Raw genomic sequence first — 72,089 nt, 5'->3', positions numbered from 1 at the left:
GTAAGTGAGATAGCTCTAACTGATTTCTTAACTAACTGTTTGAAGATATTATGGGACCCCCTGCACTTCCAGGCTTCTTGTTGGCACAAGGAGTTTATTGATTCGTTTAAATATTTTGCGGCCGCGCTGTTGCTCTTTCTTTCTATCTCTTTCCATAAGTAGGCATTGAGACTAGCAGCTTCTCCTCTCTGGATTTTGTGCCATCTTTTGACGTAGGCGCCCATTCGCTCCATCGTTTGGTTTCTTAGGTCAAATTCCAGCCTTATTTGTGCCGGCGAGGTGTAGGTGGGCAGACTCAATTTAATTCTGATCGCTTTCGCTATTGTGCTGTTCAATAGCTGAGCGTCCCTCCCTCGAAGGCATTCGCTTCCATAGGTTATGGCCGGTGTTAATTTTGCCTGGAGTACTTGAAGCAGGGGAGTAAAGCTTCGGCCGACTGCTTTCGTTTTTAGGCACCTTAGTGCAATCGCTATGCTGGTACCCTTCCGTTTAATTGCTACCTTTTGCTGTTGGAATGAGCCCTTGCTGTCCACAATTATGCCGAGGTACTGTGGTAAATATTTAATTTACTCTCTTAATTTCTATGCAGGTAAGTACTTAATCAATAATAACTCAATCAGAAAGAAGGAGGCAGAGTCCGTGGTGTTAGAGTTCTTAGGGGTTTTATTCCTTAAAAAGGAATGGTCATAGTTTAGCTATCATGTTCCCGCAACCACACAGGGTTCAGGAAGGGATAGAAGAGTGCGCACCACACTTTATTGACAGTACATAGCTTATATACTTAATTCATTGTCATAGAAAAGCATGTGGTGGGCGTAACAGCTGAGAGAAGACAAGATAACAGTATCCACGTGTTAGTAATACGTAATCAGAAGGCGTGAACTAGGCGTGAACTAGAGGTGTGTGCTAGAAACGTCACCAGATAGGTGTCACAGAAGGGGTGGCACTAACAGAAATGTTGCAATGTCAGCAGAAATCGAAAACTTGGATGCGCGCGCAGCTGCATGACGTGTGATTGACGTGAAACAGGAGGGTGCAGGAAACTTGACATTTACACTGACGGAAAGAGACAGAAGTCTGGCATGTCAGATCAACTTGTACTTCTATCATATCTGATATCTGATGTTTGGGAACCATACTATCTGGAGGGAAAGGTCTCTAGGGCAGAAGCTATTCTATACTGACTGTGAGTGTGTGTATAAGCGCCTGAGTGTCTGCATGAGAAGCGTGGGGGCATGGGCCTTCCATGGGAGCATGGTAACGGAGGCTATGATTTACTTGCACGGAGACAGGTTGGCCCTTTGCCCTACAGATGAGGGAGATGTTTACTGAAGCTAGCAGGCAGGAATGCATTTTCGAGGAGCGGAACAGATAACTCGAAGGTTATAGTCAGTCTTGGCAGGCAGCAGGCTGAGCTGAGCACGGTGGGCCGCGCTAGAAGTAAGTCAGAGTTCACGGGTACAGAGGCAGCCTGGGCTGAGGATTTTAGAGTCAGAAGCCAGAAAAATGGCTCGATGGCAGAAATTCAGGGCCTACTTTGCCAGAGCTGTAAAACGTGTAAGGTACACTACAAAAAGACGTTGGCATAGTATACTTAGGAACGGACTATTCAACCCATTCAGGGTGGGTCTGAAAGAGGACATGTTGACGTTGGACGCAAATGTATTTGCGTCTTCGTAACTGGCACAGGAGGGAAGTTACATGCACTTTAAGCTTGTACATGGAGTCGGTGGGGTACACGCTAGGGAACACAATCTTGACCATAAAATTTATATTTCCTCATTCCCTCCTTGTTCCCTACGGACCCTTCATGATATATCGATCCTCATGAATCGATCAGTTTGTTCTTGTAACATCATTTGCTCTTCTTTCTTTCTTTCACGTTTTGAGAGTAAACTAGAATGTTCAATGCATGATGTGGCACACAGTCCACAAATCGCTGGCCCACACTGTAGGCACAGGCAGCAACTGAATACTAGGACTAGGCCAATGCCTAGGAAGGATAGGATCTTCCATCCCCAAGCGGTTAACGTTGTCCAGAACCAACCGGACCAAGTCCAGGTGCCTGGATTCTGATGTATCAGATTTGCAATTTTATGAAGACGTGTAATAGCTTGATATACAGATGGTGCATTTTGGGGAATGAAAATACAGCAACTTGACCCGATGACCTTACAGGCTCCACCTCTATCTGCCAAGATGACGTCAATAACAAGACGATTCTGAAGAACAACAACCCGCATGGCGGACTGCTCTTCTGTTAAGTTACCTAAAGCGGAGGCAGTTTCATTCACTACTGCTTCAAGGGTTCTAGTTAATCTGCGTATTAGTTTACTATTTTGGACGGGACCTAAAAAGAAAAAGAATCCTTTATTAAAATCGGTGTACTGTTCCCATGCTGTTTCTGTATAGTCGACAAGTGAGATATCTCTTCTGAGTCTATTCTTTGCTAGATTTGTATTTCTGTGATAATCAGGAGGGGCTAGAAAAACAGGTGGCAGAAGGAATGCAATGTAACAGGTACCATCCCAATCTGGAGGTAAGCGTATGTATGCGGTATGACCACAAACAAAATAGGAATGACGGGTAGCTCTAAAAGAAGACTTGCCTTGATCACTGAATTCGACCACAATAGTACATTTACTATGGCCTAAGTGTACTGAACCTTTCTTGCTGACACATAATTCACCAGTGACTGGTAGTACTGACATAGCGGGCAGAACTGGAGCAGATTCGGATTCAACTGTAAGGATCATAAGGTTAATTGTGTAATTACCTAGTCCATAAACTTCGTTTTCTAGATCAGTTCCTATTCTAATGGGGAGTCCCTTCTTGTCAGGATAACAGGCGTTAAGCAGAACTAAGTTCAAGTTTCCCCAAACCCAGCTCCCTTTGAAAACAGCAATATCAGGATCTACGGAATTTATTATTCTAAACCAGGCACCACAGGAGCCATTGTGAGTGAACGGGAACGGGAAGAGGGGCAGAGCTCCCTTGTATTTCTGGTAGGGAGGGAGTCGGCCACATATCCAGCAGTTTGTAGCATTGTTAGTCTGATGGGAATGATGTAACATACTAATGAATGTGTTGTTGCGCAGCGCAAGTCTGTAAGAAAGTTCATGTGGAGGTAGCTTACTAAAAGAATGTTCAGCAGAAACATTATAAGCAGATTGTTCACTCTTGAAAATAGGGTAATAGATGGTAAGCAAGATGCTCGCAATGATTATCAGAACACTTAGAAAAAACATAATTAATAATGTCACCATACAGTGACTACGTAGTGATTTGCAATATGTACGTTTCTTTAGTTGTCTTTCTCTCTCTCTATCTCGATCTAGGGGATACATGTCAGAAACTATTTAACCGATTCACCTAGGGGAGGACTTAAACAATTAAACTGTCTGACTTGCTAGATCGGAGTTTCATGCGATAATCTTCTTGGGGAGTCTTTTCTCGTTCAGATTCTGTAAAGTCACTAGTTTTGATACAGTCTTTGGTGGGGGTGGACGAGCCTCGATCAGGTTTCAGTTCATTGTATTTCTTGATATGGCTCGTGTGGACCCACCCCTTTCTGCCTTCCAGCTTCACTGCGGTCCTCGTTGTAAGAAGGACGGTCTTTGGCTCCTTCCAGCGGGGCTCCAGCGGACTCTTTCTGTCGAAGTTGCGAACTAATACTGTGTCGCCAGGACGGACGTCATGCGGCTTTACATCGGTGTTGTCGGGGAAAGCTGCGGCAACCTGTGAACGACATGATTGGAGTGCAGACATCAAGGAGGCAAGATAATCTGTCAACATGTTACTATCAACATCAGTGATCTTTTTCGGAATGGGCGTCCCCCACATATTCGGTGGTCTACCAAAGACCACTTCGTACGGGGATAGTCCTGATCTCGAATGGGCAACCATTCTCATGTAGAATAGTGCCACTGGCAGGGCGACTATCCAGTCGACCCCTTTCTCTTTACATATTTTTGCAAGGCGTGTCTTTAATGTCTGGTTATGCCTCTCAACAAGGCCTGCGGCTTCGGGATGTCGGACACAATGGAATCTCCACTGGTATCCTAGCAATAGGGAAACCTGCTTCATTAATTCAGATGAGAATGGCTGACCGTTATCTGAGTACACGATACGAGGCAAGCCGTACCGTGGGAAAAATTCACGAACCAGCTGCCTGGCAGTGGTCGGAGCAGTATAATCTGGGACGGGGTATGCTTCGGTCCAACGGGATAGTGCACAAACAATTACGAGGACATATTTGAATCCTCGACAACGGTCCATCTGGATATAATCCATCTGGAGGACTTCAAAAGGGTGATCGGGAGGATGAAATCCACCTTGCTCTACAGGGACGCTTTTACCTGGATTGAACTGACAACAGATCATGCAAGTACGCACTTTCTGTTTTGCTGCTGCTCGTAAGTGTTTATTGCTCCAAAGATTTTGTAAACTGTCTAGCATTGCCTTTTCTCCTAGGTGGGCTGGACTATGTGCTGTATTTATCATGACTTGAACCATAGAGTCAGGGAGAAACCATGTAGATTTTCCCTTCGTCATCCAACCTTGTTCTGTTTGAATCCCTCCTAGTTCAGTCCATTTCTTTATTTCATCTGGAGTAGCATGTGCCTGAATATCGATTACATCTAGTGTGGGATCCCTGACTGTCATACAATTTGTCGGTCCTATTGTCTTTGTCATGTCAGTTGTCTGAGTGTGAGTCAGTGCTGTATGTTTTGCTGTCTGGTCTGCCAGGTCGTTACCCTGGGAAACGGAATCTGTAACTTTAATATGTGCTTTACACTTCATGACGGATATGCCTGAAGGCAGATGTATTGCTTCTAACAGTGCTTGAATGAGGGGACCATGTTGAATCTTGGCACCATGAGAGGTCAGAAAACCTCGTTCTTGCCATAACATACCGAAGTCGTGTACAACTCCGAACGCATAACGGGAATCAGTGTATATGTTGACATTTCTGTTCTTGGCTAGAATACAGGCTCGGGTCAGAGCAATAAGCTCTGCTGCTTGAGCGGACAGTGTGTCAATACGATGTGTTTCTTTTACTTCCGTTTCAGTGGTCACTGCATAGGCGGCCACTAATTCTCCTGTACTTGTTCGCATACATGAACCATCCACATAAAGTGTCAGGTCTGGATTTGTCAGTGGAACATCTGTTAAGTCTCGTCGAGGCTTTGTAACTGCATTAATGATTTCTATACAATCATGCGGGGCTGGATCTGTCATAATTGTAGGTAACAATGTTGCGGGGTTCAGGATGCTGCAACGTCGGATTTCTATGTGAGGCTGGAATAGCGTCAATTCATAACCTGTCAGTCGTGCTATAGTCAAGTGTTGAGTCTGGGTTCTGTTTAAAAGAACTTCTACAGAATGTGGAACTTGTACTGTTAACTGATGCCCTAGGACAATTGAATCACTTTGTCTGATTGCTAATGCTGTTGCTGCTACAGACTTTAAGCACGCAGGGAGTGCCTGGGCTACTGAATCCAATGTACTTGAAAAATAAGCGCAAGGCTTATATGAACCTGCTTGATCTTGAGTGAGGACAGACAATGCTGTACCATCACGTTCTGTAACAAAAAGTGTAAACGGCTTGCTGTAACATGGTGTTGCTAAAACTGGTGCTTGGCATAATGCTTTCTTTAGTTCCTCAAAGGCTTGTGTATGTTCCTGAGTCCAAGGGAGGACAATCGAAGTCGCTGCCTCCTGTGTTGTTAACTGGATGAGTGGTTTAGCTAGAAATGCATATTGAGGAATCCATTGTCTGCAGTACGAGGTGAGGCCTATGAAGGCCCGCACTTCCTTTTGTGTCTGGGGTCATGGCATATTTACAATTAACTGAATGCGATCGGGAGTGAGCTGTCTCCCCACTTTGGACAGCAAGTGACCCAAGTACACAACTTGCTGACCACAGAATTGTAGCTTCGAAGGAGACACCTTGTGTCCCTTGTCGGCCAAGAAATGTAAAACTGTCAGTGATGCTTGTTCACATTCGTGTTCACTTCGTGCGGTGATCAGCAGATCATCGACGTATTGCAGTAAAGCGGTGTTAACTGGCATTTGAATACAATCTAGTTGTCTTTTCAGTGCTTGACTATAGATGCTGGGGCTTTCTGTGAATCCTTGAGGTGCGCGGGAAAATTTGAAACTTCGTCCATTTAAACTGAATCCGAAGAGATATTGGCTCTCTGGATCAATAGGTACACTAAAGAAGGCGTTCTTGAGGTCAATTACAGTAAAGAACGTTGCCTCTGAATCAATAGCAGTCAATAGAGAGGAGATATCGGGGACCACAGGGTATTGTGGTACAATACATTTATTTAGCTCTCGAAGATCAATCACCAGCCGATATACTGGCGGTGCATTGGGATCAGTACGTTTAAGAATTGGAATGATAGGTGAATTACAGATATTGGAGTCGGTCTCTACGACCACTCCTTGGGCAATGAGCTCTTCAATGATTTTCAGTAAAGCCACTACAGCATCGGGTGGTAACTTGTATTGTCTGATTCTGGGTAGAACAACTCCTGTCTTGAGGGTAACACGGTATGGTGTAATATGCATACAACCTACATCAGTTGGGCCTGTTGCCCACAGGTGATCTGGTACATTTTTCAATCTGACATCGAATTCTCGCACAACATAATGACCCTTGAAATCCCGCAGAAAAAGTCTAACTCCCTCCGGGGAACAGCATATTATAGCTCCTAGAGCCTTCAATGTTTTAATTCCTAACAGATTTTCTGGACATGATTTCGTAAGTAACAAGTCTGTAATACGTGATAATGGACCCACAGCCAGGGGGACTGGTTCTGATACTTCATTTATAATGGGCTGTCCTGAAAAACCAAGGGAAACATTCTGTGAGCCTGAGAGGGGTGCCCCTGGGACTTCATCATGGCTGATTGTGGTACGGCTTGCCCCTGTGTCAATTAAAAACTTTCTATCCTTTCCCAATACTTGACTGTGTACATAAGGACCTTCTTGATCTACAGGAATTTCAATAAGAGGCAAACCCAATTCCCTCTCTAGGCTGTTTCATGTGTATCGCTGATAATCGGGGTAAGCAGATTGGGCATACTGGTACATTTGTTGGGAAACTTGCTGAGTCGCGGCAAGAGGCTGTGGCTGAGATACCGCTACTGTCTGTGCTGTATGAGATGAAGCATGCATAGGCTGTGTGTTCTGTGAGGTCTGTACATTCTGTGGAGTCTGTTGCTGAACCTGATCTTGTCTTGGCGGATGCGGTCTTTCTTTAGTTTTACCTGTTGCTATATTGTGTTTCAGAACCGGGCATTCATGTACATAGTGACCTGGTTGCTTGCAATAATTGCACGTCCCCTTAACAGGACCTGCGGAATGATTTGTCTGATTCGTACTTTTCCTATTTCCGTCGGTATGTACCGACTGGGCTACTAACATTTTCATTTTTGTATCTTTCATACGTTTCTGTTCCTGATCTTGTTCTTCTCTAATTCTATTCTGATGATATTGTAACATTTGTAACATCTGTGATGGCGTATTTGCTTGCCATGTACTCTCGACCTTGTATACACGGTTTTTAACTGCTAACAGGGAATTCTCGACTAGCTTTGATACAAAAAGATGCGGGTACGATTCGCTACTTGGTTTGAGACCACTATTAATAATAAAACATTTCTCGAATCTTGAATAAAAATCACTAGTATCTTCATCTGGTTTCTGTTTACATGCTGAGATGGCATCCCAGTCTTCTTTTCTTGTTGTTAGTAATCTTGGCAGAACCTGTACTATTAAACCTGGTAATGCTTTAGTTTTGTCCCCGAGGCCTACCCCTGGGACACGCTTACTTTCTTCGTCTTCTATTTCTGCCCATGCAATCTTTTTCTCTCCCACCTCCCATTCCTTTTCTTTGAGTTTCTCGTATATGCCCGTAGGCAGCAGTACCTTTAACATTTTCATGATATCTTCATATGTGTAATCCCCCATCAGTAACATGTCTTTAAGCTCTCGGTGGAAACCTGCAGGGTCTTTATCATGGCTCGGTACTAGTTTCTTCATTTCTAACAGTTCTAACTTAGTCAGTGGCGTGTGTACATACACACGTTTCAAAAGATGATCCGCACCCATAACTGGGTGTACTTCTCGTAAGGGGTTCTGACTTTCAATGCCACTCAGGCATTCCATACGATACATTTTTCTTTCTGGGGGTGGAGCGGGAGCATATTCAGAGCTTGCAAAAGTGTCATATCTGTGTCGCTGTTCTAGAATTATCTGTATTAACTTGGTACTTAGACCTCTCCATCTATCCATGAGTAGTGCTTCTAGAGTTTCGTGTAAGGGACCTGGATCGGAATGTCTATTTCTGTATTTCGTGAGGAGGTGCTGCATCATGTATACACCTGCTAATTTCTGCTCGTCTGGGGAGAGGTTCAGGAATGTCTGTGCTACGGTGTCATCATTATACATATCCGGATTTTCAGCCCATAATATGGCTGACCGGGCTAGTTCCTGTTCATCCATTGAATTCAGTATGTGGTACCCTACTCGGTCTCGGAGTCTTTTATCAGTCTCCTGGAACTGGTGTTCAGAAGAATTCGGGTTAGTTAAGGCAGAGAAAAAAACTTTCTTGCTTTCTGGACGGGTACCTTTCCTAAGGTAAGTTCCCTTACCTACATACGCTATAGTATCTGTAGTCTTTTCTGTTTCCTCGAGTTCTTCCTCCTCCTCGGAGGAGGCCCTTTCATTCTCTTTTTCGTGCATTTCTATCACTGCTTTTCTTATTTTCTTGTACATACTGGCTATGCAAGCCCCCTTATCATGTTTTCCTTCAGATATATTTTGACCCCACTTGTTTAGTGCATCTAACTCGCTCTGATCTGTCTCAGGCCTATCTCTTTCTCTTATTAGGCAATTTATGAAAAAACGTAGTATCTGTGCTTGAATGTCAACTTTCTGACGCTCCATGGCATCCTTAACACTGTCAGGGTCTTTACCAGTCTGAATGAACTGATATATTCTATCTAGGCGCTCCTTCATCCCTGAAAATAACAGCAGGAAATCAGTAGCAGATCTTAACCGTAGTGAGGCCATCATCATTCTGTCGTTTTTGCCGGGTACTGGATCATATCTGCAAACTGAAAGTTTTTCTTTGAGTATGTCAAGACGGGGTGACTTGAACGTGAGAGGACTTTGCATTTCCCTAAGGTTTACTCTGTGTGTCAATGGTGGGGTGTGAAAACCCCCTGTCGCACCTCCTGAAGCGGAAGCTTGGGCATTATCTCTCTGAGGAGTCTGTATCTGAACTTGAATTTGTCCTTTGGTAACGTCAGGTAGACGTGGTTTCAGTAGATCTATTTTAACTGCGGGAAGTGGTGGAGCTGGAGGAATCTGTTGTGGAACTGGCGGAATATGATCTTGGGGCGGGTTACCACCCCCATCCCTGTCGTTAGGCAGGGTGCGGACAGGCAGATTGGTGTAAGCGGGTGCTACATCTTCTAGGTAGGAATTCAGGAATATGTCTTTAGTGGTCCTGTGATTTACTTTAGTTGGCACTAATGGTGGCGGCAGATTTTTCGGTATTTTTGAAATGGCCTCAGGCGAACCCTCGGCCGCGAGATACATACCGTTTACGAGGTTATTTCGTGCACGGTCTACTTGCTCTGTTTTTACTCGGATCCCTTCAGTAACTAATTCGTTTTCTTGAGCTTTATCTGATTCTCTAAGTCTGTCTTCTCTACGTAGTGCTTTTTCAGCACGCTTATGTGATTCCTTACGCCAAAACTCTATGGCGTCTTTCTGAGATTGTCTGGCTTTCTTCTTCCATAGTGCTTCTTCTACCTTCATGATGCACTCGGCATCCCATGTTCCAGTAACTGGCCATCTGTGTCTCTCGTCTAGATGCTTTGTGTAATCGGCCCATAAATCTAGATACAATATGGCATCTAAGCCATGTTTGTGGTACATGAAATTACCTGGAGTGTCCCTAGGGGGAATAGGGATTTCTTCCTCCAGTATCCCTTTCCTAGTTCCTATCTGCTTTAGCTTGTTGAAAAACGGCATCTTGTTTCTACTTAGTACTGAAAGCTCGATCTTACCTACTTAATACTGAATTCAGCTATTTATACAAGAACGCACAATAATGTACATTAAACGGTCACATTCATACCACGACATTAATCACATAAAAACATTTAAAACATATATCACTACCCCTTGATACTGAAGTACTGCTAAACAGCACAGATACACTGTCTAAAAACAGTGCAGAAACTTGAAATTACAGATGTACTGCTAAACAGCACAGATACACTGCCTAAAAACAGTGCAGACCGGACTTGTGTACCCAAACCCGTCTTGATACGACCCAGCAATGGTACTCACCGGAAAGCACGGAACTCGGAAGGCCTCGGAAAACTCGACTGGACTGGACTCGGCTTAACTTCGGAAAACTTCGGAAAACTTCGGAAAACTTCGGGAAACTGGTGGGCCTCTTGACACCTCGGACCTTGCTTCCTTCGGCTGGGCTCTGGTCGGGATCCTCCGCACTCCTCACCGCCTCGTCTGGGTACTGATCGCAGTCTTCGTCACCTCCGTGGGCCAGAGGGAGATGCAGGAAATCCTGCCGGTACGCGTAGTTTCCGTCAAGCTGATGGCAGGGTACAGAGCTTGCAATGCACCAACCGGCGCGTGAGGTGGGGGAGGGGTCCCTATTCGGGCGCCAAAATGTGGTAAATATTTAATTTACTCTCTTAATTTCTATGCAGGTAAGTACTTAATCAATAATAACTCAATCAGAAAGAAGGAGGCAGAGTCCGTGGTGTTAGAGTTCTTAGGGGTTTTATTCCTTAAAAAGGAATGGTCATAGTTTAGCTATCATGTTCCCGCAACCACACAGGGTTCAGGAAGGGATAGAAGAGTGCGCACCACACTTTATTGACAGTACATAGCTTATATACTTAATTCATTGTCATAGAAAAGCATGTGGTGGGCGTAACAGCTGAGAGAAGACAAGATAACAGTATCCACGTGTTAGTAATACGTAATCAGAAGGCGTGAACTAGGCGTGAACTAGAGGTGTGTGCTAGAAACGTCACCAGATAGGTGTCACAGAAGGGGTGGCACTAACAGAAATGTTGCAATGTCAGCAGAAATCGAAAACTTGGATGCGCGCGCAGCTGCATGACGTGTGATTGACGTGAAACAGGAGGGTGCAGGAAACTTGACATTTACACTGACGGAAAGAGACAGAAGTCTGGCATGTCAGATCAACTTGTACTTCTATCATATCTGATATCTGATGTTTGGGAACCATACTATCTGGAGGGAAAGGTCTCTAGGGCAGAAGCTATTCTATACTGACTGTGAGTGCGTGTATAAGCGCCTGAGTGTCTGCATGAGAAGCGTGGGGGCATGGGCCTTCCATGGGAGCATGGTAACGGAGGCTATGATTTACTTGCACGGAGACAGGTTGGCCCTTTGCCCTACAGATGAGGGAGATGTTTACTGAAGCTAGCAGGCAGGAATGCATTTTCGAGGAGCGGAACAGATAACTCGAAGGTTATAGTCAGTCTTGGCAGGCAGCAGGCTGAGCTGAGCACGGTGGGCCGCGCTAGAAGTAAGTCAGAGTTCACGGGTACAGAGGCAGCCTGGGCTGAGGATTTTAGAGTCAGAAGCCAGAAAAATGGCTCGATGGCAGAAATTCAGGGCCTACTTTGCCAGAGCTGTAAAACGTGTAAGGTACACTACAAAAAGACGTTGGCATAGTATACTTAGGAACGGACTATTCAACCCATTCAGGGTGGGTCTGAAAGAGGACATGTTGACGTTGGACGCAAATGTATTTGCGTCTTCGTAACTGGCACAGGAGGGAAGTTACATGCACTTTAAGCTTGTACATGGAGTCGGTGGGGTACACGCTAGGGAACACAATCTTGACCATAAAATTTATATTTCCTCAGTACTTGTATTCCTCCACTGTTTCAAGTGTGAGCCCTCCCATGTGCCAGCAGTACCGTGCTAATGATCTTTTGGCATTGATCCTCATTGTTTTGGTCTTTGAGAGGTTGATGCTTAGGCTGTTCTCTGTTGCATAATTAAAGGTTGTGCTGATTAGATGTTGTAGCCCTATCGGTGTTCTACTGATTAGGACAATGTCGTCAGCGTACATTAAATTAGAGAGAGTAAAGCCACCTATGCTTGGAGCATGAGAGTTCCAGCTGCTGTGCTCGGTCAGACATAAAGATGTTAAATAATGTTGGCGCCAGCACACACCCTTGTTTTAGGCCTTTTGTGGTTTGTATTTTCCTTGATAGGAGGTCTCCTGATCCTAGCTTGACTTGGACCCAAGTGCCCGTATGTAATAAGATCAGCTGTGTTAATAACCCCGATGGAATGTTCCTATCTTCCAACTTTGACCATAGTAAGTTCCTGTTGATATTGTCAAACGCTGCGGCGAAGTCAATAAAACATAAATACAAGGGCAGATTAGCTGTCTTCGAGGCATCAATGAGGAGTGAAAGGGCCAAAATGTTTGTTGATGTGCCCAATTCTTTGCGAAAACCTGTCTGGGTGATAGGAATTACTGCATTTGCTTCCGACCATTCCGAGAGCTCTTCTAGAAGAAGACCGGCATAGTATTTGGCCTCGTTATCAATTAAGGGTAATAGTCTGTAATTTGTGGGGTCCTTTACATTGCCTTTTTTGTGTATTGGTGCTAATATTGAGCCTTTCCACGATGCTGGAATTGTTGTGGTGTCTATTACCTGTTTGAAAAGTGGTAGTAAGTCCGCAGCCCAGTATTCCGGGTTTTGTTTGTAGTGGATTGGCGGAATCCCGTTGGGGCCTGGCGCCCCCTCCGCTTTTCCTTTTACAATCCTGCTTATGATTTGTTTTTCGGTAGGGTTTAATGAGGAAATGACCAGTTGTGGAGTCCTGGCTCGAGTTTTTCTGCCCTTCTCCGATCGGCTGGTTGTTGCCGACTGTATTGCTGTATTGAAGTGGGCCTGAAGGTAATTGGACCAGGCTTCCTCAGTTAAGTAGGAGTCAATGCTAGTGCTTCTAGAATACTGGAGTTTGTTGACTGTCTTCCAGAATCTTCCGCTCGTGTTGATTCTTTTTGCATCATGAAGAAGTCTGGCCCATAACTCATCCTCCGCTTCCCATTTTTCGTAACAAAAGCAACTCTTCTTCTTTAAATCACAGTTCTTGGCAACAATGTAACCCACACGGGAGTCACACGACGTCGAGGCAAAGTTAATCCAAAGGTTCGGCGTCCACCGCGAGGAGCGCTACCTCGAGCCCGGAGTCGCACAGACCCCCACAACACAGTACCTTGGAAAAGCGAAGCACACGATGATCAGCGGCGTTGAGATGTCCGGCGTCGCGTCTTCGGCGTCGATCGAGCCTCGGAGTCGGGGCGATCTGCAGCAGCATCGAAAGATGTCAGGCAGGGGCAGCGCTCACGAGGCGAAGCAGGATACGGCGTCGCCGTCGATGTCGATGATGATGTTGCAAGAGTGAGCAGCGCTCACGGCGTCAAGAGGGTCCGAAGTCGATGCGATCAGCAGCGGTGCAGACACGGGGTCACTTGGAGCTGGAGCCGAACTCGCTACTCACTGGCGTTGCTGCTGGCGTCGATCAGGCCCGGTGGCCGGCGTCGAGGAAGCGGGACATTGGAGCCGTTAATCACCATGTCGAGCTGGATTCGGCGGCGTCCGTCGGCGTCGAGATTGCTGGTTTCTTTCAGAGGTGCTGGATTTTCAGGTTCCAGCAACAAGCACTTTTAGCAGATGAAGTCCTTTAGCCCTGTTACTTCAACAGGAGGCTGGCACTCTTCCAGCCCTTGGAGATTTTCTTTAGCAAAGCTTGAGAGTACACACTCAGTGCCTCTCTCCTGGTTCCTTGGCAAAAATAAAGAAGCAACTGCAGGATTCCCCCAACAAACAGCACTCTGGCAGAAGGGGTAGGCAAGTCCTTGGATAAGCAGGCTTCGTGTCCTTGGTTCAGGTTTCCTTGTCAGAAGTGATCTAAATTCTTGGTTCAGGGGTCCTTCTCTTATACCCCTTTTTGGCTTTGATCCCTTTGTCCATGCAGGGGAATTTCAATACATCCTGGGTTTGTTATGGGTGTAGCCAGGCAGAGGCACCTGGCCTATTCACTGTGCAGGGCTAGGTCCTCAGACGCCCAGCAGGAGGTGGAGCCAGCATTGTTACTGGCAGGAGCAGAGCTATCGGCCTCCTGGTAGGAGGTGGGGCCAGGATCGTCCCTGGCAGGCACAGAGCCATCAGTCGCCTGGCAGGAGGTGGAGCCAGCATTGTATCAGGCAGGGCAGGCTATCAGGAGCTACTCTCCCCCTACTCTCAATGCAAATGTCCCACTCATCCCACACTGGCTCATTCAGACCTCTGGAGCCACCCAGCTCCTGTCACACACACCAAACCAGCAGAAACCAGAAATAGTTAGACAAGAAAATAGCCACTTTCTAAAAGTGCTATTTCAAACCCAGAGTCCAAAAACCATCCACACAACCGGATGCGTTATTAGACCCCGAGCTCAGGGATACCAAACTCGACATTGCACCATGCTCCCCGAGCCAGCTACGATTATAGCATTAATAATCCTGGCAGCCCATTCTAACTATTGGAGAGCAGGTTACCTAACAATAGTGAAAAACGAATATGGCTATAATTCACTATTAGGACATGCCAACTTGGTCAGGCTTGTCCTACCTTATGCTTACAATGCACCCTGCCCGTGGGCCTACCATAGGGGTAACTAACATGAAGTTAAGGCAAGGTTTGGGGACTGGCAAGTAGGTGTACTTGCGCAGTCAGCGTGACAGTACCAGACTGCACGTAGGTCTAGCAATGGCAGACCTGTAATCATACTTTTACTAGGTCGCTCTTGTGGGTGGCACAACATGTGCTGCAGGCCCACGAGCAGCATTTGTATTTACAAGCCCTGGCACTCCTGGTGCACTAGACTAGGGACTGACAGTAAACCAAATAAGCCAAACATGGAATTCAATCAATACAGTAATTTTACATAGGGAGCACTTGCACTGTGGCACTGATCAGCAGTGGCACAGTGCCCAAAGCATTATACCAGCAAAAACATCGTAAACAGAGGAGGCAAACAGAAAAAAAATGGAGGAGAGACTCAAGCCAATGATGTCAGGTCTAACACGTGTCCCCTCCAGCTGAAATGTGGGGAGAACTACCCTTGACCTAGGGAGTCCTCATTACTAAGGCGGAAAAATCTGGACAGACCATCAGCATTGGCGTGATCTGTACCAGGGCGGTGTTCCACCGTGAATTCCATCCCCTGTAGGGAAATGGACCACCTCAACAGCTTTGGATTCTCACCCCTCATCTGCATCAACCATCTGAGGGGCCTGTGGTCTGTCTGAACCCGGAAGTGAGTCCCAAACAGGTAGGGTCTTAGCTTCTTCAGTGCCCAGACCACAGCAAATGCTTCTCGCTCTATGGCACTCCACCTCTGTTCCCTGGGAAGTAACCTCCTACTGATGAAGGCTACAGGTAAGTCTCGGCCCTCTCCATTCACCTGAGCTAGAACAGCCCCCACACCATGCTCTGAAGCGTCCGTCTGGACAACACATTCTTTAGAAAAGTCAGGTGCCTGGAGTATAGGTGCTGTGCACATTGCAGTTTTCAGGGTGTCAAAGGCCGTTTGACAGGCGTCAGTCCAGATCACATTTCGTGGCTGCTTCCTGGAAGTCAGCGAAGTCAAGGGGTGCACAATGTTACCGTAATCCTTGACAAACCTCCTGTAGTAACCCATGAGACCTAAGAAGGCTCTCACCTGAGTTTGGGTTTTGGGCGGTGCCCAAGCCAGGATGGTATCTATCTTGGGTTGCAGGGGGGCCACCTTGTCGCTCCCTACTTGGCGCCCCAAGTACACCACAGAACCCTGCCCAATCTGGCACTTACTGGCTTTGATTGTGAGGCCTGCTCTGCGCAGGGCCAACAACACTTCCTGGAGGTGGCGCAAGTGTTCCTCCCAGCTGGCGCTGAACACTGCGATGTCGTCCAGGTAGGCGGCACTGAAATCCTCCAGTCCAGCCAAGACCTGGTTGACCAACCTCTGGAAGGTGGCAGGGGCATTCTTCATCCCAAAGGGCATAACCCGAAACTGGTAGAGCCCATCTGGTGTGGAGAATGCTGACCTCTCTTTTGCCCCATCAGTCAAGGCGATCTGCCAGTACCCAGACGTCAAATCAAACGTACTAAGGTACCGGGCAGCCCCCAACCGATCTATGAGCTCATCAGCTCTGGGGATGGGGTGCGCGTCAGTCTTGGTGACTGAATTGAGTCCTCTGTAATCCACACAGAACCGAAGTTCTGGTGAAGCACCAGGTGCTGCAGCCTTCGGGACCAAGACCACTGGGCTGGCCCAAGGACTGCTAGAAGACTCAACCACCCCTAAGGCAAACATTTTGGAGACCTCCTCCTTAATGGATGCTCTGACCTTGTCAGTCACCCTGTAAGCTTTGTGCTTCACAGGAGTGCTGTCCCCGGTACCACATCATGGACACACCAATGAGTGACACCAGGAATCAAGGAAAACAGATCAGGGAATTGTCCCAACAGTTGGCGACAATCTTGCTGCTGCTCAAGGGTCAGTGTGTCAGAGAGGACAACACCATCCACTGACCCATCTTGCTCTTTTGCATACAGGAGGTCAGGAAGAGGCTCACTCTCCTCCTCCATTCCAGCATCTGTAGCTAGGAGCATGCGCACTTCCGACCTTTCTAAGTGGGGCTTTAAACGGTTGACATGCAGGACCCTCAAGGGGTTCCTGGGAGATTTCAAGTCCACCAAGTAGGTGACATCGCACTTCTTCTCCACAACCTTAAATGGTCCAGTCCACCTGTCCTTGAGCGCACAAGGTTCCACAGGGAACATGACCCAAACTTCCTGACCAGGCTGAAGTTCGACCAGAGTGGCATTCCGGTCGTACCACTGCTTCATCTCTTCCTGGCTGGCCTCCAGATTTGCCTGAGCAAGATCTCTGAAGTGCCTAGTCTGGTTCCTAAAGGCCAGCATGTAACTGTATACATCCTGGGAAGGTTTCCTGGGAGATTGCTCCCAGCCTTCTTTGACCAGACTCAAAGGTCCTCTTACCGGGTGACCATACAAAAGATCAAAGGGGCTGAACCCTAGAGACTTCTGCGGCAACTCTCGGTAAGCAAACAGTAGGCATGGCAAGAGGACGTCCCATTTACGACTCATTGGTTCTTCAAGACCCATGATCATGCCTTTAAGGGTCCGGTTGAATCTCTCAACCAGCCCATTACCTTGAGGGTGGTAAGGAGTGGTGAACTCGTAGGTTACCCCACACTCCTTCCACAGAGTCTTCATATAATTGGAAATGAAGTTGGTGCCCCGGTCTGACACCACCTCTCTGGGGAACCCAATGCGGGAGAAAACACCCATCAGTGCCCGTCCCACCACAGGGGCCGTCACTGTTCTGAGAGGGATGGCTTCCGGGTACCGTGTGGCATGGTCCACCAAGACCAGGATGAACCTGTTGCCCAGGGCTGTCTTGGGGTCCAGGGGCCCAACAATGTCAATCCCCACCCAGTCAAAGGGGATACTGACCACTGGAAAAGGTTGGAGGGGAGCCTTCTGCTTCCTTCCGCTTTTCCCACTTGCCTGGCAAGTGTGACAGGTTTTACAATTGATGTCTACATCCCTTCTCATCTGAGGCCAATAAAAATGGGTGACAAGCCTGTCATAGGTCTTGTCCTGCCCCAGATGTCCAGCTAACGGAACGTCATGAGCCAAACCCGGTAGGAAGGCTCTGAAGCACTGGGGTACCACCAGCACACGGGCTGACCCAGGCTCAGCAGCCTTAGGCTCGCTATACAGGAGGTCGTTCTCCCAGTAAACAAAATGTGACCCTGACTGATCACCTGAGGTTTGGGCTGAGTCCTGCTGCCTCATACCCACAAGAGAAGGGCACACTCTCTGTTCTGCAACAAATTCTTCCCTGGAGGGACCACCATCCTGCTGCCAGTGGGTCAGCTCGGGCAGGTCTCCCAGTTCAGCAACGTGTTCCCCTGTGGGCTCCAGGGCATCCCCCTCAGGGTCTGCCTCCTCCTGGACCACGGGAACTATGGGGGCCGGTTTCCAGCGCCTCCTGCCTCTTCTCTTCACAGCTGGGTCCTGGGCCATACTTTCAGGCTCCGGGACTCCATCAACACCCTTACTTGCTGTCATCGAACGAGTGGTTGCACACACCCACTCTGGCACACACAACATTTTCAAATGTGTCTCTCGCTCCACCTTAGCCCAAGGGGAGTCTTCCAAATCATTGCCCAGGAGACAATCAACAGGCATGGCGGGCTTCACAGCAACCTGAAGAGTACCTGAAACTCCCCCCCATTCAAAGGGAACCTGAGCTACCTCACACTCTTTCTGGGAGTTGTCAGCAGCTATCACAGGGTAGAATGCGTGGGGAACCACCTGCTCTCTGGACACCAAGTGACACTTGACAGCTGTCACACTCGCTCCGGTGTCTCTGAGAGCTTCCACTCTATACCCATTAATGGTCACCCACTGCCTATATTTATTAGTGTTACTAGGCAGAGGGGGTGGAGGGACCATTTCCATGTCTCCTAGCGAGACCAGGGACATCTCTGCGGGACCCCTCCCACCAGGGGCAACCATCTACTCCCCTCCTAGGGCTACACTTGCCAACTGACGGGGGGTGCAAGTGGTGGTGCATTAGAGTCCCTCATGGGACACTGGGGATCATAAAAACGATGTCCTACCTGCTTACAAACATAGCAGGTCATTGGGCCCCTATGAACAGGTTTACCTGTCAGGGCCCCTGGCTTCTTCACAGGGGGAGGCTGGGAACCTTTCCCTTGGTTCCCTTGGGGATTACTTTGGGGCCCTTTCTGGGACTCCTTTTGTTTACCCATGTCCCCCCCAGTCTTCTGCTGGGGATCCTGCCCACCTTTGGCTGAGTCTCCCACTGGACCCTTGTGGACCCTGGTACTGACCCAGCGGTCCGCCTCCTCAGCAAGTTTTCTAGGGTTAGATATCTTGCTATCAATAAGGTGCTGGCGCAGCTCTGGAAAACAGTTATTAGACAAGTTCTCCCAAGCAAACAAATCATAAAGAGCTTCATAACTTTCCACTTTGCTGCCCTTTACCCAACCATCCATGGCTCTGCAAAAAAATGACACATATTCAACCCACGTAGTACCAGGCAATTTCTTACATTCTCTAAAGGTCTGTCTGTGCTTTTCTGGGGTTAGGCCATACCTTAACATTAAAGCATATTTCATATGAGTATGAGACATCCTATCCTCTACAGGCATGCTCAACTGGGTATCTCTCCCCTCATTCACAACGCGACCCCACAACCACGCTCCCCAATTCTTTTTAGGGAGCTGGTGGGCCAACAATGCTAACTCATTTGCTTTAAACCATTGACCAATATCCTGATTCTTCTGAAAATCTTTGATCACATCCTTGGGAAAATAAAACTTACTTTCTGCAGGCACAGATGGGATGCTGCCACCAAAGGGATTCAATTCTAAACTTTTAGCTTTCAGCTCTATCTCCCTCAGCCTTGTGTCATCAAAGCTAACTTTTCTCTTTCAAACTTCAACCTTTTGATCTCCAAATCAGCTTCTCTCCTACCTCTTGCATTTTCTATTTCCAACTGCCCATTTATCTTAAGTTTTGCCATTTCCATGTTGTATTCTCGCTCTTTCGCCCTTTCTTCAGGGGAAAGACCTTTGGAGGAAACACTGCTACCAAGAGAGGACACGGCCCCATTCACTGGCACCTCCTCATCCCCTTCCACTGGCGGTACCACCAGTGCATCAGAGGGATTTCTGGCCTCTAACCAGGCTTCCAATGCCTTGCGATATTCCTCTTTCTTTAAGAGGCCTTTGGTAGGAACTTTAAACTGCTGGCAAAAGGATTTCAGCATCTTTGCTGCGTAGTTGTTGATCTTTGCCCTATCAAATTCCTCCTCAATAACAACAACAGGGGTAGTGACTCCGGCATCACTCATGGTCAAAACTGGCAGTGTTCAAAAAAATCAAGCTTCAGAAAAGCGGAGAACAAAAATAGAATCCTACCAAATAGATTGTGGCTGCGCTATCGTCTGCCTTCACTATGTAGCGCACATTAATCACTGCACATGGGTCATAAATGCAAAGTTCAAATCCTCACCGCTGACCCACCAATATTAGACTTGGCTGTCTCTAGTTGGCAGAGTTATACACTTCTGACAAATAGGGACTCACCTCTTCTAGTCAGGGCAAGGGGATCACACACTTAGATAACCCCTGCTCACCCCGTTGGTAGCTTGGCAAAGCAGACAGGCTTATCTCAGAGGCAGTGCGTTAAGCATTTATGACCACATACAGTAATAAAGTGAATACACTACAAATGGACACAACACAGTAGTATTATAAAAATAAGGATTTTTATATAAGGCTTAGCACAAGACCAAATAACGACAAAAATTTGCCACAATCTTAATAAATACTCTTGGAAGGAAAAATAATAGTTCAAGTGTAGTTTCTTCTTAGCACAAAGTCTTTAGTAACAAAAGCAACTCTTCTTCTTTAAATCACAGTTCTTGGCAACAATGTAACCCACACGGGAGTCACACGACGTCGAGGCAAATTTATTCCAAAGGTTCGGCGTCGACCGCGAGGAGCGCTACGTCGAGCCCGGAGTCGCACAGACCCCCACAACACAGTGCCTTGGAAAAGCGAAGCACACGAGGATCACAGGCGTCGAGAAGTCCGGCATCGCGTCTTCGGCGTCGATCGAGCCTCGGAGTCGGGGCGATCTGCAGCGGCGTCGACAGATGTCAGGCAGGAGCAGCGCTCACGAGGCGAAGCAGGATACGGCGTCGTCGTCGATGTCGATGATGATGTTGCAAGAGTGAGCAGCACTCATGGCGTCGAGAGGGCTCGAAGTAGATGCGATCAGCAGCGGTGCAGACACGGGGTCACTTGGAGCTGGAGCCGAACTCGCCACTCACTGCCGTTGCTGCTGGCGTCGATCGGGCCCGGCGGCCGTCGTCGAGGAAGCGGGACACTGGAGCCGTTACTCACGATGTCGAGCTGGATTCGGCGGCGTCCGTCGGCGTCGAGATTGCTGGTTTCTTTCAGAGGTGCTGGATTTTCAGGTTCCAGCAACAAGCACTTTTAGCAGATGAAGTCCTTTAGCCCTGTGACTTCAACAGGAGGCTGGCACTCTTCCAGCCCTTGGAGATTTTCTTTAGCAAAGCTTGAGAGTACACACTCAGTTCCTCTCTCCTGGTTCCTTGGCAAAAATAAAGAAGCAACTGCAGGATTCCCCCAACAAACAGCACTCTGGCAGAAGGGGTAGGCAAGTCCTTGGATCAGCAGGCTTCTTGTCCTTGGTTCAGGTTTCCTTGTCAGAAGTGATCTAAATTCTTGGTTCAGGGGTCCTTCTCTTATACCCCTTTTTGGCTTTCATTCCTTTGTCCATGCAGGGGAACTTTCCCACATCCTGGGTTTGTTGTGGGTGTAGCCAGGCAGAGGCACCTGGCCTGTTCACTGTGCAGGGCTGGGTCCTCAGACGCCCAGCAGGAGGTGGAGCCAGCATTGTCACTGGCAGGAGCAGAGCTATCGGCCTCCTGGTAGGAGGCGGGGCCCGGATCGTCCCTGGCAGGCACAGAGCCATCAGTCACCTGGCAGGAGGTGGAGCCAGCATTGTATCAGGCAGGGCAGGCTATCAGGAGCTACTCTCCCACTACTCTCAATGCAAATGTCCCACTCATCCCACACTGGCTCATTCAGACCTCTGGAGCCACCCAGCTCCTGTCACACACACACCAAACCAGCAGAAACCAGAAATAGTTAGACAAGAAAATAGCCACTTTCTAATAGTGCTATTTTCAAACCCAGAGTCCAAAAACCATCCAGACAACCGGATGCGTTATTAGACCCCGAGCTCAGGGATACCAAACTCGACTTCGCACCATGCTCCCCGAGCCAGCTAGGATTATAGCATTAATAATCCTGGCAGCCCATTCTAACTAATGGAGAGCAGGCTACCTAACAATAGTGAAAAACGATTATGGCTGTAATTCACTATTAGGACATGCCAACTTGGTCAGGTTTGTCCTACCTTATGCTTACAATGCACCCTGCCCGTGGGCCTACCATAGGGTTGACTAACATGAAGTTAAGGGAAGGTTTGGGGACTGGCAAGTAGGTGTACTTGCGCAGTCAACGTGACAGTACCAAACTGTACGTAGGTCTAGCAATAGCAGACCTGTAGTCATACTTTTACTAGGCCGCTCTTGTGGGTGGCACAACATGTGCTGCAGGCCCACGAGCAGCATTTGTATTTACAAGCCCTGGCACTCCTGGTGCACTAGACTAGGGACTGACAGTAAACCAAATAAGCCAAACATGGAATTCAATCAACACAGTAATTTTACATTGGGAGCACTTGCACTGTGGCACTGATCAGCAGTGGCACAGTCCCCGAAGCATTATACCAGCAAAAACATCGTAAACAGAGGAGGCAAACAGAAAAAAAATGGAGGACAGACTCAAGCCAATGATGTCAGGTCTAACACTTTTGGATCGCGGTGTTCGGTCCGTCTCGGTGTAATTTCCGCAGTAGTTTATTAATGTTTCTTTTGAGGAGCTTAATCTTGGAATTTTGCTTTATGGCCTTGTACCGGCTTCCGGTTGATTCCGACCGCTTTATTTGTTTATTGCAGTTTCGATATTCCTGCTTTATGTGGCTCTTTGGTTTCCTAGTATGGGCCTGTCCAAGGCTGCTCGTGAATTGCACCCAGGCGCTTACATAGTCGGGCTGGTTTGTAATACTCCTTTCCCACCGGCTTGTTGCGTCCGTTGTGAAGCCTTCCAGATTTGTCGTGTTGCATTTTATTCTTTTCTGTTCTACCGACAGCGATCAGCCTAGATTTATTGCTATGATTTGGAAAAAGGGGGTGGTGATGGACAGAGTATCTGAATTAAGCAGAACACTCGTACCCAGTCAACAGATCAGGGCTTGAGCCATCACCGTTTTTTAGCTCACTGCACCATCCCAGCTCAGAACCTGGCTACATGCAAATTAGTCTGTCCCTGGCCCAGTGCATCATGGGAACAGGGCAGACCAAACTACCAAGCCAATTCTTTTACTGGAAAGGAAACAAGCTTCCGGGGATCGGTTTCTGGCATTACAGCTGTCTTCGGCCCGGCTTGCTTGAATCCTGATGGTACAGTGAGCAAGGGACTCATGTCTGAGCATACCCTTCCACACTTATGGTGGACAAAACGATTCAAAAAAAGGGGGTGGTGATGGACAGAGTATCTGAATTAAGCAGAACACTCGTACCCAGTCAACAGATCAGGGCTTGATCCATCACTGTTTTTTAGCTCACTGCACCATCCCAGCTCAGAACCTGGCTACATGCAAATTAGTCTGTCCCTGGCCCAGTGCATCATGGGAACAGGGCAGACCAAACTACCAAGCCAATTCTTTTACTGGAAAAGAAACAAGCTTCCGGGGACCGGTTTCTGGCATTACAGCCGTCTTCGGCCCGGCTTGCTTGAATCCTGATGGTACAGTGAGCAAGGGACTCATTTCTGAGCATACCCTTCCACGCTTATGGTGGACAAAACGATTCAGAAAAAGGGGGTGGTGATGGACAGAGTATCTGAATTAAGCAGAACACTTGTACCCAGTCAACAGATCGGGGCTTGATCCATCACCGTTTTTTAGCTCACTGCACCATCCCAGCTCAGAACCTGGCTACATGCAAATTAGTCTGTCCCTGGCCCAGTGCATCATGGGAACAGGGCAGACCAAACTACCAAGCCAATTCTTTTACTGGAAAGGAAACAAGCTTCCGGGGACCGGTTTCTGGCATTACAGCCGTCTTCGGCCCGGCTTGCTTGAATCCTGATGGTACAGTGACGAAGGTACTCATGTCTGAGCATACCCTTCCACGCTTATGGTGGACAAATCGATTCAGAAAAAGGGAGTGGTGATGGACAGAGTATCTGAATTAAGCAGAACACTTGTACCCAGTCAACAGATCAGGGCTTGATCCATCACCGTTTTTAGCTCACTGCACCATCCCAGCTCAGAACCTGGCTACATGCAAATTAGTCTGTCCCTGGCCCAGTGCATCATGGGAACAGGGCAGACCAAACTACCAAGCCAATTCTTTTACTGGAAAGGAAACAAGCTTCCGGGGACCGGTTTCTGGCATTACAGCCGTCTTCGGCCCGGCTTGCTTGAATCCTGATGGTACCGTGAGCAAGGGCCTCATGTCTGAGCATACCCTTCCACGCTTATGGTGGACAAAACGATTCAGAAAAAGGGGGTGGTGATGGACAGAGTATCTGAATTAAGCAAAACACTCGTACCCAGTCAACAGATCGGGGCTTGATCCATCACCGTTTTTTAGCTTACTGCACCATCCCAGCTCAGAACCTGGCTACATGCAAATTAGTCTGGCCCAGTGCATCATGGGAACAGGGCAGACCAAACTACCAAGCCAATTCTTTTACTGGAAAGGAAACAAGCTTCTGGGGACCGGTTTCTGGCATTACAGCCGTCTTCGGCCCGGCTTGCTTGAATCCTGATGGTACAGTGAGCAAGGGACTCATGTCTGAGCATACCCTTCCACGCTTATGGTGGACAAAACGATTCAGAAAAAGGGGGTGGTGATGGACAGAGTATCTGAATTAAGCAGAACACTCGTACCCAGTCAACAGATCAGGGCTTGATCCATCACCGTTTTTTAGCTCACTGCACCATCCCAGCTCAGAAACTGGCTACATGCAAATTAGTCTGTCCCTGGCCCAGTGCATCATGGGAACAGGGCAGACCAAACTACCAAGCCAATTCTTTTACTGGAAAGGAAACAAGCTTCCGGGGACCGGTTTCTGGCATTACAGCCGTCTTCGGCCCGGCTTGCTTGAATCCTGATGGTACAGTGAGCAAGGGACTCATGTCTGAGCATACCCTTCCACGCTTATGGTGGACAAAATGATTCAGAAAAAGGGGGTGGTGATGGACAGAGTATCTGAATTAAGCAGAACACTTGTACCCAGTCAACAGATCAGGGCTTGATCCGTCACCGTTTTTTAGCTCACTGCACCATCCCAGCTCAGAACCTGGCTACATGCAAATTAGTCTGTCCCTGGCCCAGTGCATCACAGGAACAGGGCAGACCAAACTACCAAGCCAATTCTTTTACTGGAAAGGAAACAAGCTTCCGGGGACCAGTTTCTGGCATTACAGCCGTCTTCGGCCCGGCTTGCTTGAATCCTGATGGTACAGTAAGCAAGGGACTAATGTCTGAGCATACCCTTCCACGCTTATGGTGGACAAAACGATTCAGAAAAAGGGGGTGGTGATGGACAGAGTATCTGAATTAAGCAGAACACTCTTACCCAGTCAACAGATCAGGACTTGATCCATCACCATTTTTTAGCTCACTGCACCATCCCAGCTCAGAACCTGGCTATATGCAAATTAGTCTGTCCCTGGCCCAGTGCATCATGGGAACAGGGCAGACCAAACTACCAAGCCAATTCTTTTACTGGAAAGGAAACAAGCTTCCGGGGACCGGTTTCTGGCATTACAGCTGTCTTCGGCCCGGCTTGCTTGAATCCTTATGGTACAGTGAGCAAGGGACTCATGATGGATTAAGCCCTGATCTGCTGACTGGGTAATAGTATTCTGCTTATTCAGATACTCTGTTCATCACCACCCCCTTTTCTGAATCATAGATTTATTGCTGGCGAGGTTGACACGGCCCCCTGGAAATTGAGGCTAAATTCTTGGGGCTGATGATCACTGACTGACATTGTGCCTATTCGGAAGTCTGTGACATTCCCAAAGAGTTGTAGAGATGAGAATGTGTAGTCTGGATGGAACTGACGGATGAGTTATGAAAGGTGGCTGACGGGGGGCTGTCATTTGTGAAGCGACCATTTAACGCTGCCAGGTTATGATGTTCTAGGTCCTTTACGCTGGCCCTTGACAGTCGATTTTGTTTGTCCCATTTACTTGTTGCTTCTTGTGGTATGTTCCATGCCCGGAACTGGTCTTCCAGACATGTGTCCCTAGTTTAAGGCCCTCCCAGGAACATATTGAAGTCCCCTGTTACTATAAGGTTAGGCGTTTCCTATTCTGCCAATGTTTTTGAGATTTCTTCCATCAAGAGGTTCATACCAGCTTTTTTCTCCCGGGGATGTAGATATACATTCATCAGTCTTAACTTTTGATTTTGATCTTTTCCCCTCACTTCTAGTTCTATGGTGAGTGTGCAATTGTTGCCTGTTTGTATCGCGCTTATGTGAATGGGATCGTTAAAGCTCTTAATGGCAGTGTATATTGCCAGGCCGCCTTTTAGATGGCCATATTTGGCATTTCTTGTTGCTGGAAGGTGATATGAATTGAAGCCCTGGATTTGGTATGGTTGGTCTAGCCAAGTCTCCAGGAGACTATTATGTCAATTTTTTGGAGGTAGTCAAAGAGCTTGAGGTTGTCTCTTTTGTTCCCTAGGCCATTTATGTTCCAAGAACATATTCTTAGCTGTTGTTGTGTTGCGTATTTTTGTTGAGTGTTTTGTCAAAACCTTGGGGCCCTTGTGTTGATTTTCCTTGCTATCCAATTCCAATCGTCGTGGCCAAGTGGCTGGTTTGTTTGCCTATTGGTCTCGGACGACATCCTGGAAACTGAAAGGCTGCTGGCCCCCTTTCAGTTTTTGCTGCGACTGTTTGTTTGTTGGATTTTGGCGTTGTTGCTCATTATATGCCTGGCGTAGTGGTTCAGGGTACCCTGTTTTTTACAGTCTTTTTAGGCGAATCCCCCAGGATAGAAAGTGTGCTTCTAGTTCCGTTATTCTCGTCACCGTTTCATTCCTTGCCCATGTTGTTTTTGTAATCTCCAGATCTGACAGTTGATTGCAGTGGGTGAATTCCACTGCCTCTAGGTCTTTTGTACTAATGTCCGTCAGGCTACTGAACGTTGATAGTAGATGTAAGATGTTACCTCGATTAAGGGTGTCCCCTCTGCCTCTTGACTTGTATTCGGGAATGAACAGTATTATGCCTCTGTTTGCTTCCGCCTGCCCAACCTCCGTTTTTTTGCTGTCTTCTGTGCCCGTTTCTATCCGTGAGCTGTGGTGTGTCTTGTCTGCTGTATGGTCCTCCCCCTGCCCTACCCAATTATTCATGTTGAGGGCTGCTGTAAATTCATGTTTCAGGGTGGATCCCTTGATTCCGTCTGCAGACAGTCTCCCCTTTGAGATTAAGTAAGTTGGATTCTCCCTTTTTGTCGTCTTTAACGTCTCCTTGAACGGAGATCTTTTTGAGGTCGTAGGCGGACTTTCTGTTACATCTACCACTTCTTTTTCTGGGGTCTTGGTTGTCCTATTGAAAAATGTTTTTATGTTAGCCGTCTTATTTCTTCCTTTCCTTTTTTGTTTTCGGGGTTTTTTATTTTCTACCCTCAGTTCTTCCTTGTTTGCTTTCCCAATGGTTTCATTATGGGGGCTTTTGCAGGTTTCTAGCTTTAGCCCTTGCGTGTTTCCTGGGTTTGTGCTTGTTTGCACCTTGGCTTCCCTCCTTTGGTTGTCGGGGAGCTGCCTTAGGGATTTCCCTGTGACACCTGCATAGGTTTCGTGAATCGGTTTACTGATTTCAGGGCTGATTGGGCTGTTTGGTGCATGGTCTCCTCTTTGACTTTTGGGCACAGTTAGTGAGTTCTGTTGATTTGCAATGTGTGACTGTTCTCTGTGCTGTCTGCGAAGTTGTTTTGGGCCCTCCTCGCTAGGATCTGAGTCGATTGCGGTTGTTTTTCCCGTTGTAAGTTTTAAATCCGCCACAATGTCTCCCAGGAGTTGGGGGATTGTAGTAAGTTTGTCCACTATTGTGTAACAGGCGCAACTTGGCTGCTCTATTTTAGTTTCCGCTTGCACCCTCTTTATCATGCCATTCATGTCTGCCAACTTGTTTTCAATTTTGGCTACGTGTATGGCCAAGAAGTTTAAAAGGGATAGTTGGATGTCCATTTTTTCCGAGTGGTACTGCATGGCCTTTATTGATAGTTGAAGTGTGTTTAGCAATGATGACCATAGGACTTCCGCACTTTTTGGTTGATCTTTAGTTGGTGGGGTCTTGTCCGGGTCTGGTGTGCTCTCTTCTGTATTGCAGTCGACCTGACTGTTAGTTGGTGAGTATGAAGCTACCAGCCTCTCCCAATCTTTTGTTGTTGACTGGTAGTTGTCTTCTGTGTTAGAAGCAACTGGTTGGGTGTGTACTTGAATTATGTCCAGTTTTCCGGCTTTTTGTATTATTTCAGATGTTTCCATTTCCTCTCTTTCCAGCGTTTTCTCTGACTCTCTACCCCGGCCCGTGTGGCCATGTTTTAGGGCAAGCTGACTCCCCAGGGCTATGTCCTGTTCCCGATCTGTGACCCGAGCCGCCTTCGCGGTGCCGGTATTGCTTCCAGAGTTGTAATTTATTTTGTTTGTTTGTTCGGCCTCCGTTGGAGGCTCCATAACTGCCTGATTTGGGGCGTTTGACTCACCGGTTCCTGGTAGAGCTGTTTTGGTGTCAGTGTTAGACTCATTACTACTATTCTCGGCCCCTGTTGCTATGGCTGGTGACTGCACGTTTGTCTGTATTACAATTTTTGGCTCGAGGGGATAACCCTTTTTGCTGCTGAGGTGTGTGTTCGTTTCGTTGTCACCCCTACTGTCGCCTTTGTCTAGGCTTTCCATTTGTGCACTCTGTTTCTTGGGAGTGTACTGGTTCCACATGTTTCCACACTTTTTGTATTTCGCGGTTTCTATGTGGGAGCTTTGACAACCCCCTTCAGGCTCCATTGGCGAGGGGAGACCCTTGAGGTTGCTATTAGAGGTACTTAGGAAAGAGCCAGGTTCTTTCAAAAATTTAAATATTGAATAGATTTTTGGTTGAGTGCTTTTTCTTTCTGTTTTACTGGTATCTATGTCTATGTTTATGTCTGTCCTTTCTGACCTTTCCGGCGATTAATCTAGTAATAGAGGTTCTTCTTGTTCAGTCAGCGAGTTGTCTGAGTTGTTTGTAAGTTTGCGCTTATTTGCCCTGCGCCGTTTGGCCGGGGCGTTGACTGTTGCTTTTCTGATTTTTCCTGACCTCATGACGCGTTTTGGCGTTGTTCTTGTGGGCTTTTGGATTTTCTGAGTCGCGGCTGGTGGAGTTGTGGTGGCTTAATTGGGCTGGACTGCAAGTTGTGTCTTTGCTCTGTATTGTTGAAGGACCTCTGTCTGCCTTTTTGCCTTTGTGTGAACAAACTGCTCGCCCCCCGGTGGTAAATAGCCTTGAGTTGTTTGCGTTAGTTTTAGTTTTTGTTCTATTCTGATATGTTTTACCACAGGTTTTCCTTAGTTGTTCCTTGAATGATCCTTGAATATTTGGTTTTTTGATTTGATTTGATTTGTATGCCTTGTTGGTTTTCGTGTTTTTTTTATTTTATTTTTTTGTGATAGTTCTTGAGTAATTGTTGTAATTGCCTGTTGTCTGATGTTGTCAGATATGGCTAATTTTCCTGGCTGAGGAATCCCCTCGTAAGAGGCGAGAGATGAGGCGGGGCATGTTGCTGGTGGATGACCTAAGCGGGGGACCGCACTCCTCACCCCCTTGGTCTGGCCCTGTTGATGTCCACCCTCTTTTTCGTGGCCCTTTATGTTGATCTTTTGTTTTTTGAATTTGTTGAATTTTATGGTCTCCTTGTGGGTCACCCCCAACCTCCAGGCTTCCTAGGGACGGAGGGATAGGGTGGGCAGATGGGAGGGGCAGATTTCCCACAGCGCCTCTCAGCTTGCGCCTCTCACCTTCTGCCTTCTGCTGTGACCTCCTGTTTTTTTCCTATTGAGCGGCACTCCTGTAGCCCAGCTCTCTTCTCCCCACACCTGTGGGGTTATGGAGTTGGAGGTGGATGCTTGGCCGCTCTCATCCGCTTGGCCGGATTTTCCAGGAGAAAGGGTGCCAGCTGGCTGGCTGGCTGCGCTATCACTGACGACGGCGGCGGCGGAGGAACACAGGGGGCAAAGGGGCAGGGGGGGGCTCCCCTGCCTTCTCCCTGCTCGACTCTGCACACAGCCCCGCCCGGCTCCCGCTTTCAACTCCGCCGCTGCTGCTGCCGCTGCCGCTCGGTGGCTCCTTTATTCCCAGGCCGATTCTGCTGCTCAACCCCTGGTGGAGCACAGAACGGGGGAGCAGTTCAGAAGAGAGGCGAGCCTCGGCCGCGGTGTCAAAGAGCCAGGGGACGGGGGGTCACGAAGCACCGTGGGGCTGTGGTGCCGCTACTGCAGACGCTCCCTCGCTCAGCTCTAGACAGGATTTAGTGTATTGGGGATGGGTGGAGGCACTCTGAGAGTGTATGAAAGTCTGCACTAGGGGCACATTTGGTGTCCCTGTGCATAGTCCAGCTCAAACCGGTTGCAGGAGCCATTTGCTCCTGCTCTGGTGTGAAACTGAACATGAATCCATCATTGTTGCCACCCCTCTGTCCTGACCCTCCCATAGGTGGTTCCCCAGAGTTTGTTCAACCCCTTCCTTGCGTATAAAGTAGGAAACCTGAATACAGGACTTTAGATTTTACCTGTACTAAACTCTGCAAGACGAAACCAAGTGCTTTGATGATCTACACTATGCTGGATGACTGAAGAATCTCCCTTGGAGTAAAGGAGTTACTCCCCTGCAAGGCAGGCACCTTTAACGCATCTGACCGGTTTGCATCTCCCAAGCTTCTGAGGACTCCGAAGATTTCTGCAACCCAGGAGGTGGCTTCCCGAGCATCCCTGAGGTTGATCTGACCTCTCAGCAATTCTAAGACCAGTATCCCTCATGGGGACCGTGCAACCGGAACCCCTGTGCACCATGTAATTTTGCAGCAGCAAATGATTTTTGGCAATACCTGAGGCTGTGCTTTGGACTACGTGTAGTCCTGACCCTGGGCAGTAATTGCACAGAAGATTTCAGGCCTACACTGAAATACCAGTGTTCCTTGGGCTGGTATTTTGTGATTCAGCTCATGGTCTCTCTGCAATACCTGGTCCATTGGGCTGTGGTTCCCTGTGAAGGTAACTTTGATTTCTATTGGGCTTTCCTGGTTGCTCTAGAAGTGCCCTGACTCCCCATAGCTTCGAGAGTCCCCAGGACCTGGCCGGTCCTCACCGTGACTGGTTTCCTCTGCCCATGTGGGTTGCTTTTGCCAAGGCTTGTTGGTGTTCAATCCGGACACAGACCCCTCAGCTCTTGGCATCCTTTGTGGGCAGCTCACCTCCAGACTTTGGGTGTCGTCGACATCTCCTGCTCCCTGTGACTGCAGAGTCAAGCGTCCTGTCATCTCACCTGAAGCACCCGACATCGGTGGGCATTCGTCTACCGAGCCCCTGGTCACCCTGAAGTGACCCAGACTCTGTTCCCTCTGCTTTCAGGTTCTTCTCTCCTCAAATCCAGGCTTGGGTTCCACCGGACACTTTTCACCTTCCCAGCAGCAGTACTTCTTTGAGTCACACCATTGAAAACGACGAAGGTTTCCAACACCATTTGACCCCTATGCACCCGGTCCTCTGGGATAGGTAACCCGGGTATCTCAGCACTCACAAGGGTGCTGGCCTTAGGACCTTCTATGTCCCAAAGGGTTTTCTTGAAGTCCTATCCGAAAAGTCCTTAAACTCTAAATTTCTAACCACGACTTTCCCATAGAGTTGTACGGAACTCGCTGCTGTATTTACACACTGCACCCGTCCTCCATGGGTCGCCTGTGTCACTACTTTGGGTGGTTCCTTGGGGTCCCAGTGGTTCTACGTGATTTAGGCACTGTGGCTAGTTAAGCCGTTGTTGTTATACCATTTTTTTAGCATATGGTTCAGTCTTCCCCTGGAGCCCGCCGTGTATTATGCTATTTACTGTTGTTCTATTGATTATTAATTGTGTGCCTTGCACTCTAATCTCTTATAGAGGTTAGTAGAGAGTGTTTAGTAATAAATACATATATTTTATATATCTCTTGTGTGGTTCTCCTTTCATTTGGTTATTCAGGAGGTTATAGACTGGTAAAACAAGCTGCTTTACATTCCTTCAAGACTTAGCCTGAAGGCAGCTCTCCATAGCCACCACTAGGATAGCTTTCATGAAGGTTACCTTTGACCTAATCATCAAAAAGGGTTGTTTGGACTGGTACAAGGCGCCTACTTTAATTAGTGGACAGCATATACCAGGCCAACTTCTCCCACATGTGTGCAATCCATGTCACCCAGCACATGTGGAAATCTGGCATTGGCATAGAAATTTTGCTTGGTGTCCAGTTGCTGTTTTGAGTCTTGGGGAAGAAGTCGTACTGGGGTGTAAGGCGGACGATGGCATCCAGGACAGAGGGTAGGAAGGCAGAAAAAGATGGCTGCAATATTCCTGCCACTCTGGCTGTTGTGATCTGGAATAAACCAGATACTGACATGTGGAGGACCGACATCAGCTTAACCTGCGGTGGAATGTTGTTGGGCCTGGCTGTTGATGGCTAGAGCCTTGGCGCTATCTGGTTCAGCAGTTCTTTTATGGACTTCCTCCTAAGTTGGTAGTATGTGGTCCTATGCCTCGGTTGCTGATGCTCATGAACTTTTTTACACATTTTAGACTTTGCGCACCATTTGGCGATGTTGCGTAAAACATTGTAAAAACCATAAATATCACTGCATCAGTTTTACGCTGGATTTTATGAGGGATCGCCTTTCTTGAATATATTATTCTCTGCGCATCGCAGTCAGTCCTGGCCTTGGTAATTATCAAAGCATGCCTACCAAAACGGAAGCATTTGGCCACACGTGGCATTTTGTAAGTATGGAGTGCTGTCTGTGCTGTAGGCGCGTCCAAATTAGTGACCCAGTGGTGGTGCAAGCCTCTAACAAATAAGCCCCCTAGTGATAAAGTTTATATTTAAAGGAACAGTGGTCCTTGACAAGGTTTGATGCAAAACAAAATCAATATAGACTTGGATCAGTACTACATTCCTTCTGTCCAACCGGACAGTGGGATTTTTAATGATTTACATTTCAAATACAAGAACCAAAAATAAAGTGGGACACAGTCCTGCGTCCTACACAATACATTCAACAAAAAGAAACAAACAAAAACATTCAGGCAGGGCAAACACACTTGAATGCAGTGAAAACAGTTGAACAAGCAAATTGAGAATAAACACTGTTACACTTATATTCTGAATTAAACAGTGTATTCAGCGTTAAGCAAGTCAACTGTGTTTCGATCCTTTTGTAAAAGTAATAGGATCATCATTAGGACAACATTTATACATGCCTAAGATACATAAGGCCTGGGAAACAATAAACAAATGGGAAGAAAAAGGCAGAAAAAATAAGATTTTAGAATTAACTAATATAAAGTGAAAAGACAACTTCCTTTGCCACAATAATGCGAACGGCGCAGTGAAATAAAAGGAACCTAAGTGCTGTGGACTATGGAGGGGAGGAAAAATTGTAGCAATGATGCGAACGACAAAGTGGTTAAGGCTTGAATTCCCAAAAATTGGGTCAGAAACACCCAGCCGCGCACACTCTCACCACTCCCTGCATTATTCTTAGTTTAAGGAATTCAAGCCTTAACCACCTTGTCGTTCGCATTATTGCTACCGATGAGGTGACTTCCTCAAACTTTCGGGCTGGTTTCTTGGAACAGTGGGGTAGATCTCCTCGCTACTACGTGCAAAACAGAGGAATCCCTTCCTGCACATAAACAATCAGTAATGGTACTTTGTAACTTGTATGTGTGCTGCTTAATGCAGCACACATTGAAGCTGCAAATAGTCATTTTGTTTTAATGATTGTTTATGTGTAGGAAGGTGTGCAGGAAGGGTCGCCTTCCTGCACATAAACAACCAATAGCATTTTGCTGTTTCTATGTCTGGTGAGTAACGCAGGATAAATGGAAATAGCAAAGCCAAGGAGAAATAATGCATTTTTCCTTGTTTTGCCTTTTTAAGACCATGTTTTCCCTGCCCTTAATTTTGGCACTGCCTCCAATTTATGCCACACTTGTAAATAGGGAGCAGCATCAAATTCAATTGGTGTTTCAGTGGAACGCCATCTGCACCCATTGCCCTCCCCTTTTACGCTAAGTGTAGCGTGAAAGGGTGCCTTATTAACAAGGCAGCTTTAAGGCAGATTAAGCGGCGTACGCTGCCTTGTAATTTAGGCGAAGCCCCTATCGCCACCAAAACGTCTGAAAAAGGGAAATTGGTGGTGGCTATAGGGGCTTGTAACTATACCCCGAAATCTTAACCTGCCTAGTGGCTCTAAATATTGCTGCACCCAACATTTGCCCTGCCCGTGCTTTGCCCCGGCCTGCACCTCAACAGACGTGCTGCATTGTTGCAAGGAAGGGGAGGAGTTGACGTTTGTTTCTGTTCACTGTGGGTTTGTGCCTCCAACATCCAGCCACTTCCACATTTTCAAAATCCCTGAAGAGAGTATCATTTAATGTAACCCTGCCTAATATATGGATGCCACTGCGGTAATGTGTAGGGTGTAGTGTAGCCTCTGCCTCACGTCTGTACTATTATTCTTTCATTTCCTTAAGCACTCACAGTTCATAAGTTCATTCAAAATGCAAAAAAATGAAAATGGGATCACGACTAACTGCCTTCAATTATCTTAAAATCGAGCAAAGAGCCGTAAAATCCTTCAGCTTCACCTTGGACGCCGCCGTCTGCTCTCGATGATTGTGCTAAGGGGCCGCTCGCCCACTGTCCCGGTTACCAATTATTTTCTCATTTCAGTCGTCAGAATTAGCAAAAGGCAAAAGAGAAGTTCAAATCAATTGCGAACTATTCTGGCGATAATGAGAGGCCTCCTTCCGTCTCTCCAGGCAAGGTCAAACAAGCGGACAGACACTGAAAGGAAAAGAAATGCGAAATGGCCAAACATCCAGCGTCTGTGTCAATCTGCATTACAGATCTGGAGGGAGCTGAGATAGCATAGAGTGATTTTATTGGCTGCAGCTACTGGAGAATTATGTGGCCACATTATCCGCTAGAAAAAGAAATGGTACAGTTCAGCTTTTTTCACTCAACAGTCTGTTAAAATACAACGGAAGTATCTGTGGGTTGTCGGTTTTATTACAACGCTGGTTCACTTCAGCATTTGCTTGGTGTGGGTGGCAGAAAGAAGGCGGCATGTAATATTCTGTCTCTGCCAGAGCTTCTTGGCTTCTTTGGGTCAAAGGTTAGTTGGTTTTCCCCCACGTCGAGGGCATACCTGAAAAGTGCTCTAAAACTCGAGAAAACACCAGAAATGCACTCTAAAATCGAGCCAACCACAAAGCTACTGATGGAGCGCGGGTATCTGAACCTCAGTTTATTAGTGAAATCATCAAACAAATGCCCCCATTGGTCATATGGACCTGTGCTAGCCCCTCGAAGTGTTATGAGGGAGCTAACATCACAAAGGCACTTGCAAATCTCTGAAGCCAATAGGACTCCACAATAAAAACAAGGACCAGGTATTCCACCTCATTAAGGTTTATTTGAAAACATTAATCTAAGCAGAACATATGCAAAGCAGCAACAGATTTAGATTATATAACAATACGGTCTGGAGACTAAAATGTGCAAGTTAGATAAGTCGTGATAAAATGGGATATAAAATAGGAAGCTCCACAATACTTGGAAACAGATTGACACAATCAATCAGGTGTTCCATAAATACACTACCTCTTTCTAGACTAAGCTTGTGCTGGGACAGTCTCTCTAGAAGGGATTTCTAAAGGGGAAGCATAGAAGGTGTCAGTATAAGTCCAAACTTTAGTAGAAGTTCATAGGAAGAGAAAGAGCTTTCAGCATGAAGCTTTACCCTCAGAGAAACCCAGGAGGGAGAGATCTGTTCCCTCTCAACGTCAGGATGAAGTCTGACTATCTAACTATGAAACCACAATTAAAAGTATAACTAATATTTTCTAGAACATCCATGTCTCATTCTCACTACTGACAGCCAATACCATAACCACATTTGAGGGGAGTTGATATGTTCCCTAAGTTCCAATCTCCACACAATTAAGTACACATCTGTTGTCTTTGGATGTTGCATCCTCCTGGTACGACGTGAATAGGAGGCTTTCTCTCACTGCCATTGCTCCTCAATTGCCACCAACTTTCCTCTCTCAGGTTTCACTATCAGCAGTCTCATATATAACAAGAAGCCTTTCTTTAGCTGACTTGAAGCACAATATCACACCTGCAGAGGAGAGAAAATAGCATACTGCCAAAGTTAAAGAAAACATTTTCAGCTAAGGCCTTATGTCAAACTAAGTTAACTTGAAAATCAAAATGGATGCACAATGCAGTGTTATAACTGAGGAAAGTAAACAATCATTAGTAAATGTAAATATGTAATGTATGAGATTACATTAATCTGTTCACTTATATCTAAACTCTAAATAATTGTACTGGTTACATACTACTAACCATTTAAAGTTAAACAACACTTTGACTATAGATGTTGTATATATATGTATAAATGGATATACATGACATATATCGGAGGGAGCCTAAAATTACTCTTCTCCAATACTTGCTAAACTAGAACAGTTGCCCTTCCTAAGTCAATAATGTGTAATTAGTGTGCAAAAGGGCAGTTTATTTAACTTTTGGTGTACAGGTAATGGGGTACCTGAGATCCGGAGTTTGTGGTATCAAGGGGTGTGAGCTAAGTGAGGACCTTTCTGGTCTATAAGTCGATTGAGAGGGGGGTTGTCCCTGGGGGTGGAGGGCAATGTTTGCTACAATGGGAATAACACCTTCAATGAACCAAACTTCAGAGTTCCCTGTCTTAGAACTTTCCACTTGTGCTCAAGATTGTCCTATGCAGGGTACCTCTTGTGACCAGTGCCACTCCTTTGACACATACCTTCCAACAGCCTGGAATGGGAACTTAGATAAGGTCCTCATCCCAACTCCAAGTCTCAATACCGCTGCAATTGTAAGGGTTAGAAACTCTGGGCCTGATTCACAAAGTTAAACTTAGACCAAAAGTCTGAGTTTAGACCTGAAGTATACATTTAGAACTAAAGTCTAACTTTACTACTACTAAAGTTAGACTTTTGGTCTATGTTTAAACCAAAAGTCTAACTTAGACCAAAAGTCTAAGTTTACTACTACTAGAGTTAGGCTTTTGGTCTAAGTTTAGACCAAAAGTCTATTTTAGACCAAAAGTCTAACTTTAGTACTACTAATGATAGACTTTTGGTCTAAACTTAGACCAAAAATCTAACTTTAGCAGTAGTAAAGTTAGACTTTAGGCCTAAACTTAGACTTCAGGTCTAAACTTAGACTTTTGGTCTAAGTTTACATTTGGGAATCAGGCCCTTAGACTTTTGGTCTAAGCTTACATGTGTGAATCAGGCTTTTGTGTTTTTCAAGGATTGAAAGCAAGCCAAAAAAAGCTTTCTGAAGTTTGGGATGGTACTCGCTGTACCTAAGGATTTTACAGACTTGCCGCATGTAATCTCGGAGTCTCTCAATGGAGTTCTCCAACCTTTTTGATATGTAGACACATCTTTGGTTTCTGATGAGTGAGGCTACAACATCCTCATGGCTCCTACTCACTCACGTCCTTGAGATGCCCTACACTCGGTTTTCAGTCAGCTGGCCTAGTCACAGATCTAGTTGTCTCTACTGTAGGTCGTACAGTCTCTCCTTATACCAGGTAATAGCTAGCAGATTTGCTCCAGGAGGTCTAGGACTCGTCATAAGGAACAGCAACAAATGGCTAGATGTGGTCAGTATTTGTTCTCCATGGGAGACTACTGGGAAGCCATGGACAAACAAAGCATAAGCTTTCTTAAAAATGTGAACACCTTTTAAATCAGGGCATAATGCACCTTTCTAGGATTTTCAGAAGACAGAGGAGAGTTAGAAACAAACAGGCAAAGGAATATGAGCTACATCCATATTCCTCTAAAGCTTTTCTGTATGCTAGGTAACACAGAAGAGCTGACGTACTACAGCGGCAACATTTTGCTGTTAGGGCTGTTTCACATGTATAGTCACCTGGTCCATCAAGGATTCTCTGTGCATGATCCCCAGGTACAGCAACACTCAGGAAATCACATAGGATAGAGGATGTGGCAAAATGGCCAGAGCAGCCAACTGCAGAACCAGGTTTGAGTCTCGGCATCAGCACAACATCCTGTGATTTTGGGTAAATTACTTAGGGCCTAATTATGACTATGGCAGTTCATGTGGCAGTCTGTGGAACGCCAGCCTGGTGGTCCACCTGCCAAATTATGAATACGGCGGTTTGACTGCCACTAGACTGTTGCAACTGCTGTGATCATTGACCCCAGGGCGGTGGCGCAGTGGTCTCAGGCTGCAATATGCTGATGGTGCCGCTACAGGCAGCACCGCCAAGCATATTACATGTTTCCACACTGCCCTCCTTTTCATGGCGGTGATGCTGCTATAAAAAGAGTGAGGAATCGCCCAATATGAGCAGGCTAAATTATCACTGGTGCCAGTTACTCTGGTACAATGCCTAGGAGTTGCAGCGAAAGTAGACAACGACACGACATGAACACAATTGATCAAAGCAGCACCCCAATCCTGATACTGGCATCTTCAAGCTGTGGGACATCTTTAATGCTTCTTGTACACAACCTTTTTTATAGGTGAATTGCATCATCTGGTTTGGATTACAGTAGTATCCACAAACTACAGATGACATGCAATGCAGCAGTCAGTACGTTGCTATAACTGCTATCACTTCTTCTTAGCCATACTAGATTGGCTTCCCATATCAGAACAGATACCATTTAAGTGTCTGTGCTGGTCATACATCTATATTGAATGATTCAGAAAAGGGGGTGGTGATGAACAGAGTGTCTGAATTAAGCAAACCACTCTTACCCAGTCCAAAGATCAGGGCTTGATCCATCACCGTTTTTTAGCTCACTGCACCATCCCAGCTCAGAACCTGGCTACATGCAAATTAGTCTGTTCCTGTCCCAGTGCATGATGGGAACAGGGCAAACCAAACTACCAAGCCAATTCTTATACTGGGAAGGAAACAAGCTTCCGGGGACCGGTTTCTGGCATTTCAGCCGTCGTCGGCCTGGCTTGCTTGAATCCGGATGGTGCAATGAGCAAGGGACTCACATCTGAGTAAACCCTTCCACGCTTATGGTGGACAAAATGATTCAGAAAAGGGGGTGGTGATGAACAGAGTGTCTGAATTAAGCAGACCACTCTTACCCAGTCCAGAGATCAGGGCTTGATCCATCACCGTTTTTTAGCTCACTGCACCATCCCAGCTCAGAACCTGGCTACATGCAAATTAGTCTGTTCCTGTCCCAGTGCATGATGGGAACAGGGCAAACCAAACTACCAAGCCAATTCTTATACTGGGAAGGAAACAAGCTTCCGGGGACCGGTTTCTGGCATTTCAGCCGTCGTCGGCCTGGCTTGCTTGAATCCGGATGGTGCAATGAGCAAGGGACTCACATCTGAGTATACCCTTCCACGCTTATGGTGGACAAAATGATTCAGAAAAGAGGGTGGTGATGAACAGAGTGTCTGAATTAAGCAGACCACTCTTACCCAGTCCAAGGATCAGGGCTTGATCCATCACCGTTTTTTAGCTCACTGCACCATCCCAGCTCAGAACCTGGCTACATGCAAATTAGTCTGTTCCTGTCCCAGTGCATGATGGGAACAGAGCAAACCAAACTACCAAGCCAATTCTTATACTGGGAAGGAAACAAGCTTCCGGGGACCGGTTTCTGGCATTTCAGCCGTCGTCGGCCTGGCTTGCTTGAATCTGGATGGTGCAATGAGCAAGGGACTCACATCTGAGTATACCCTTCCACGCTTATGGTGGACAAAATGATTCAGAAAAGGGGGTGGTGATGAACAGAGTGTCTGAATTAAGCAGACCACTCTTACCCAGTCCAAAGATCAGGGCTTGATCCATCACCGTTTTTTAGCTCACTGCACCATCCCAGCTCAGAACCTGGCTACATGCAAATTAGTCTGTTCCTGTCCCAGTGCATGATGGGAACAGGGCAAACCAAACTACCAAGCCAATTCTTATACTGGGAAGGAAACAAGCTTCCGGGGACCGGTTTCTGGCATTTCAGCCGTCGTCGGCCTGGCTTGCTTGAATCCGGATGGTGCAATGAGCAAGGGACTCACATCTGAGTATACCCTTCCACGCTTATGGTGGACAAAATGATTCAGAAAAGGGGGTGGTGATGAACAGAGTGTCTGAATTAAGCAGACCACTCTTACCCAGTCCAGAGATCAGGGCTTGATCCATCACCGTTTTTTAGCTCACTGCACCATCCCAGCTCAGAACCTGGCTATATGCAAATTAATCTGTTCCTGTCCCAGTGCATGATGGGAACAGGGCAAACCAAACTACCAAGCCAATTCTTATACTGGGAAGGAAACAAGCTTCCGGGGACCGGTTTCTGGCATTTCAGCCGTCGTCGGCCTGGCTTGCTTGAATCCGGATGGTGCAATGAGCAAGGGACTCACATCTGAGTATACCCTTCCACGCTTATGGTGGACAAAATGATTCAGAAAAGGGGGTGGTGATGAACAGAGTGTCTGAATTAAGCAGACCACTCTTACCCAGTCCAAGGATCAGGGCTTGATCCATCACCGTTTTTTAGCTCACTGCACCATCCCAGCTCAGAACCTGGCTACATGCAAATTAGTCTGTTCCTGTCCCAGTGCATGATGGGAACAGGGCAAACCAAACTACCAAGCCAATTCTTATACTGGGAAGGAAACAAGCTTCCGGGGACCGGTTTCTGGCATTTCAGCCGTCGTCGGCCTGGCTTGCTTGAATCCGGATGGTGCAATGAGCAAGGGACTCACATCTGAGTATACCCTTCCACGCTTATGGTGGACAAAATGATTCAGAAAAGGGGGTGGTGATGAACAGAGTGTCTGAATTAAGCAGACCACTCTTACCCAGTCCAAAGATCAGGGCTTGATCCATCACCGTTTTTTAGCTCACTGCACCATCCCATCTCAGAACCTGGCTACATGCAAATTAGTCTGTTCCTGTCCCAGTGCATGATGGGAACAGGGCAAACCAAACTACCAAGCCAATTCTTATACTGGGAAGGAAACAAGCTTCCGGGGACCGGTTTCTGGCATTTCAGCCGTCGTCGGCCTGGCTTGCTTGAATCCGGATGGTGCAATGAGCAAGGGACTCACATCTGAGTATACCCTTCCACGCTTATGGTGGACAAAATGATTCAGAAAAGGGGGTGGTGATGAACAGAGTGTCTGAATTAAGCAGACCACTCTTACCCAGTCAAAAGATCAGGGCTTGATCCATCACCGTTTTTTAGCTCACTGCACCATCCCAGCTCAGAACCTGGCTACATGCAAATTAGTCTGTTCCTGTCCCAGTGCATGATGGGAACAGGGCAAACCAAACTACCAAGCCAATTCTTATACTGGGAAGGAAACAAGCTTCCGGGGACCGGTTTCTGGCATTTCAGCCGTCGTCGGCCTGGCTTGCTTGAATCCGGATGGTGCAATGAGCAAGGGACTCACATCTGAGTATACCCTTCCACGCTTATGGTGGACAAAATGATTCAGAAAAGGGGGTGGTGATGAACAGAGTGTCTGAATTAAGCAGACCACTCTTACCCAGTCCAAGGATCAGGGCTTGATCCATCACCGTTTTTTAGCTCACTGCACCATCCCAGCTCAGAACCTGGTTACATGCAAATTAGTCTGTTCCTGTCCCAGTGCATGATGGGAACAGGGCAAACCAAACTACCAAGCCAATTCTTATACTGGGAAGGAAACAAGCTTCCGGGGACCGGTTTCTGGCATTTCAGCCGTCGTCGGCCTGGCTTGCTTGAATCCGGATGGTGCAATGAGCAAGGGACTCACATCTGAGTAAACCCTTCCACGCTTATGGTGGACAAAATGATTCAGAAAAGGGGGTGGTGATGAACAGAGTGTCTGAATTAAGCAGACCACTCTTACCCAGTCCAGAGATCAGGGCTTGATCCATCACCGTTTTTTAGCTCACTGCACCATCCCAGCTCAGAACCTGGCTACATGCAAATTAGTCTGTTCCTGTCCCAGTGCATGATGGGAACAGGGCAAACCAAACTACCAAGCCAATTCTTATACTGGGAAGGAAACAAGCTTCCGGGGACCGGTTTCTGGCATTTCAGCCGTCGTCGGCCTGGCTTGCTTGAATCCGGATGGTGCAATGAGCAAGGGACTCACATCTGAGTATACCCTTCCACGCTTATGGTGGACAAAATGATTCAGAAAAGGGGGTGGTGATGAACAGAGTGTCTGAATTAAGCAGACCACTCTTACCCAGTCCAAGGATCAGGGCTTGATCCATCACCGTTTTTTAGCTCACTGCACCATCCCAGCTCAGAACCTGGCTACATGCAAATTAGTCTGTTCCTGTCCCAGTGCATGATGGGAACAGGGCAAACCAAACTACCAAGCCAATTCTTATACTGGGAAGGAAACAAGCTTCCGGGGACCGGTTTCTGGCATTTCAGCCGTCGTCGGCCTGGCTTGCTTGAATCCGGATGGTGCAATGAGCAAGGGACTCACATCTGAGTATACCCTTCCACGCTTATGGTGGACAAAATGATTCAGAAAAGGGGGTGGTGATGAACAGAGTGTCTGAATTAAGCAGACCACTCTTACCCAGTCCAAAGATCAGGGCTTGATCCATCACCGTTTTTTAGCTCACTGCACCATCCCATCTCAGAACCTGGCTACATGCAAATTAGTCTGTTCCTGTCCCAGTGCATGATGGGAACAGGGCAAACCAAACTACCAAGCCAATTCTTATACTGGGAAGGAAACAAGCTTCCGGGGACCGGTTTCTGGCATTTCAGCCGTCGTCGGCCTGGCTTGCTTGAATCCGGATGGTGCAATGAGCAAGGGACTCACATCTGAGTATACCCTTCCACGCTTATGGTGGACAAAATGATTCAGAAAAGGGGGTGGTGATGAACAGAGTGTCTGAATTAAGCAGACCACTCTTACCCAGTCAAAAGATCAGGGCTTGATCCATCACCGTTTTTTAGCTCACTGCACCATCCCAGCTCAGAACCTGGCTACATGCAAATTAGTCTGTTCCTGTCCCAGTGCATGATGGGAACAGGGCAAACCAAACTACCAAGCCAATTCTTATACTGGGAAGGAAACAAGCTTCCGGGGACCGGTTTCTGGCATTTCAGCCGTCGTCGGCCTGGCTTGCTTGAATCCGGATGGTGCAATGAGCAAGGGACTCACATCTGAGTATACCCTTCCACGCTTATGGTGGACAAAATGATTCAGAAAAGGGGGTGGTGATGAACAGAGTGTCTGAATTAAGCAGACCACTCTTACCCAGTCCAAGGATCAGGGCTTGATCCATCACCGTTTTTTAGCTCACTGCACCATCCCAGCTCAGAACCTGGCTACATGCAAATTAGTCTGTTCCTGTCCCAGTGCATGATGGGAACAGGGCAAACCAAACTACCAAGCCAATTCTTATACTGGGAAGGAAACAAGCTTCCGGGGACCGGTTTCTGGCATTTCAGCCGTCGTCGGCCTGGCTTGCTTGAATCCGGATGGTGCAATGAGCAAGGGACTCACATCTGAGTATACCCTTCCACGCTTATGGTGGACAAAATGATTCAGAAAAGGGGGTGGTGATGAACAGAGTGTCTGAATTAAGCAGACCACTCTTACCCAGTCCAAAGATCAGGGCTTGATCCATCACCGTTTTTTAGCTCACTGCACCATCCCATCTCAGAACCTGGCTACATGCAAATTAGTCTGTTCCTGTCCCAGTGCATGATGGGAACAGGGCAAACCAAACTACCAAGCCAATTCTTATACTGGGAAGGAAACAAGCTTCCGGGGACCGGTTTCTGGCATTTCAGCCGTCGTCGGCCTGGCTTGCTTGAATCCGGATGGTGCAATGAGCAAGGGACTCACATCTGAGTATACCCTTCCACGCTTATGGTGGACAAAATGATTCAGAAAAGGGGGTGGTGATGAACAGAGTGTCTGAATTAAGCAGACCACTCTTACCCAGTCAAAAGATCAGGGCTTGATCCATCACCGTTTTTTAGCTCACTGCACCATCCCAGCTCAGAACCTGGCTACATGCAAATTAGTCTGTTCCTGTCCCAGTGCATGATGGGAACAGGGCAAACCAAACTACCAAGCCAATTCTTATACTGGGAAGGAAACAAGCTTCCGGGGACCGGTTTCTGGCATTTCAGCCGTCGTCGGCCTGGCTTGCTTGAATCCGGATGGTGCAATGAGCAAGGGACTCACATCTGAGTATACCCTTCCACGCTTATGGTGGACAAAATGATTCAGAAAAGGGGGTGGTGATGAACAGAGTGTCTGAATTAAGCAGACCACTCTTACCCAGTCCAAAGATCAGGGCTTGATCCATCACCGTTTTTTAGCTCACTGCACCATCCCAGCTCAGAACCTGGCTACATGCAAATTAGTCTGTTCCTGTCCCAGTGCATGATGGGAACAGGGCAAACCAAACTACCAAGCCAATTCTTATACTGGGAAGGAAACAAGCTTCCGGGGACCGGTTTCTGGCATTTCAGCCGTCGTCGGCCTGGCTTGCTTGAATCCGGATGGTGCAATGAGCAAGGGACTCACATCTGAGTATACCCTTCCACGCTTATGGTGGACAAAATGATTCAGAAAAGGGGGTGGTGATGAAAAGAGTGTCTGAATTAAGCAGACCACTCTTACCCAGTCCAGTAGGAGTGGACCGGTAGCTTGTCTCCTTTCTGGTGAAGAATTGGCTTGGTAGTTTAGTCTGCCCTGTTCCCATGATGCACTGGGCCAGGGACAGACTGATTTGTATATAGCCAGGTTCTGAGCTGGGATGGGGCAGTGAGATAAATAACGGTGATGGATCAAGCCCTGATCTTCGGACTGGGTAAGAGTGGTCTGCTTAATTCAGACACTCTGTTCATCACCACCCCCTTTTCTGAATCTTTTTTGGCCACTATAGGTGTGGCAGGGTATACTCAGACATGAGTCCCTTTCTCACTGCTCCATCAGGATTCAAGCAAGCCGGGCCGAAGACGGCTGAAATGCCAGAAACCGGTCCCCGGTAGCTTGTCTCCTTTCTGGTGAAGAATTGGCTTGGTAGTTTAGTCTGCCCTGTTCCCATGATGCACTGGGCCAGGGACAGACTGATTTGCATATAGCCAGGTTCTGAGCTGGGATGGGGCAGTGAGATAAATAACGGTGATGGATCAAGCCCTGATCTTTGGACTGGGTAAGAGTGGTCTGCTTAATTCAGACACTCTGTTCATCACCACCCCCTTTTCTGAATCATACATCTATATTTAGACACAGATCACCTTGCTATTTAGATGTTTTCAAATCTGCAATATTGCTTGTCTCCTTGGCTCCGCATCCCTTGCCTCTAAGAAAGTCCCAACTTTTGTAAACAAGCATTTGCAATGCATCGGTTTCGCCTTTGGTACCTTATATGTATTTACAATGCAGCAAATTAGCCTGGGTGTTGAAACATCTACTGTTCTTTAACATGGAGGCAAAGTAAGCACCAAACTGCATGACATGCCTGGTAAGGAAACAAATGGAGAGAACTATTGCCTTTCAGCGGGGAATGGTATAGTCCAAAGCTTTGTTTTTAATATAAAAGCAGGGCGTTCCGTGGTCATATCACTGAAGATACAAGACTTGGAAAAAAAAGAGATGGCAGCAGTGGGAAGCAGGGCTCTTATGACACAGACTAAAAGAGGGCTCTTGGAGGGGAATCTTGGCAGAAAACGCAGAAAATCAGGGCAGAGACAAATGTAGGCATCTAGGTGGAAAGCGTTGAAGGTGAGGCCTTGCAGAACTGATGCACTGAACAGGACAGAAACTGCAGCAGAGTGGGGTGTACAGTGTTGAATCAGTAGTGGACAGAGACCGGAGTAAACTAGGATGGTGAATGGAAGGAGGGCCTTGAAATATAAGAAATCGCATTGTTCTGTTTGGCGAAAAAAAAGTTCCCTGTGTTTATAAAAGTCTTTTACTTACGTAGCCTTTCTGAGTGCAGTCTTTACAATGCCTTCACGTCAGAGTTGTTCACAGTCAGTGAGTCAAGGTTGCGTCATCAGTTGCGTAGACCTGCTGCTAGCGTCTTGCGGGACTTGAGCAGGGCATATGCATACCCACAATCCTTTGCACTGTGACAGTTATTTATCTTCCATTCACAAACGACTTAACGATATTTCTCACTATTTTAGGTGTAAGGCACACTTTGCCTGTTAATAATTTTATCAATGTCGCTCTAACAGTTTTAGGTAACGTATACTGTGAGCTGGTTCTGTTAATCAATTATAGATATGCATCAGAAGCTTCTGGTCTTGTCATTGAATTGACTCAAACAACTAAAAGCAATAACGCTCCTTTACCTCAAAGGACTGGGCATGCGCACGCACCTGCTTACAGGCGGATTGTACTGACTGGACATCTCGGTGTGGCGGGGCGCTGGAAGTCTTGTGTGGCATTCTTGTGGCCAGGCACTGGCAGTTAAGTCTGTGCTGCATGCTCTGAGCCCAGGCACTGCCTGTGTCCTGTCTGCCACCCTGCTCACCGCCTGAAAGGTGTCCGGGGGCGCTCTCTCGGCTGCTTGCATGCCAGATACAAAGCATTGAAGGAATGTTGAACGGTCTGTGCTGTCTCTCGTTTTTCCTCCTCCTGGAGGCCTCAAAGGACTGGGCATGCGCACACAAGCGGGGGGAGTGCGGCTGCATGGCCACGCTCCTCTACCTTCACTCAATGCTGGAGATGTCAGTGCGAGTGCAGTAACGTCGCAAGACTTTGGCCTTATGGGTGCGTAGACCCGCTGATAGCGTCTTGCGGGACTTGTGAGGGCATATGCATACCCACAATCCTATGCACTGTGAGAATTATTTATCTTCCATTCACAAATGACTTAATGATATTCTTCACTATTTTAGGTGTGAGGCAGCAAAGTACTTGAACTGGGCAGTCATACTTTGCCTGTTAACAATTTTATCAATGTCGCTCTAACAGTCTTAGGTAACGTATACCGTGAGCTGGTGGCGTTAATTAATTATAGATGTGTATAATTCGTTAGCCTCTAGTTTTGTCATTGAATTGACACTTAGTGTGGCAGTGAACATGCAACAACACGCATTTACCTCTAAGGTCTGGCATTCGCGCACACACACGCTTACAGACGGATTAGGCTGTTTGCCAGAAAGAAGTGCGCCAGTAAAGGGGTCAGTAGCCTTGGAAGGATACCAATGATGACATCATCGTCATGAGGAGGGAATAACAAGCCTCAAACCAATCGGAAGGCTGCATTTACTGACCGAAGCCAATACCAAAGATGGGCGGAGAGTGAGCAGAGCTTCCATGAAGCTTCCACACTAAAGTGAATACTGCATGTCTCGGAGAGACAGCGCAAGTGCTGTCTAGGCGAGACCTAAAAAGGGAAGTGGTATTCTCTGTGGTAGCTGCCGCGTCATGGAAATCACTTCCCTCTGGTGCTCACGAGGAGCTAGACTTCCTGAAATTTGGAAAAGGGGAGCAGATTTGGCTTTATATTATTTCCCAATACATATTTCATTGCAGAATTATATTCAACAGCAACAAGAGAACTGCGGGTGCACGCTCGCGTTCTAAATAGTCTTACATACAAATACGTACTGAAACAATGTGCTGCACATTGCATTCACTACACCTACATTCTTGTACGTCTTTTTAACGAGAATAGGCCTAGCATCTCTTATGTTGTGAGTCTTTCAACATCTTTATAATTAATTTTGGCAATGTTGTGCTCCCTAGCTTCAGTGGTAATGACAGCAGCATAATTGGGTACCTTTGGTCTACATTGCTCCACTAATACTCTTTTATAAGGAATCTGTGTCTTTATGCTTGGATCTGATGATTCACATTTCCTTCAAGAGCATAACGTTCCAGTTCAAGGCCAGCGTTGAAGAACCAGAGAACACAGTTTCCCTGATGCACAACATGTCCATGAAGACTTCCTCAGGAACATTCAAAGTTCAGACAGTGGGACTCTCAGAACATTCAATGTTTGATTTGGTACTATACAGTGTTGGCCTCTCGCTTAAATCATTCCCACTACAGAATATCTTCAGCTTTACAGTATTGAAGCACAAGGATCACTTTAGATACATTTTCGGACTGTGTTCAAAATTCATTACATATCTTAAAGCCTCATATGACACATTGGCCCTCATTTGTAAATTCCATGGATTTCCGCCAATGGTTATTGCGAGAGAGGGGGAAAGAGAAACACTGATTCTGCCTGGTCTCTCCCTTCTTAAATTGGAGGATTGCAAATTATTTAGGTTGAAATGGGAAATAACATAGGGACCCAGGAATATATATATATATATTTTTTTTTTTGTGGGAGTTTTATATAGCGCAAACTCGACCCGAAGGTATCAGAGCACCTTACATGACCACCAGTTGGGTTACAGATGTACACATTCATTTTTGTTATGCACAGGGAGATTAAGTGATTTGCCCAGAATCACAGTATGCTGAGCGTCCCTGCCGAGACTTGAACCTGGTTTTGCAGTTTCTAAAATGGGAATAAAATGGGACCATTCAAGGAATATTCATATGCAAATAGTGCAATTATGAAGGACTGTACTCTCCTTGAGCTTTTAGTAATGAGGAAATGGATGTTTCTGAGCCAGCTCACAAAGGTTTGCAAGAACACGCAAAAGAGTACTAAAGGAGTACTACTCCCCTCACTGATAAATGCTTTTGAGGATCGACCCCTAAAGAATACTGCTTGTTACTCAAGGGGTGGGAGTGCAGAGAAAGCCCTCACCCTGGTTACCAAAGCATGATGAAGGCACAAGTTAGCGACTCTACAGTACCAAAGTGCTCCATAACAGAGTACTTCTTAGTCAATGATGGTTGAAGTGCTGTTCTTTCGAAGTCCTACTTGAAGCATTCGCTATGCTCATCTGAAAGGTTTGAGAAATTACTGGGCATACAGGATTGCATGGTGAAGTGAATGGAGGCTCAGACTATCTCTTTTTCTGTGGCAGAGGCGTGCAGCAAGCATTTTGGCGAAATAAGTTGGGTTATATTGAATGCAATCCAGTTTTTGGATGTATGACAGTACAACACGGTATAAAACGACGCAGACCATCACAACGCAGGTTTTACAACACAATTCGTTACAACGACTTGCGTTGTTGGGTGCTGGACTCAGGAATAGTAAGATTTACTATTCCAACACCAGCCTACGTACAGTAGGGAAGGTGCTGGTAGAGTAAATCTACTATTCCTTAGCCTAGAGCGCCCTCCAGGGCAAGTCGTGGTAACGAATTGCGTTGTGAAACTCGCATTGTAATGGCTCTGCGGTGTCATTACCGCTTTGTAAAGGATGTTCCCCACAGTTTTCTAATATATAAAGGCTAGTAGGTAGATTTAAAGGAACTCAATGCTTTAGAAAACACATTTGAGGCCATTCAAAATGGAGGCTATATGCTATGTCTGCAAGACCATGTGCAGAAGGGTATTGCAGATGGCTTAGGTATGCCTAATAAGAGATGTGAACAGAGACATAACTCCAGACTGCTTCCAGCTATCCAACCCTAAAATTGCCAAAATAATATCATCCACTGCTAAACTGACTTAATGTTTCTTCGGGTGATACCATTAATGGCCTAGCCTTGCTGCTTTTTAGTTCTCAGGAAGCGAAAGCCAAAAAAGCTTTATGTGGCTCCTGAAAGCCAATCAATGAGATCTGCAAACTACAATGACCAAAATGCACCTTCTTCTAATCACTTTAAGTACAAAAATAGGAGTTGTTGATTGGTTCACTCATTATAATATTGCAAGGGACCACTTAGTTATTGTGGGATTTACTTACGTGGTTTTGGAGTAGGGCAGCACCGCAAGGAGTCTTGCAGCGCTGCCCTGCGTTAAAAGGAAAGGACAGAAATTTGCTGTATCAATAAGATAGAGCGCATTCCTTACTTTTTCCCCTGTGCTGGCACACAATGGGCTGCCTTGCGCCAACGCAGGAATCCTTGTACCATGATGCAACGATGTCTGCGTTGTGGGCTGATTGATTTTGTGCAGGAAGGAACAACTTCCTGCACAAAATCAATCAAGTCAGGCAATTTCCTCATTCTATGTGTGCTGCAGAATGAAGCACACATAGAAAAAGGAAAAAAGTGAGGAGTGATGAAAAATCTCCCTGCGCTGCACCTCCCTATTGCCACCCCTTTGATGGCGTTAGATTCGGACTCATTCCCAGGTTTACGATTTCTCATAAATCTGGGAATGCTTCAGATTCTATGGGTGTTGCTTGGGAACACCCACAGCAACACCCATGGAACTCCCCTTTCACGCAGTGTTCTGCGTGAAAGGGACACGCATTTACAAGGCCATAAAAAAAACATATAAAGTAGTGGCGCAATGTGCAGTGGCACATAGCGCCGCCAGAATGTCAAAAAAGTGACGTTCTGGTGGTACAAACGTGCAGCAGGGGCCTCATAAAGGATGCCCTGTGTTCTTTCATTATGTAAGAAGTGATTTAAATTTGTTCTCAGCCTTAAGACGACTGAGGAGAGTCTTCTTAGCGATTACAACGAAAGGAGTAGGAACCTATTCGTTTTATATTGATGGACATACACCAAGGGGACATCGATGCACCAAGGGCAGTCAAAAATGTAGAAGCCTACAAACAGAAGTATTGGCTGGTTAGCTTTTGGAGCAATGACATTTTATCGTAAAGATTCAAGGACCCTGGTGATGTTGTGTCATTTTAGCCTAAGACTGTGAGAACTACTCTCTGGAGGCAGATTTGGCTGACTAGTCAGATGGCAAACACTGGAAAAGGTTGGACAAAGAACAAGCAACAAAAAGGGGGCTCCAGAAGCACTGAGCGCCACTTTGAATGTGACCCAAATATTTTTTCATCTTAACCCTGTCCAATGTCCATAGTGAAACCTATTCTAGATCTCAGGACATCAACAATTCATATGAAATGACCCTGAACAAATAGCAGTCAAACCTGAAAGGGAAAATGGCACATTAAAGATGACTTTCAAAACAGCCTACAAAAAAGTGCTGGTGAACTTTCAGCTTCAGTCATTGCAGTTCATGTCCCAAGGGACTCCAAATAGCGCATAAAGTGTGCAGAAAGTGAGTGGACACCACAGCCTAGCTTATTCATGGTCCCAGATCTCTTAAGAGGGCCTAAAATCCAAGGTTCTAAGACACACATATAGACGTGTTCACTTCAGTGGAAATTAGCTTTAATCAGTCGCATCCAGGGCAGGTAAGCCAAGTGGGGTGGAGGGTCTAACGAGGAAAGTGTCAGATGACAGAATAGGCAAAATAAATAAATAAAACCACTTACCTTGCACTCACCGCATTGTTGAGTCAGCAATGCAGCGAGCACAGGGTAAGTGATTTATTAATTTTATTTTGCCTATTCCATCATCTGTCACTATCCTCTCCTGCTCCACCCCACCCGGCAGCACCGCCCATACCTGCATCGGCCATCACTGACTTTAATGTGCGCAATGTCATTGTTATTACATTCATATAGTGCTTACTACCCTGACAAGGCATAGAAGTGCTGTACGGCAAGTAACACGCTATTCTGGAACCCAAGGTTAGTAGTTAATCTAGTGATTATTGTCAATTATTATTATTAGTGATGTGGGCTCGAAAAAACATTACAAGTATTTTTCACAAGTTACTTTGTGATAGATTATATTTATATCAATTAGGTACGATCATCAAAGGGGGCTAGATTGTTTCGGATTAAAGATTGGTGAGATGGATAGGCTGGTGAAGATTAGTTACTGTTAGATCACAAGGATAGGGTTCTACAAAGGAGAGGTTCTCAACCATGAAATGAGATATCAGCTAAGTGCAGAATTACAATAAGAGAGATTAAGGCAGACATGCATGAGACTGAGAGGATGCTGTACTCAGAGAAAGAAGGCAGGCAGAGGATGGAAGGTAAGAAGAGGGTCACTCTAAAGGAAGAAAGGAGAGGAATCAAGCTGGAGAAAGTCTAGGTCAATTTTGCAGGCACATTTTTAGGAGTATTGTGGAAGACTTTCTGATATAGCCAACAATGCGGGGATGTAAGCTGTAGCTCATGTGAGGGGCAGACAGCTTAAACATGCAAGGCCAAGTGTACACATCATTTAATAATTAAGTGCCTGACTCTGCTGCGTGTCAAGCTTAGGGCATCCATTTAAAACTTAGTCAGGATTATCTTAGGTTTGGTACAGGGTCTGTACACTACCCAAAGGGAGGTGGCGCAGATGCCTTCTTCAGGACGACACCTTCTATATAGAGTATCATTATATGAGCTTTTCAAACTATTCTGCATTAAAGGGAGTTTCAGTCACTAAATAATACTATGTTGTTTCTATGGCACAGCAGAGAAACCGCTGAAACAAACGATGTCTAGTGCTAATATCCCAAGTGTATGTTGTGTGTTTTTGTGCATGTTGACTGTGTGGTAAATGCATTGTATGTATAAGTGAAGCATAGTAATGGGGGCATGTGTGTTTTATTTCTGCACTATCAGCCTGTGGTGGGAGTGCTGCTGGGTGCTGATGAGGTGCAGGGGAGGGGCAGGGTGGGGGGTAGTAAACTGCGGAATACGGCCACACAGAGGTAAGTATACTAACAAATAAATAAAACAAATTTAGTTGTGCGCGCTGCATCGAATGCAATGCAGCGCGTGCAAAGAAATTCGTTTTATGTTTTTGTTACTGTACTTATCTCTGTGCGGTCATATTCCACAGTTTACTACCCCCTACCCTGCCCCACCCCACTGACCCCTCGTCAGCGCCCAGCTGCAGGCCACTACTGTAGTTCTGAACCCCTTACATTCTCACCCAACCTGTTCCTGTGCAGAAGATGGAGTGAGGTGCTTGTCCTAGGCAGTGAGAGTGTAGATGCTGACATTCCTGAAGGAGGAGGCAGGAGACGGTAGACCTACATTCTTAAGTGGGGCCAAGGGAGATATAGCTCCTGTAGAATTTTCATCAGATCCTTTTGTTGAGAGTGGCTGCTAATCATTCTTCCTGTAGCACTGACAACTTTGTAGATCCTATGGGTGAAGGGTGGGGCTGCTTTCTCTCTTGTTCAGAGTTAGAAGGGTACTTTAGGAGAGGCCAGACTTTAGTCTCTTTTTCCTGATCACTGTCTTTGTTCATGACCTGGGTGCATATAGCTCATACCTCATTGTACCTCTGGTTTGGGTGCTCCAGGTGGAGACAACACTGCTATGAGGATTGTGACTATGCAGAAAGGCTGAGTCTGCAGAACAGCATAGAGTGGTACCAGAAAAAGGAAGCCACCCCAAAGTATTTCTGTGTTGAAAACATCTCACAAACAGAGCCATAACAGGCTCAGTAACTACATCCTAGTTAATAATGGTTGATTTAATGTAGAGTTGACCATCTGAGACAACTAATAGGCAAAGCACACACTTGCAGTAATAGGCTATTTTAGATCTGCCATATTTACCTTGGTAGTTTCTTGTTCACTGCAGCACTGAAACCTGGAAGAAGGAAACAAGATGAGGATACAATAAAATGTTCAAGCATTGAATGCTTGTGGGACTGGCAGTGTTGAAGGAGCAATATGAATTGTGATACAGTGGGGATACAAAATAACTCACAGAGGAAATAACACATGTTTTGTAATAGTTCAAGTGCTTGGCAGTCACTTTTGAACAACTCAAAATTTCCAGTCTAAGAAATCCATCAATAATCCTTGCTCACAAATACCTTGGTTAACTTATGTAGCTAGTGAGTTTATTCTTGTTGTGGCAGAAATTAAAAAAGATTTATGGTAAGATGTACGAGCCTTCTTTATGGTTGTAGCTGGAATCAAGCAACATAGATTTTTACTACATACCAATCCTATTTTAGGATTAGGTAAATGTTTATCATCTCTGAAAATGTGATTTTGAACCCAGTTGTACATTGAAGGGTTGTTGTAGGGATCCCTTCTGAATGCTGAATTGCTATGACATGTATCAATGTTTTTTCACAGAAATCCAGTCGCAATTAATTAAAAAATAACTGACTCTGAGTTGGGGTATAAACCATTTGCCGAGTTGAGGTGTGAAACATCCCCTTGGGACCCCTCTCTATGTGTGAATGTTAAAAAAACATTTGGAGGACTACTGCCTGTTTTATTTAAATAGAGCTGTATTTGCTTTAGGGGAAACAGTTTGTATTTAAAAAAAAGTTCACTTAATTTAGAAGCAATGAGAGGCATGGTGGTCGGCTTCCCCTAGCAGGTCACCATTCCTGTGACTTGTAGCAGCCTTTCCCTTGTATAGTTGACCTATGAATAGAATTCACCACAGTGAATAAGCGGTCAGCATAGCTGGCACAGACTGGCTTGCCTTTGTGGCAACCTATCTCGTTTCTATCCATGAGGTAGATCTGATTACCATTCGCTTTGAATCTGAATGTTCTGAACTGACCTATTAGTACATAGGTCACTTAGAAAAATAGTTTACTCATTACAGAATTATTGGTTACAAACTGTGACCAACATTTCACAGTCTCTGGTAGTTTCTACCATTGGGATTGTATATTTACTACTTAGACTTAGGTGAAAGCCTACACATTTTCGATATTCATCCTTTCTGAGTATAGATTTGCTCCTATGTGTAGAGCGCCATGTCTCTACCCCTCAATCAATGGAATTGAGAACCTACAACAGTATGTAAGAGTGCAACGTTACTACCTGTAACATTGCACATGTAGGTGGAGATCACCATCACTAAGGTGGTGATCTGTCTATGGAAAAGGACAGGGAAAATCGCTATTAATAATTATTAAGCATGTTTTAATGTAAAATATGCACACAATGTAAGTTTATATCTTTATGATTTAACACATAACTAATATAATACATTGAATTCAATAGTTACTTTAATATATTATCTTCATATATAAATAATACATTGTAAACAATAATTAAAAATAAAAATTCCTACCCTCAAGAACATTTTTTATTTTATTTATTATGTAGTATATTTAAACAATTATAAGTTTAATTATGTAAATTCTTGTTCATTTTTGAAACAAATGTAAACCTCCAATTTATTATTTAACATTTTTAAATGTCAAAATCACTTATCTATTAAAAAAGTCTTTATGGGTATTATTTTAGATTCTTCTCTCCATTGTTTTCCATTTGAGTTTGATGCAGTACCAGTGCTTGACCCTGTGTGGTTTTGACTTACTCCAAGAGTAAGTTGAAGTACATTTATACTTGTTTTGACACCTTTAGGGCTGCAATAACTTTAGAAGTGCAGTTTGTATGTGAGAAGTTGGCCCGATATGCAACGTTCGCTATTCTAGCGACCGCTATGTATCGTTCCAACGACCCTTATGGTGTTTGGTTGTAAGTCAACCTATAGACCAGCTATCCTAGTAGCGTGGATACGAGCAGTCTACGGCTAAAGACTCGAGAGGGCGCGTTAAGCCAGCTGTTTACCACACATGTACCCCTTGAACACCTAGTGAAAGGACACCACACAAGTGTTATGAAAATAAACAGGATATATATTAAGATTCACAACAGCCCTGGACTCTTTATGAGGACAGGGTACTAAGCACAAACCAAAATCTCTTAGGAAAATACTTCAAGTGCACAATTAAAACAAGTGTCCGAGGACACGGAAAGTTTAAGGTCTCGGGCGGACCCGATAAGGCAAGTCGGAAGCGAGGGACTCGGGACCCTAGAGTAAAGAGGCTATGCAGGCACCGAAATGCCGAGTTACCTAGCCACGAGGGCTGCGGCTGCACAAGTCTTACAGGCGTCGGGGTCTTCGCTGACGAGCCAGGAGCCGGAAGAAAAGGAGTTGCTGGCCGGCGACCAGTGATGAATAGTTCGTAGAGATCCAAGCCTGGATCAGAGATTGATGATACCTGAAAGCAGAGGGGACCAAGTTCGTACTACTAGCCAGTAGTCAGAGGGTACCAGGAGGCACCGGTTGGCCGTCACCTCGACCAGGTGAGTGGGCGACGCTAGGCTCTGCAGTCTCACGGACCAGGAGGCGTTGTCGGCGACCACGGTGGAGGTGCGAGCTGTCCCACGAAGGATGATGCTGTCGGTGTCGCTGGGCCCAGGATGGGGCAACAACCCTTGGCAGATCTCAGGGCCACGTGGTGGGCCTAAGATGGTGTCTTGAGTGGACCAGGAGGGCCCGGGGTGCTTCTCGCAAAGATGGAAGCAAGGGCCAGTCTGGAGCAACCAGACCAGCAGTGTTGATTGTCGGATGTCGTCGCAGACGGGCACAAGCCAGCGGCTAGTGACCAGACAACGTGCTGAGCAGCGAGCAGAAGGGCCCCACGCAGATCGTGGAGATGCTGGGAGACTGCACTTCGGTGCTGGAGCGGCTCAGGGTCGGGGCTTCTCGGACCCCAGGGCACTCACCAGAGAATTACTTCGATGGTCGTGCTGGTTAAGAAAGCGTGCAGGTTTTGATGATGGCCGGTCCCTCGAGGTCTCGTCGCACCCACCGATCACAGCTGAGCTGATGACGTGGGTAGAGGTCAGAGGTGCCAGGGAAGTCGGTTCTCGTCGAGCTGGGCCGTCGGATTCCTTGAGGAAGGACTTACAGCAAACCGCAGAGTTCTTAGATGGTGCCTGCTGTTGCAGGGTGACTACTCCTTAGTCACAAGGGAGAAATCTTGAGAAGAGTCTCGAAGGTCCTTTCGTAGAAAGTAGTTCTTGATTCAAAGATGATCTAATTTGGAAGGGTCCCCGCTCCGGTCTTTATCCTAAAGAAAGGGGTGGGTACATGACTAGGTCCTGCCCTAAGGGTGGGACCAGGAAGGGGGGCAGTTACACCCCTCTCCCCTGCCGGACTTTCCCCAGGCCAGGGCTGGCGCCCCTGGAACTGGTTCTGACCGGCAGATGCGTAGTGAGCACCGGGGTGCCACTCCGCAGTCACCTTCTCGCAAAAGCTCTACCTGCCCAGAATACACAAACCCTGTCTGGGACGGCGCGAACACCGCCCTCGACAGGAAACCCTTTGTCCGAGCTCTCCTCGCTGGAAGGTCTCCCAGCAGCAGGAGGTCAGACTCGTGTCTGTGGTGGCAGCATCCATTTTGTGGAGCTGAGGCTTTAGTTAACTTTAACCGGGGTTCAAAGTTACGTTCATGTCGTGTCCCTCTAGAAGGGCGGAATGCTAACCTCGTAGCCAGAATTGGTGAGGGGGCAGCATCCCGATTCGTATGACACCTTACTCGACATGCCGTGATAACGCGACACCGAAGTTACCGATGTGGTACGCGTTATCATGGAACAGCCATTGGGTCTTGATTCCGCAAGCTGCAACCGGGCTCGGCTCGGGCCAGAACCTAGTTCACACGAGCCCACGCACTCTGCCTTCAGGATTGTCAAGGCCTGCCATAGGAGTGACTGACAGGGACTCGGGTGTCCATTGTATGGTTAGATATAGAGCTACTATACCTAAAGCAAAGGGTGATTACACGACTTTGCCCCAGCTGTCATGCAGCCAGTTGTGTCAAATTTAGGAGGCCAGCCAGGGGTGGCATAATACATGCTGCAGCCCCTGGCGGCCCTGGGTACACCTATGCCCTGCGTTACGGGGTCTGATAAGGTGGCCCAGCACCAATTGGTAAATGCACCTAGGGTACATATCGTAATTTAGAAAGAGAACAGCCAGGCTGTGGGTCTGATTGGCAGGCCCACAGCCAGAGAAAGTCGTAAACCAGTGAAACAAAAGCAAAAAAAATCTGGGTGATCATAGGATTGCAGACCCTACTCTCCTACAGTGAATTACAATGTGTTGGGCCTGGCCCTCTCTGCAGAGTCAACCCAGCCTTTGCCTTCAATCCCTACCTTTGCGGAGCCCGTGTTTGTTGCCTTTAGGATTCTGAGCAAAAGTGATTGTATTCTCTCCTGCAAACATGGTAAAATTAGCTTTCATTGGAGTTAATTTCCACGTAAGCCTCTCGTAAATGGTGCTACATGTACTAAGGACTTGTAAATTAAATACTTCTATTAAACCTGCAACACTCATTGTGACATCCACTTAAGTACTCTTTTAAAAAATGGCTCAGGTCTGCCACTGCAGCCTGTAGTGCAGTTTTAAACTTCAATTACCACCTGGCAAAATGAACTTTTTGCCAGGCATAGACCTTCCTTTTTAATATTTATGAGTTACTCCTAAGGTAGGCCATAAGAGGTTCATAGGGTATGGTGTGTTGTATTTAAAAATAGGACATGTGGGTTTCAGTTTTACATTGCCTGGTAGCGAACAATTCCTATTGTCATTTCTCTCTACCATATGGCCTATCTCTCCTATTGACTAATATGGGGTTTCCTTCTTACATTGAGTAAGTGCTAACTTTCCATTGGGAGCAGATAGAGATGTGCGGTTTGGTCTCAAATGAATTGTGACCTTATATCCGTTTTATTGTTACAGTAGGATTTTAGGTCACAATTATGAAAATTTCACTTTGGGAAAGTTGATATTTTCTTGTCCTACCCATTAGTGCTTTCTGCCAGTGTCCTGGGTCACATGACTGTGAATTCCTTTCATACAGTAAGGCAAAAGGGATAAGGTATGGAGAGGATGGGCCATCCTGCGGGATGTTTGGGGACATAAATTTACCGGGCCCCACTTACGTTTGAAAGGGCTTTGACTCCAGCCTACACAAAGGAACCTGACACAAGCATTTTGTTACTGCAGACTCTTGGAACCTTGACAGATAAAAGGAAGAACTTTCCAGAACCAGATGTATGGGTAGTATTGGGAATCCTCCCACCTCAACGGCTGGCACCGGGTAAAAATATTAGACGGCCAGAGCCACACATCAGTACACTACTGAACCTGTGGAAATTACAAAAGAAGGATTGCCTTGCCCAAGAGAGGACTACCCAACTGCCACCAGTGGACTGCCCTTCTGATTGTGGATTGCATTGCTCTCTGAGATGGGAGATGGGACCTGCTCCCTTCATTCTAGGCCAACCTGGGTGACTCCAATAGTCAGCTGTCTGACCTCCTTTCTGAGCTATAAGAAAATAACAAGCTCCAGAAGCCTCACTTCAACTGGTAACCTAACCTGTTGCACTGGGCCTGCAACAAGTCCTTCCTTAGCCCTGCTGGACTCTAATTGAGTGAGTTCCTGATCCCCAAAGGTGCTTTCCCAGGTCCTCGACCGTTGGCTGGCATCATCTGAGCTCCTACTGTTAAGAAAGATAAAAGCCTAAAGTTTTAGGCTCTTCGCAATGGTGGACTGTCTCATTCGTGCTGAGCCACCTGACCGACGCAAAGCTCTGGTGACTCTGTGCTACATCGACCGCCAATGATGACCTGCAATGCGAAGTACGAACTTCAGGCTACAGCAAAGACAGCTGCGGTGAACGTGAAGCTTCAGCAGTGATCATCTACAATGCCCTACCAGATCTTCGCTTTACAGCAACAACCATTCATGACATCAGTCCTGATCTTCCCCCTATACCATGATGCTCTCCCAGCACCTCACGGTGTCTTCCCCTATGAATGGAACTTGTTGTGCCAGACTTTAAGAAGTTAGCATTTTCAGTGAGACCAACCTGGTCCCTATGTCCAGCCGTGATGCATCGTGGTCAGCCTAAACTTGTGACTTTCCCCCGGTCTAGCATAATCAGATGACCATGAATGGTGCTTTGTAGTTTTAGGCGCTATGCAGAATTAACCATTTGAAAAGTAATATCTTTGGTTTGGGATTTTTCTTGTAATTCGTTTTTACTTATTTACTGGTCGTTTGCTGCATAAAGATTTGCACTTTGCCTCTAAGTTAAACTGACTGCTTCTGCCAAGCTACCAGAGAATTAAGCACAGGTTAATTTAGTGTCTTTTGTGGCTCACCCTGATAAGAATTGTGGCTGATGCCTGAGAGGGGCTTCTACCCACATTTACCAATAACTGAAACTTCTTCTATTGAAGGGATCCAATTCTTGTGGTTGTGCATTGCCACTCAAGGATTTTGTGCAAAACAAAAAATCATATATAATCTGACATAAGAGTCAACTGCTTTTTACATTGTCCTTGATTGCCCTTTCTACTTTTTTCAAATTCACTTACCTTCCACCTGCAACTCTGCATGCATGCATGGAGTTTCAGGCCAACAACATGGAGGGCTACACTATGGCTGAAGTCAATGGATTCTTCAGGGAGTGCAGGCCAGCTCTAGAAGTCATTCTGGGCCTGGGAGACACCCTACCTTATACAAGTTATGGCTCAGGAACAGGGGGAGTATGAGGAGATTGAGAGAGAGGAGGAGCAGGAAGAAAACCTCCTGACCATGGCCCCAGAAGAGAGAGGAAGGCCCACCGGAGTAAGGGCACCTGCAGGATCCAGGACAGGAAGCAGCATCTATTTCTGCAACCTGTCCCCTGAAGAACTAAAGGAGATCAGAGCTGAGAGATAGTTTCAACTTCAACTGACCAAGCTAAAATAGGCTACAAATGGAAGGAGCCAAAAAGCAGACTGCTGCTCAGTGGGTCTGCATCAAAAGGAGCATCAGACTTGCATTTCTGTGTCTCTCTGACAAAAACTTGGTCTCCTCTTTTAACACAGTGCTGCAAGCGCAATGGTGTCTGTCCGCATAGGTCTTCATTTTGTATTTGCGAGAGGCATCAGTGGTGCGAGGTTTATCCAATAGATCTTTCACTAGCCCATTTTGGCAATTTGGTTCCTACGGCTTTCCCAAACATTAAGGTGGCAGAGCTTTCATACTTGTTTGAATGGGGAGTTGACCTTTATGTACGAAGTGTATACTGAGGAACTGATTTGAGTTCAAGCTTTTCCAGCACTGCACACCGAATGGCCTTCTTGAGGGAGCTCATAAATCTCTCAAAAACACCATTCTCCTCTGGCCAGAGAGGTGTGCTTTTCTGATGCTTGCCATTTAGATGAGTAAGAAAATATTTAAGTTCTTGACTACTGAATGGTGGGCCATTATCAGATTTCAAAATTGAAATAACACCCCATGTTTCAAACATAGTTTCTAATCTCTCAATGACTCTACCATGAGTAGTTAACGACAGATCTTCCACAAGGGGAAAAAGGGAATATTCATCAACAATTACTGGTAGAGGATGTCCATTGTCAAGGGGTCCAAAGAAATCAATTTCAATCTTCTCCTGTGTATGCTTTGGAATATCAGACATTTATTTATTTATTTTTTATTATTTATAAAGTGCATGAATCACCCCAGTGGGGGTATCTCCACGTTGTAACAGTCCTTGGAACAGCCAGAGTAGGTAGATCAGAACAGTGAAGTTTTTAACATTTTTCTGAATGACAGGTAATTGGTACAGAGACGGATGCCACTATGCCACTAGGTAGTTTGTTCCGGAGTTGGGGGCTAGGAAAGTAAAGGATTTGCCTCCTAATCTAGTTTGTTTCATCCGGGGTACGGCGAGGAGATCTTTGAACCCTGACCGTAGGATTCAGGAGGGAGTGTATCTGACCAACTTGTCCGACAGGTATCTGGGTCCAATTTTATTTAAGGCTTTAAACACCATGCAGCAAAACTAGATTTTGATTCTTTTGCATATGGGTAGCCAGTGTAGTTTGCGGAGTAGGGGTAGTGAAGCTGTTCTGGGGAGCATTGGTCACTAAGCGGGCAGCCATATTCTGGACTACGTGCAGTCTGTTTAGGGAGGTTTCCTTGGCTGAGATCAGCAGGGTGTTACAGTAGTCCAGGCGGCTTAGGACCAATGCTTGTACCAGGGTTTTACGTGTGGAGGATGGGAGAAGGGGGGAGACTCTGCGAAGCAGGCTTAATACATGGAAGCAGGCACTGGCGTAGCTAGGGGGGGTGGGGGGGTCTGTCCGCCCCTAGCAGCACTATTGCGAGGGCGGCGGCCGTGCTGCACTAGCCTGTTGCGGCGGCCTTTATAATTTATTTGGGGACACTCACTGACACTACTGTCAGTCAGTGTACCCAAATAAAATATAAAGGCCGCTGCAACTGGCCAGTGCAGCGCGGCCGCCACCTTTTGAAGTGCAAGCGCTGTGCAGGAGGCAGCACTGCACATCACGTGGCAGCGCATGCCCAGATCTCATTCATTGCCCTGACAGGCTGTGGCTTTCCTTGTATCCCAGGAAACAGAGGGTGGGATCACTCACTGCAAGAAGCAGAACGTCGGAACTGGCGAGGTCAAAGCTGGGAAAATTTATGTAACGGTTTTGTGTGAAAAGAGCACGAGGGCAGGGGAAAACTGGATTCCGAAGACCATGGAGGTAAATTGATGGATGTTTATAAGATTGTAGGCCCAAAATTGTGTGTACACTTACCAGCCATCGCACACCCTGCTTTCATTTATTCAAACGGAAACCTATATTGAATTGTCAATTTTGAAGTTTAATGCATTTTAATGGTAGACTAAGCAGGAGAAAGAGAACTACCCTACGAAAGTTTAGATACCGCAATCAGTGGAAGTTAATTTTGGGAAAAGCTATAAAAAGAGTAATGGATGGTTTTATCATTGCACTGGGATTCTGGTGTCAGAAGAAAGACCGGAACCTCTGCTGTGCAGAGTTTGCTGACTGTGAACAGGAATTTGCTTCAAACCAAAGGAATGTGGACAACGAAAGAGAACAGGAAGCCTTGAAAGGTGGACCTGATTCTTAGGAGGGAGAAAGCCGTTGACGTTGTCCAGCTCTGAGGAAGTTGCCACCACATGGTTGATCCTTGGCACAGCAGTGTCAACAGAGGCAAACATTTTAAACACCCAGTGGGAGTAGGTCAGCCATGTTAATTAGGAGGGTGCCCCCTGTGTGACCTCGCAGACAGGTTAAATAGGTTCACTAAGCTTACACTCCGGGGCTTAGTTATCAATAGCGCAGCAGGTGCAGTTGCACCATGGACGGGGATGCTAGCGACCCACTGTACCTACATCATGGCTCTATTTTACTGCCCAGTTATTGCACGGGTGTGTGTCTTGTTTTTCTCACCCGCACCATGAGCCACTTCACCCTTTGGTTTGCCGTTCTGTCCTCTACTCATTCCTCAGACGTCAGAGTCTCTCACTCAATGTCCAGCTATGATTAGTGCAGTGTGCAGTGGCAGAGGGGCGTGAGATCCCGCTGCACTCCACCTTTACCACCTAAATTGATAATAGGGGACCTTTACCTTGCTTGGAGGCATAACAAAAATTGAGGGGGCTTTTCTGCAGGGTACATTGAGGGGCCCCCTCCGGACTGAATCAGTAGCTCTCTGGTCAGAGGGCTGTGCTGAGGGGGGCCCCATGGAGCTTTCTCCCCCCGCCGTACCACTGGGGCTTGTGTTACGCATCCTTGTGTTGTAGGTTACTATCCTCACGTGCACATAGCCGTGGATGCTGTATCCCCTTCAGATGAAAAATTATCCTTATAAAGTGCTTTGAAACCGCGTTGGTATGTGCTTGACATACATAACTTAAAAAGAAATGCATCGATCTGCATGATCGTGTTTCTCGCCCTCCATCTATCTCTCCCCATAGCGGACTGCCTCTATCCCTCACTGTCTTTTCTCTACCTTTCTTTGTCTGTGTCTCCTCTACAGCCTGTCTTACTTTCTTTACCACTTTTTATTTTTCTCTCCCTGTTTATGCCTGAGTTCTTCTTTTGTCTTTCTATCTGCCTTTTTTTCTATCTTCCTACTTGAACTTAAACCTGACTTCAAAATCTCTGCCTCTTACCCTCTGTCTGTCGTTCGCTTCACTCTCTTTGCCTCCAGTCTGCACACTCTTTCTGTCTTCCACCTGTCTGACTTTATCTACTCTGCCTGCCTCTCCCTCTCAGTTTATCTGTACATGTCCCCAGTATATATCTTCCACCTCTATCTGACTTTATCTGATTCCACTGTTTGCCTCTCCCTGCCAGTCTGCCCCCTCTTTGCTTGTCTTTTCTAATGTCTGTCTTTCAACCTCCATCTGTCTCTCCCCATCTCTGCCCCTCTCCCCATATCTGTATGCCTCCTTCTACCTGTTTCCCTGCCTGTCTGCTCCTCCATCCCACCCCCACCCCACCTCACCTCACCATCTCTGTTTCACCCCTCTGCCCGTCATTCATTCTTGTCTAACACAGTGCTTTATTTGAGCCAGAGATTTCCGGTGCACTGCACCGCACTTTATTCTCAATACCGGCTCTGACAGTGGTGGTGCTGTTTATCAATTTTTTAGATAAGCAAACAATGTTTAATAGTTGAACATATATTAAAAATGGATAATGTCTGCCACTAGTGTCATTCGTATACCTTTGGGTGGCTGGTGTATTCAGAGTTTTCACGCTTGTAGAAGTGAGAGGGTTATTAGTTGTGCTGGTACTGTCACTGGCAGCACTGGTGGGGCAATGGGTGCTGCAAGCTGCGGGGCCCCCCGTGAAGAGCCATGCTACTGACTTTTTTTTTACAAATTAGGCACTGCTGTAGCGATACCTGTTCCTACCCCCACCCCCCAAATCTCTGCCCGTCCAAATCACTTAGTCGGATGTTGGTGTCTGGGCAAAGAAGCGGGCAGGAGGGGAACAATACCATTTTTTGTATTATGGTTAGAGTCAAGTTAGCTTTTGGCCAAAAAAACATTTCTAGTCATTTATGTTGGATTTTTTTATTCAACCCCAGCGTTTTTCCCTTGTCTTCGTTGCTTAATGTTACTCTTGTGAAGGTGTCACTCATTGTCATTGAAATGTCACTCATAATTTCAATTAAATTAAGAAACGTCACACATAGCAGTCTGAAACCTTGGCAGCTATGGTGCTCTCTCTGTTATGTGTAGAGGGAGTGCGTTGCAGGCTCTGGCCTTGACCTTGGACATAAGGACAAACCGGCACAGTAACAGGGGCAGTGTTTTAAATGGGCCGGCACTTCAAAATACTCTTCTCTTCAGTAATGGAACTTTTATTTAACAGTTTTGTAACATTTCAGAGGTGTTCAAAGAACTAAAATGTTCCTTGTATATTGAGCAGTTTTGGGCAACACACAGTGTCAAGTAAACTCTGGAGATTCATTTACCTGCTGGAGAGAGATGGGAGTTTCATCTACTGCCAGGTTTCATTTGTGTGAGGTAGCGCAGGTGGTTAATATCATAGCTGCCAAGTATTCGCATTGCTTATGTGGCATTTCCATTGATGCAGTGACTTATGAAAGACATTCCACAGAGAAATCTGACACTTCAAAAACATTTTATACTGTTAAAATAATGAGTTGCATATTCATCGTGCTTTAAGTCATAGGCTGGGACATTGTAGCACTTTAAATACAGAAGTCATTAACCACCACTCCTTACCCACCACCACCACCAGGAATCTATTCCTTTGCTGTCTAGTTACCCTCATATGCAGTGACTGAAATATTCAATAAAATATCATAGTGCAAACAAATGCATTTCCTACCGATTACTTTAACTTGGATTTATCGTTAAACATACAGTGTGCATTTATTTTATATGCTGTTACCTGAAGGTGAAGACAATCGAAACTTGGGACAGAATAAACATATTTTGTCCTTCCAGCTTTGTTTTTAACTTACTGCTCCTCCCAACCCTCTTCCCCCTCATCGGCCTGGTACTGCCCCAACTGCAGAACTCAAGTTAGTCTAGTGATCAGGTGCAAAGTACTTACCTGTAGTATCCTGAAGGTGCTACCAGGGGAATCGTGGTCAAACCCAGTGTGGTGGACCAGTCTGCAGACATTGCTGAGGTCATGGACGGGGCAGATAGGGACATGAGACAAGGGTCCTGCACAAGCTGTGATGTTATGAGTGGAATGTCACAAACAGAGTATGTAGAACTGATGTAAGTTTTGGGTTTCCTTTTGCTTTTCCTTCAGCAGCGTAGTTAGGTGGGGCGGTCTACCCCAGGCGGCACTATTTTGAGGATGGGTGCTGTCTAGCCCTGGACCGTGTCATGTATTTGCATGTAACTTGCATGATCGAGGTAACTATTAGCGATGATACTATGTGTCTCTCAGACCTCTTTCAGGTGCTCGCCATCCTTTTTCCCAAGCACCCCCCCCAGGGGGGCGGCAAGCTGAAGGATAGCCCCAGGCGCCACAAGCTCTAGCTACGCCTCTGGAAGCAGGCCCTAGTGGTTGAAGTAGCATGCTCCTCCAGCTTAGCTTGTGATCAATTAGGACCCCTAGGTTCTTAACCACTTGTTTTGGGGACGGGCTGGGCCCAGTTCACTGGGCCACCAGTTGGGTGACCATCTAGCTACTGCATCGTTGAATAGAATAATTTCTGTTTTTTCTGCATTTAACTGAAGTAAGTTGATGCTCATCCATTCAGTGATGGTTTTCATGCCCTCCGAGAAAGTAGCCTCGATGTTTGTGGTGCTTTTGTCAAATGAGAGGTGTATTTGTGTGTCGTCATCGTAGGATATTGGTATGAACCCTAAGTTTCTCAGAAGTCATGCAAGTGGTGTGACATGAATGTTAAATAAAGTGGGGCTCAAACATGAGTCCTGGGGTACGCCCTTAGAAACAGTGGTGGTCTGAGATTTGAAAGGACCAAGGTTTAACGAATGCAGGGTTGTTTGGATGACCAGCAGTTACACAAATGACATGCCCTTAAGTGTGTTTTAACTCTTTCATCAAGACGAGGGAACCACACTGGATCCCAAATAGCTCATTTATTAGCAACAACTCCATGATGTCCCTTGCTTGTTGTCTCAGACTCTCTGGTATGACAATTCTCGATCCTTGTAAGATGATGACTTCTGGGGAAATGAAAGTTTTTCCTGCACATTTTTTTATTTCTGGTATTCAAGGTCATCATGCAGAGGTCAAGTATGTTTTCGCCACAACTGATGTGCAATCATGTCTTTGAATATGAGCAAATCTGTCAGTGCTCATGGCAGCAATGATTTGTTCCACCAATAGGGCAGCAGGCATACTAGATTTCACGATGAGGTTAATATAAGCATCAGCGGCTTCAGAAGCAGTGCTAAGATACTGTATTGGTGCCTGTGAAAAGTAGTTAGTTGGGTTTTGATCCCTTTCTGGATGATGCATGTTAGACTTGGCCTCTTTTGGTGTGTTTCCCCCCCTGAGTTTTTGTTTTGTGACCTCCTGGTTTTTGCTGGTGTAATGATTCTGGACACTTTTCTCACTGCTGACCAGTGGTAAAGTGCAAGTGCTCCTGTGGTAAAATGTGTTATGGATTGGTGTTTTCATAATTGGACTATTTGATTTTTGTGTCAGTCCCTAGTAAAGTGCACTGCACGTGCCAGGGCCCATAACTAAAATGCTGTTGGTGGGCTGCAGCACTGGATTGTGCCACCCACGCAAACAGACTGTAAAGTGTAACTCCGGCCTGCCATTGCAGAGCCTGTGTGCAGTCTGGTAAGGCCATGTCGACTTCAATCAATCAATCAATACATTTATGAAGGGCACTACTTACTCGTCAGGGTCTCAAGGCACTGCTGATGCTCGAACAGCCAGATCTTGAGGAGTCTCCTTGCCCATCCCTAAAACTTCTCTTTTCTACATGTTAGTCACCCCTAAGGTAGGCCCAAGGTACCCCTGTGGGCAGGGTACATCGTATGTGAAAGGTAGGACATGCCCTGGTGTGTGTGGCATGTCCTGGTAGTGAATTTCAGCCAATTTCATTTTTCACTATTAAACAGCTACCTGTTCCCATAGGCCAGATTGGGCAGTTTCATTATAACATCTTATAATCCTAACTGACCCAGGGAACATGGTAGAAAATCAAATTTAGTATGCCTGAATGATAGAATACATCTTTTAGTGAAGTTGGTTTTAATATTCTGTGTTTGAAAATACCACTTTTAGAAAAGAGATATTTTCTTGCCTAACTGTCTGGGCCTGCCTCTGCTAGGTTGTGTATTCCTTGTCTGGGTTTGTGAGTGACAGGGCTGGGGGATTCCAGTAGACATGCTGGGGCAGCCCAGTAGTGAACAGAGAGATCTACATCTAGATGGGAGGGAGGAGTTGCACCTGAGACCTGAATATGGCTGGGCCTGCCTTCCACAATGCTGTCTCCACCTCCTGTGGTGTGTCTGAGAACTGTGGTGTGTCTGAGGACACTGGCCCATCCTGACAATGAAAAGATGGAGTCTTGTAAACAAAGTGCTCCAAGACTGACCAGAACTGGTTTGGACTAGGTACAGGACCCTCTACCTGTCAGAGGAGAAAGGATTTGGTGGTATAAATATTGGGGCACAAAGCCCAGAACATTAGAACTCTTTTGGATCAAGAAGACTGCCAAGAGTAAGAGCTGGAGAAGCTATGAGGAGGAACTACCACTTTGCTGTGTGCTTTGCTGTGTTGGCCCGCAGTGGCTGCTACTGTCTTGGGCAGTGAAAGGACTGGACTGAACTTTCTGCAATGTACTTTTGTGAGTTTCTCCAAGGGCTTGAGGTAGAGCTTGCCCCCTGTTCAAGAAGTCTCAGGAACAGCAAAGACTTCAAGCTCTTTTGCCCTCAGCACTGGGAACTGTGTGTTTTGAGCTGCAACAGGAGAAATGCAACTCAACTACGTTGACGACGACACTGCCCACTCTGTGTCATGACTGCACCTCAGAGGGCACAGCCGCAATGCTGCACCGCGACCCTGGTCTCACCGACTACGCCTTCTGACGTCTCCACTGAGCCGCTACTTGCACCACAACCTGTGGGCACCGCACTTGGCACCGCCTTGCTTCACGACGACGCCTTGGTATCCCCGACGATGCCGCTCCATGCCGGAATTAATGCCGCTGCTTGCAACGTGGTTCAAGGGCACCGCTCGTAAAGTTACACATCGCACCGCCCTCATCCTGCACCACAGTCTTGGCCTACAGATGCCGGTGCCTTTGACTCTAGTTCGTCAGCTGACAACAGCACTTCAGCAACAATGACGGCGCTGCTTGCTCGGTGACCTCCAAGCACCGTGACGAGCACCACCTTCATCTCCCACCGTGACCCTGGTCTCACCGACTACGCCATCTGATGCTGCCACTGAGCCACTGCTTGCACCGCGACCTGAGGGCACCACACTCTGCACTGCTGCACTTCGCACCGCAGTACCTTAAAGAGATGGTCGATGTAGTCACTATATATTTACATTAATATAAACAGTAGGTCTCAAACCAGTTCAAGTTGAGTTCATCAGAAACATGAATTTAATTCTTCAATCAAGTATTCAATAAATGCTCCTACAATTCAGAGTATTCATATAAGTCCGTGTGGTATCTACATACTTTCATTATGTACAGCATAATACAGGCTCTCAGTGCAGAAAGAGAGAAAGGTTTTGGAGGGAATTGGGGGTGGTTGGGTCAGTGAGGGACAGGGTAAAGGTGATGTGACATAAACACAATTCAATTATGTACAGTGTAACGGAGAGACAACCATCTATTACTCAGAGACGTATGGCATCTTCATCCTTGAAAACCTTCAACTTGCTTGAACTTGCAAAGCTTGATGAGCAAATCAATTCTTTCTACAAACTAATACATTGTTTTACCAGCTTTCCACATTTCCTAGTCAACATTTGGCATTTAATTGAACTTGGTGTTTAGCACCTCTCTGATTTGACAGTACCTCACTTCACCACAGTTTGGTATTTTCTTTATCACTTCTTTTATCCCCTTCCCCCGCCAAAGTCTTCAGATAGTTAATGATATTTTTGTCATTTACTTCTTCCAGTGCATCAATGAACTCATCGAAGATTTCAATCCTTTTGTGCCTGCAGCCTGTTTCCGATCAGTCTGGGATGGGTGACAGCTAAACTTTGTGTATTCTATCTAGATAGCCACACACAAAGGGAACTTAGGTGTGACTTGATGGATCTTCTTGGGAGGATGGAGGAAGGAGATGGCCACATAATCCCTGGTAGTGAGTCTGGATCCAGGGCAAGAATGAATGAGCTCTGTACATTTAAAGGCAGTACTGGCAAGACAGTGCACTTCTGGACCTGAAACTACTGTTCCGGGAAGAAGAACTGCTGTGCTAAAGAACTGCCACTCTGATGGACTTCTGCACTCGAAGACTGCTTCCTTGATCTGCTGCCCTGCTGCCTGCTGCTCTCTCTGATTTGGTAAAGACTGGACCTTACATCACTTGAACCCAGAGTGACGCCAATGGCTAGCTGACTAGCCTCCTGATTTGAAGACTCAGGCATATAACAGTATTTCACCCTGATCCAGTGCCTGGCCCATTGGATGTGGACCCAGGTGCTTGCTCTAGCAGAAACAATGCACCATCTGCTAGGAGAGCAGATTTGATGAATCACTGCTGTTGCAGGAACAGAACCGGCACATTGTGCTCGGATCCAGCACATCAACGTAGGAACTGCTGCATCAAAGTCACTGCATCATGCCACAGTAAAGAGGCGATTGACATCCCCTTGACTGGGTGGAGAAACCTGGTGTATCGGCTTCAGAACCCTCAAATCCCAGAACTGGTGTATCGTCTTCAGAACCAGTGCATCAACATCGTTGCATGGAGAAAATTGACTCATCACCTCGACTGCGGGATCAACTCTGACTGCTGCACCCTGCATCTTTAATGTTGCGACAAGGATCAAGGGACTTTTGTTCAGCAAACCTTTCGAGGTCCCTGTACACTGCCCATTGCTCCATTGCGGTGGGAGGGAACTTTTGACCTTGTCCCGGCAGAGCGTGACCAGATGTCCCACATAGGCACTTATTGCTTCTAAGCGCTATTTTCACATTTAATCTTCACAAATTAGTATCTAGACTTTCACCTATTGGATTTTTGCCATTTTGGACTTGATTTATTTATAAAATTTAGTTTTAATTTGCTAATCTGGGTAGGAGTCTTTTTTGTGATGCTTTCACTGTGGTTTTTAATTTGAAGTGTTGAACAAATACTTCACACATTGCCACTTAAGTTAAGCCTGACTGTTCTGTGCCAAGTTACCAGAGGGTGAGCACAGGATAATATGGGGTGTGTTGTGACCTATCGTCACTAGGATGGTGGTTCCTGCTTGGACAGGGTGCATACCCCTGGCAACCAGAAACCCAATTTCTAACATCTCCCAAGAGAGGTTCTGAGTAGTGTCCCAGCACGTGTGTCATGAACCGTGGTATTGTGGAAAATGGATATTTTTCGTTGTTATGTCCCATTATATACCCTCTCTTTCACTTCCCGAGCTCATCATGATGGTAACTAGAAAACCCGGGCACATAAACGTAAGGTTGCACACAACGCACTTCTTCCTCTAACTGCAACCATACATTCTTATGGTCAAGCCGATTCCGAGAAACGAGCCCCATTGTAACCACACATTCTTATGGTCAGGCCGATTCCGAGAAACGAGCCCCCGTTTGCCAAGACACGACGACGAATTCCGAGAAACCAGCTCCTGTTTGCTAAGACATGACACCAGACATCCTGTCACGACCATCTCTCTCTCTCGCTCATCTAAGGAACCAGCCTAGGCTTATTTCTCAACACTCTGCTTCTGCCGTGACTTCCTCACGATTATGACACAGTTACACTGCTCCTGCCATGACTTCTGTATGATTACAACTCGAATAACTGAAATTTGCTCAAGGGAAGCTCCTTCCTCTTTTCTATGTCAAGAACGTATAAATGCCATGTTTTCATTGATTAAAGTAGAGACTATTCCAGAGCCTCCTTAGGTGACGGAGCTCTCCCTTAACTCGAGTTACTGAATAAAGACCTTGAATTCTAACCACCACAGACTCTGCTCTTCATGCTTGACCTTATTGCTATTATAGAAATTCCGATCAAGGTAAATTACAAAAATATTTACCACAGTAAATTGGCGCCTGAATAGAAACTTCCCTTTCTCCCCACACGCCGGTGATGCGGACCCGAACCTGTCTCTCCAGAACACCGACGGACTTCAAAGTGCACACTGCAGGGTGTTCCTGCATGAACTCCTTCGTGTCAAAGAGGGACCGAGCCGAGGCCTGACCATCCATACGAGGCGGTGAGGATGACAGCGGAAGTCTCGACCCAGAGCCCGAATTTTGTGAA

The sequence above is a fragment of the Lissotriton vulgaris genome, chromosome 4_1 (genome assembly GCF_964263255.1).
Source record: "Lissotriton vulgaris chromosome 4_1, aLisVul1.2, whole genome shotgun sequence".
Lineage (NCBI taxonomy): Eukaryota > Metazoa > Chordata > Amphibia > Caudata > Salamandridae > Lissotriton > Lissotriton vulgaris.
This window is presented reverse-complemented; position numbering follows the sequence as displayed.